General features: G+C 40.7%; 2 protein-coding genes, 1 long non-coding RNA gene and 1 other non-coding gene across 5 annotated transcripts; 3 read left to right on the top strand and 1 right to left on the bottom strand.

Moving 5' to 3' along the window:
- Window positions 1–40550: 40550 nt before the first annotated feature.
- On the top strand, window positions 40551–42385 carry LOC131226207 (uncharacterized). Its single transcript, XR_009161684.1, has 2 exons — window positions 40551–40673; window positions 42057–42385. It is a non-coding gene; the product is annotated as an uncharacterized LOC131226207 (long non-coding RNA).
- Window positions 41176–42385, top strand: LOC131226196 (uncharacterized). Of its 2 annotated transcripts, XM_058221958.1 has the most exons (4): window positions 41182–41295; window positions 41378–41470; window positions 41553–41660; window positions 41748–42385. In XM_058221958.1, exons 1-4 carry the CDS (start codon window positions 41200–41202, stop codon window positions 42012–42014), a joined length of 564 nt encoding a protein of 187 aa, XP_058077941.1. In that variant the 5' UTR covers window positions 41182–41199; the 3' UTR covers window positions 42015–42385. The 2 variants fall into 2 exon arrangements, with proteins under 2 accessions (XP_058077947.1, XP_058077941.1); XM_058221964.1 differs by lacking the exon at window positions 41378–41470 and having other exon boundaries at window positions 41176–41295.
- Window positions 42386–55772: 13387 nt separating this feature from the next.
- Window positions 55773–55879, bottom strand: LOC131238162 (small nucleolar RNA R71). Its single transcript, XR_009167572.1, has one exon. It is a non-coding gene; the product is annotated as a small nucleolar RNA R71 (small nucleolar RNA).
- A 10115-nt stretch (window positions 55880–65994) lies between these two features.
- Window positions 65995–69327, top strand: LOC131234009 (7-deoxyloganetin glucosyltransferase-like). The gene is made up of 2 exons (XM_058230963.1): window positions 65995–66580; window positions 68005–69327. The coding sequence occupies exons 1-2, from the start codon at window positions 66073–66075 to the stop codon at window positions 68937–68939; spliced, it is 1443 nt and encodes a 480-aa protein (XP_058086946.1). The 5' UTR covers window positions 65995–66072; the 3' UTR covers window positions 68940–69327.
- Window positions 69328–72089: the final 2762 nt, after the last annotated feature.

The raw sequence follows: 72089 nt of genomic DNA, 5'->3' as shown, positions 1-72089 counted from the left end.
TGAGAAGACAAGTTGCTATGACATATTGTCTGTGTCTAAGGTCGGACACTTGGATAAGGAGTAGTTCACTGAAAGAGGCTAATTTAGCAGAATCTAGCGATAAGACAAGTGGTTGTGATGTTGTAACGCCACGATTCCTAAAACCCGAGTACGAGACTCGTTTTCAGAAATTCGAGAGTTTATAAATCAGAGATCTAGTGGAATGTAAACTCAGAGGGTGATAGCAAAAAGAAGCATATATAATCATGTGAACTCAAATATTTGACCCTCCCAGTTGGGGGTCTTAGTTATAAAAATTCCCATAAGTTTCTAAAATACTAAACTACTGCAATTAAAGTATCAAACTACTGGTTAACTCCAAAATACGTCGTTGCTTCCTAATGCGGCTCGTCCTCATAGTACTCCTCCCAGGGCTCCACAGTCGCACCATCAAGGCCGGCACCAACATCCTCTACATTTCTCCTCGCATATTCTGTATGGTTGGATAGTTGATAGATGAGTGGCCAACTCAGTGTGAATTCCCTTTAAGATTATACATCGCCGCCTTAGCAAACATAGTTAAAGGAAAAACAAGCAGTAAACCAAAACAGATAATATGCAGTCTTATTAGATGTATGGATGCATGAATGCACATCGACCTGGAAATGCACATCCAGTCGGACTTGGGCTCATCACCCATGCAATCATCGACCTGAGAATGATCATTCAGTCAGAATAGGGGTCGATAGTCGATGGTTTGGGAGCTAGCGAAACGAGACCCCAACAATACTAGGGCACGTGCTACAGCATCCAGAATAGTCATCTGTCATCGCCAATATGCTATGAATACATGATTAGCTAGCTGTTATTAATCCAATTACAATCAGCCAATTTAAGTAACTCAATGGTCACTACTGGGGGCTCGTCACCCAGCGTAGACCGACAGCTCAAGCATAGTGTCCCATTACCACTATCCCCGGCTCATGAGGTCCTCCACCTTGGGATGTTTTAATAGGATACCTTGATCAAAATGCCACCAGTTCAAGGTCCCTATTTCCCACACATTTTGTCTAATTACATCCCAAGTGTGGCTTGCATACAATTATGGAATTCTCCATGTGTAGCATCAAAAGGTTATGTATAGAGGCAAATCATGTTAACATATGACAACATATGACTTCAAATAAGGCATGTAAGGAAGCATCATGAGTTAATAACTATTAAGGATATACTACCAAATCATGTGAATAGTGAGCATTGTTCAAGGATTATCTAGCATGTGAGCCTATCATATAGTGAAAGTAAGTATCACAATAATGGTAATCTAGTGCAAATTAGGTTTAGCCAATTTAGAAATAGAAAGCCCAAGGGGAAAGTCATCACTTGTATGGTAGTGTTCATGAACTCGGTCTGAGTCTCCTTGTGGCCCGGGGTTACTCAAAGAATCTCCTAAAAATTACAATTTACGTTGTTAAGTATTTCCACAGCTTGGATTTACAGGTGTATCGCAGTGAAGTCCCATGGATGGTGTGGGTATGCAACATACCATGAGGTGGGCCCCACCTGTCCAGAGGGCTGGAGGCGTGGATGAAGAACACATGCATCAAAGGTGTGGCCCACCGTGGCATGGTCGGTGTAAACAATTTACCTATATTGGGTTGGGACCCACTGCTCAATTGGTGTGGATACAACCTATACTATGGTGGAATCTACTGCACTGACGGACGGTCTGGATTCTGCACCCGTATCAGGTGGGTCCTGCCATCCATGTGCGGACGGTGGATGGCAGGGATGAATTCATATCTCAGAGGTGGGTCCATACGTGTGGGACCCACCGGTCTCACGCATGTATACAAATGTATATCATACTATAATATCAATTGTTTTATGTACTTTTGAAACTACCAGGGCCAGTCGTCCATTGATGGATGGCCCAGGGGTAACGCCCACAAATGGATGGCCTGATCTCTGTGTGGCCCACCAGGGATATGAGCGTGCATGTCAAATGGGGTCCCTGATCTGGACGGTTGAGAGCAGTACGTATCTCAAGGTGATACTCAGTTTGCTGACGTCAAAGGCAGCTCGAGCTGCAGGGGCCCACCGTCCCCTGGACATTTTTCATAATGGTGGACCCCACAGATTGTATACCGACATACATTTTACAATAAAATATTATTTTATTAGTTATATTCTTCTTTTCTTTTGAAAACACATACAGGGCTGTTGAAGTGGATGGACGGTCTGATTTTGATACATGCATTTGGTGCATATTTAAATACTGTAAATGTATCTGATATATATATATATATATATATATATATCGATGTGGGTTCCACATGGGTGTGGGGCCCACATATAATACTTTATTATATGAAATGGAGGGGACTCCATACAACCCCAGCAGGTGGGGCTGAGAATGGTCGGTTTGGATGAAATTCTCAGTTCAGGCCCATAGAAACCTCTGACGGATGGCCTGGATGTAATCCACATGCATCTCAGTGTATGGAACGCATTTGTCAGAGGTGGGTCCACACGTGTGGGACCCACCGATCATATGCATGCACAGATGCAAAAATACTATAATATTATTTAAATCTCTCATGCATGTATTACATATGCATGCGTGTACAAAGAAAAACGCCCAGGGACTGACGTCCCTTGCTGGGCGGCCTGGCAACCCACGTCATCAAGGTGGGGCCACGTAAACTTCTGTAGGGTGAGGCCCACCTGCTGATGCAGGGTGCGGCCCACCAGCACTTGTGCAGGGGCCAAAATTCATGCATTCAATCGGCTTTGGGTGAGGCCCACCTATATTTGTGCAGGGTTCACCAGCACTACAAGAAAAACAGGTAATGGCTATAGCCAAAAACCGTAGCAAAATCCCTTTTGCTACGGATATGATCCGTAACACGTCCATCGCTATTGGTGGGGTAGCTAAAAGTATAGCTACGGATTATATCCGTAGCAATAGATACCAATAGCTATGGATATAATCCGTAGCAATAAATACCAATAGCTACGGATTATATCCGTAGCAATACCTTTAGCTACCCCACCAATAGCGACGGACATGCTATGGATCATATCCGTAACAAAAGGAATTTTATCCATAGCAATAGATACCAATAGCACCAATAATATCCGTAGCAATAGATACCAATAGCTATAGACAAAAGCCGTAGCTATAGCTACAAATTATATTTGTAACTATTTTTTTAAAATTGTAATAATACGACCTGTTTCCATTATAATAACCTATTGTGATTGATAACTCATCTAAGCTTAATGCTGATAGAAATAATACATAAAATGCAATCAGAAAAAAAAACGTTGCATTTGTTACAAATAACAATCAAATCATACAATGCATCCTACAGTCACATTTCTAAATAAACAATACTTCACTTTGCTCAACCTATCATAAGAATTATAACTAAGGCATGCTCTTATGTGCAAGAAACAAATACACTCCAATACAGTAAACACCTTCCATATGCATTCAATAATGCTCACGTTTTTACAGAATTTTCTTCTTTCAGATGGTCAATTTCAGCAAATGCAGAAGATAAAGCTTCTTCTTTTCTTGAAACTACAGGTGTAACTTCTGTGGACTTTGACACAAGATCACTTTCAAGTTCTGAAACCCTTCCCTTGAGAAAATGAATTTCATCATCCACTGACTTCTTTAACTTGTCAGCCTATATAAAACAGTATTTATAGACACAATCAAACAAGCATGCCTTTGTACACATCTCAAAAGGAAGAAAGACAAAAAAAAAATACTTATATATGAAGAAATCAAAAATGTACTTACAAATATTCTAAACTATGGCAAAATTCAACATGAGTAATGTGTTCAAACGTAAGATGGACTTTTGAACTCAAAACCTAGGTTTTGGTTAAGGTTATAGGTTTAGGTTTAGATTTAGGTTTAGGTTATATGTTTAAGTTAGGTTTAGGTTATAGGTTTAGGTTAGGTTTAAGTTATAGGTTATAGGTTATAGCTTTAGGAAATTGAGAATAGGTTAAGGTTTAGGTTTAGGAAATCGGGTTCGGGTTCGGGATCGGGTTTAGGTTTGAGTTTTCAAGTTTAGGTTTAGGTTTAGGTTAGGGAGTTAAGATTAGGATTAAGTGTAGGTTTAGGTTTAGGGATTTGAGAATACATTTAGATTTTAGGTTTAGGTTTAGGTTTTAGGTTATAGGTTTAGGTTTAGGTTTTAGGTTTAGGTTAAGGTTAGGTTATAGGTTATAAGTTATAGGCTCTAGGTTAAGGTTTAGGTTATAGGTTTTGGTTTAGGTTAAGGTTATAGGTTTAGGTTTAGGTTGTAGGTTATAGGTTATAGGTTAAAGCTTTAGGGAATTGAGAATAGGTTAAGATTTAGGTTTAGGAAATCGGGTTCGGGTTTGAGATTGGGTTTAGTTTGGGTTTTTAAGTTTAGGTTTAGGTTAAAGAGTTGATATTAGGATTAGGTGTAGGTTTAGGTTTAAGGATTTGAGAATACATTTAGGTTTTAGGTTTAGGTTTAGGTTAGGTTTAGGTGTAAGTTATAGGTTATAGCTTTAGGGAATTGAGAATAGGTTTAGGTTTAGGAAATCAAGTTCAGGTTCAGGATCAAGTTTAGGTTTAGGTTTTCAAGTTTAGGTTTAGGTTTAGGTTAAAGAGTTAAGATTAAGATTAGGTGTAGGTTCAAGTTTACGGATTTGAGAATACATTTAGGTTTTAGGTTTAGGTTTAGATTTAGGTTTAGGTTTTAGGTTTAGGTTAAGGTTAGGTTATCGGTTATAAGTTTAGGTTATAGGTTATAGGTTATGGGTTAAGGTTTAGTTTATAGGTTTTGGTTTAGGTTAAGGTTATAGGTTTAGGTTTAGGTTTAGGTTATAGGTTTAGGTTATATGTTATAGGTTATAGGTTATATGTTATAGGTTATAGGTTATAGCTTTAGGGAATCGAGAATAGCTTAAGGTTTAGGTTTAGAAAATCAGGTTCGGGTTCGGGATCAGGTTTAGGTTTGGGTTTTCAAGTTTAGGTTTAGGTTTAGGTTAGGGAGTTGAGATTAAGATTAGGTGTAGGTTTAGGTTTAGGGAATTGAGAATACATTTAGGTTTTAGGTTTAGGTTTGGGTTTTAGTTTATAGGTTTAGGTTATAGGCTAAGGTTAGGTTATAGGTTAAGATTTAGGTTTAGGTTAAGGTTTAGGTTTAGGTTATAGGTTTTGGGATTTGAGAATAGGTTTAGGTTAAGGTTATAAGTTTAGGTTTAGAAAATCGTGTTCAGGTTCGGGATCGGGTTTAGGTTTGGGTTTTCAAGTTTAGGTTTAGGTTTAGGTTAGGGAATTGAGATTAGGATTAGGTGTAGGTTTAAGTTTAGGGATTTAAGAATACATTAAGGTTTAGATATAGGAAATCAGGTTCGGGTTCGAGATCGGGTTTATGTTGGGGTTTTAGGTTTAGGCTAAGGATTTAGGGATTCAGATTCGGGTTCGGGATCGGGTTTAAGTTTAGGTTTAGGTTTTACATTTAGGTTAAGGTTACAGGTTTAGGTTTAGGTTATAAGTGTAAGTTATAGGTTTAGGTTTAGGTTAGGTTATAGGTTACGGTTTAGGGAATTGAGAATAGGTTAAGGTTTAAGTTTAAGAAATCGGGTTCAGATTCGGGTTTAGGTTTGAGTTTTCAAGTTTAGGTTTAGGTTAAGGAGTTGAGATTAGGATTAGGTGTAGATGACTTGTTTGATCAGCTGCAGGGTGCACAGTTCTTTTCAAAGATTGACCTGTGTTTCGGGTATCATTAGATTTGTATCCGAGAGGAGGACATCCCGAAGACGGCTTTCAGGACGCGTTATGGTCATTTTGAGTTTCTAGTCATGTCCTTTGGACTGACCAATGCACCCATGCAACTGATGAACGAGGTCTTCCGTTCATATCTCAATCAGTTTGTTGTGGTTTTCATCGACGACATTTTGATATATTCGAGGACCTGTGAGGACCATATGCAGCATCTGGAGATTGCGTTGCAGACCCTCTGTGCCCACCAGCTGTATGCGAAGCTGGAGAAGTGCGAGTTTTGGCAGGAGGAGGTGAGATTCCTCGGTCACGTGGTGACGAGGGAGGGTGTAGCAGTGGACCCCTCAAAGGTTGAGGCAGTGCGTCAGTGGGACCAGCCCATAACTGCGTCTGAGATCCGCAGTTTTCTTGGTTTAGCGGGATATTATCGGCGTTTCATTGAGGGCTTCTCCCGTATCGCTGCACCGTTGACCAGGTTGACTCGGAAGGGCGTAAAGTTTGTTTAGAGTGACGCTTGTGAGCGAGTATTTATGTAGTTGAAGGACCGCCTCACGTCTGCTCCTGTCCTCACTCTTCCCTCTGGGAGTGATGGATTTGTTGTATTTATCGATGCCTCACGTATTAGTTTAGGTGTTGTCCTGATGCAACACGGCAGGCCTGTAGCCTTCGTGTCTCATCAGCTCAAGGTCTATGAGCTGAACTACCCCACGCACGATTTGGAGCTGGCAGCAATCATCTTCACACTGAAGGTGTAGAGACACTATCTCTATGGGGTCAGGTTCGAGCTCTTCTCTAACCACAAGAGCTTGAAGTATCTATTCTCTCAGTCCGAGCTGAACATGAGACCGAGACACTGGATAGAGCTCCTAAAGGACTATGATTTTGACCTTCAGTACTACCTAGGTAAGGCAAACGTGGTGGCGGATACCCTCAGCCGTCAACCACGAGGCCTGGTGGCACACATGATGATTCAAGAGTGGTGGATGCTCGAGGATATAGTAGAGTATGACTTCAATTTTGGTCCATATTCTTCTATCGTTCAGCTATCGAGCCTGTCGATTCAACCCTCTCTTGTCGCAAGGGTGATCAAGGCTCAGCAGACAAATGAGTCATTACAGGATTACCGAGCAGAGGCAGCATCTGAGAGTCAGACAGATTGACAGATTGGTTCTGATGGTGGACTTCGCTTTAGAGGCTGATTGTGTGTCCCGGATATTCCTGAGTTGCACAGAGATCTTATGATCGAGGCATATCGATCGCAGTTTTCTGTCCACCCTGGCTCGACGAAGATGTACCATGATATGAGGCGATAGTATTTTTGGATAGGGATGAAGCGCCAGATCTCCAGTTTTGTGGCTCAGTGTGACATATGCTAGCGTGTCAAGCCCGATCATTAGAGACCCCCTAGTCTATTGCAGCCGTTGAGCGTCCCGACGTGGAAGTGGGAGCACGTATCTACAGATTTCATTATGGGTTTGCTGAGGACTCAGCGTGGTCATGACGTCATCTGGGTTGTCGTTGATCGTCTGACTAAGTCGGCACATTTTCTTGTGATTCATGCGACTTGGCCTTTGAAACGACTTACGAGGTTATTCATTAAGGAGATTGTGAGACTGCATGGTATTCCAGTCTCGATCGTTTCTGACTGAGACCCGAGGTTCACGTCTTAGTTCTGGAGGAGCTTTTAGAAAGTGATGGGCACTTATTTGCATCTCAGCACCGTGTATCACCTGCAGACCGATGGCCAGACCGAGAGGGTCAATCAAATCCTTGAAGATATGCTTCGGGCCTGTGTGATTGACTTCGGTGGTAGCTAGGATGAGCATTTGCGATTGGCTGAGTTCCCATACAATAATAGCTATCAAGCGACCATTGGCATGGCTCTTTTTGAGGCATTATATGGCAGACCGTGCAAATCTCCGATTTGTTGGACTGAGGTTGGAGAGCGGCATCTCCTAGGTCCCGAGCTTGTGTAGTAGACGTCAGAGGTTATCGATATCATCAGGCAGAGGATGCGCATAGCTCAGAGCCGGCAGAAGAGTTTTGCTGATCACCGGTGTCGTCCCTTGGAGTTTAATGTAGGGGACCATGTGTATCTCAAGATCTCCCTCATGAAGGGCGTAGTTCGATTTGGAGCGAAGGGCAAGCTTGCCCAAAAATTCATAAGACCTTTCGAGATCACTGAGCGCATTGACGCTGTGGCCTATCGGCTTGCCTTACCATCTCAGTTATCTAGCGTCCACAACATTTTTCACGTCTTTTGTTGAGGAAGTGTGGGTCAAACATTGTTCCTGTTATTGATTGGCAGCCGTTGGAGGTTCGTGAGGACGCTTCTTACATTGAGCAGTCAGTACGTATCCTTGATCGGAAGGAGTAAGTCCTCTGAACCAAGGTCATTTCCTTGGTAAAGGTTTAGTGGGGTCACCATTCTGTTGATGAGGCGTCTTGGAGCGCGAGGCCGAGATTCGAAAGCGCTATCCCCATCTCTTTGATGATTGATTGTATGTTGTATCATGTATGTTGTCTCCGATTTTATATGATGATGCCCTGTTTCTTCTTCTATTATGAGTTATGTCTAGTTGCGATGATTGTGCAAGTTTCGAGGATAAAATTTTTATTTGGAGAGGAGAGTTGTAAGACCCATATCCTAGACCGTATCATTCCGTATACTTCCACGGTCCTCTCAGTCGAATTCCGGTAACCCTCGACCCATATCCGATGTTTGCGCGCGACCCTAAGCTGAGTCCTGCATACCAAAGTCCGCTCAACCTGAAACTTGTACCTTAGCGACCGCACTATCACCGTTATTCCAACGCCGTGACTCGCGCATTGATCCGATACCCAGGTCAGAAGATGTGGGCCCACATTCAATTCGAAGAAAACGCCGCGCGTTGCGAATCTCGAGGGAACCTCTATGACATGTCCCATCAATCGATCAATCACTCATATCAAGTACAAGTCAAGTCACTCCATACCCCAAGTACAACAACCCATCCCTTCCCATTCCCAAAGTCAACTCTCTCTCTCTCTCCACCCATCACTTCCTTACAACACCATCACTCCACCCATCACCCATCACACCTCACCCCATCTCTTTTCACCCATCACTTCTCTCTCTCTCATTCACTCTTTTCACTCCCAAGCAACAACATCCCATGTCCAAACTCCCTCTCTCCCAAAGCCAAGTGTAGCCCACCTTCCTACACTCTCATCTCTCATCCCCACCATCAAAACCCCATCAACCTCCATCAAAAGTGAAGATAAGGAGCTAAGGAGGCTAAGGGATCAAGGAGGAGTGTAGGAGGTGGGTGATCAACCATTGAATTCCATTTTTAGGCCCCACTTATTGTGGGACCCACTTGATTTATGCATCATATTTGGGAGGGCCCAATAGTGGTAGGGTCCCTCCCCTTCTCGTGTGTTTCTCTCTCTCTCTCTATTTACATGATGATGATGATGAAGGGGTGTGTGGCCCATCTAATGTGTGTGTCCCACCATGGAGTATATATGTGTGTCTCTCCATTTACCTTCATGTGGGACCCGTCATTTGCATGTGTTAGATCTACACCATCCAGCCTGTAAGCCCTGTATCCTAGACCGTACCGTTCCGTAGGCTTTCGCGATCTTCCTAGTTAAATTTTGGCAACCTTCGACCTTTATCCGACGTTTGCACGTGATCCTAAGCCGGGTCCTGTTAATCTGAGTCGGCTCAACCCGAGACTTGTACCCTAGCGACCGCGCCGTCGCCGCGGTTCTGATGCCGCTCTCGCGCGCCGAGGCGATACCTAGGCCAAGAGATGTAGGCCCGCGTTTAGTTCGAGAAAAACGCCAGGCATTGCAAATCCTGAGAAAAAGTCTCATCAATCACATCAAATGTCACATTAATCTATCAATCAAAGTCAAGTACAAACAACCCATACCTTAGCTTACCTTTCTCTTACACAAGTACCATAAAGTCAACAACTACCTTACCTCTCATGTCACTCCACCATCTCTTTCTCCCATCATTTGTCTCTCTTTCGTTCTCTCTCTCATTTTTTTATCCCAAGCAACTCACGTCCAAGCTCCCCATGAGAGAACTAGTGTGGCCCACCTTCCTACCTCCCATCTCCACCATTCAAAGTCCATCTTAACCGTCGGAATCGTTTCCTTGGGGCTCTAGAGACTATAGGCAGAAGAAGGAAGAGAAGATCAAAGGTGGGTGCTTCTCTCTCTCTCTCTTGTTCATTTGTTTTGTGTATGAAGATGTGATTGTGTGGCCCACTTAATGAGTTGTGAGATGTCCAAACCGTTCATCAAATGGACCTCACTTTGATGTGTGTATTACCCGCATGATCCAACCATTTGGGTGACCCACCTGGACAACATGTCCGTAGGTGGGGCCCACCTTAAATGTATGACTTAGGCACCGTCCAGCGTCCAGGGACGCTGGACGTTGCAACTGTGAAGTATGAGCTGACAGTGGGTGTACCAACGTCCAAAAAAAAGGACCTTTTGGGATGGGCTGCTGATGCAGGCCCCACCTTGATATATGTATAAAATCCACGCCGTCCATTTCACTTCTCAGCCCATTTTAGACGTTGAGCCAAAAGATGAGGCTGATCTGACAATCAAGCGGCCCATACCATAGGAAATAGCGGTATCACCCTTGAAACCCACCTAGATCCTTCTATTCACCAAAAACAAGCCGTATATTAGACTCATCTAGTCGGTCTTGGACCGTGGAATCCAATGGCTGGAGTGGATCTGCCCAATGCTGGCCCCACCTATGAAAACCTGTAGAAAATCAGATTTTTAAAAAAAAAAAAAGAGGAAGAAGCAGCGCTGACGCTGCTGTCAGAACGCCGCAGACAGCGCGCAAGCACTGGCGGACGGGCAGTTTGGGCTGGCCCTGACGGCCCAGTCGTGGGCCCCACCATGATGTATGTCTATGATCTACATCGTCCATTTTGTGGGTCCCTTAAGGCCGAGGGCCATCCTCAAAAATCAACTGTATACGACACTCAGGTGGGCCACACCATTTAAAATCATGTGAAGACATGTCAAAACATATAAAATCACTTGGTGGGCCCTACCTGAAATTTGGATGCTGCTGAAAATTGGTCTGAACCGTCAGTCCAGTGGGACACACATAATGAGTGGACTGGATTTGGGGACCACATTCCAGTGGGCTCCCTGTCCACGTGATTAAAGAAAAATAGTAATAATAATAATAATAAATAAAAATAAAATTATCACCGTGGGCCCCTGTCCGTTTGGATGGCAAACAAATATCACTGTGGGCCCTACCCCCCTGGTCCACGTGACCCGTGAACAGCTTGGATGGTAAACAAACATCACTGTGGGCCCTACCCTCCTCTGGTTGACCTTATGAATAGATTGGATGATAAATAAATATTATAGTGGGCCCTACCCAGGCCCACATGACCTTATAAACAGGTTGTATGGCAAGTAAACATTGCAGTGGGCCCCTGGCCCATGTGACTTTATCAACAGATTGGATACAAGTAAATATTGCAGTGGGTCCCATGATCGTGTGACCCTATCAACAGGTTGGGAGAAAAATAAATATTGTAGTGGGCCCCAGGTCTATATGACCTTAACAACAGGTTGGATGCAAATAAATATTACAGTGGGCCTTAGGCCCATGTGACCCTATGACCAGTTTGGATGGAAAATAAACATCATGTTGGCCCCAGTTTGGATGGACAGTATGTTAGGCCCTAGATTGGGAGGAAAATAAACATTTTGGTGGGTCTTACTTAAGACCCATTTATGTATGGGTTGTGTCCACAATTGTGGACCTCCATAACGGAATATGTGACTTATCTATACCTTCCATCCCTATGGGACCCACCATGATGCATGTGTTTCATCCAACCGTCCAACCATTTTTGGAAAATGATTTTAGGTTTGGGATGAAAATAAGACAGATTTATTTATCAAGTGGACCATAGTGCACGGTGGGGATTGAACGGCTATCTTTGAAATCCTTGAGATCTTATGATTAGATTGGATGGGGAATAAATGTTTTGGCGGGCCTTGAAAATTTTAGTAGTGGAAATCATTATCACCACTTATATTTGAGTGTGGCTCATTTAATATACACGTGGCCATGTGGTGTGGCCCACTTACCATATTTATGGCCCATTGTTAAGGCCCACCTTGTTATATATGAGGTCCCTGTGATGCGGCCCATTAGATGTATTTGGGGCCCATGGGTCGAGGCCCAATATGATGTATATAAGGCCCCTTTCAATGTGTGATTCCGCCATGATAAATGTATTGTATATTCGCACCATTTAGCCGCTGGATGGTGGGACCCCCCCACCTCTCGATGTATGTATTTTATATCCGCACTGTCTACCCGTCTTGATGGCGCAGGGCCCACTTGCTGCATGTGCTGGGCCCGCCTACACTGTACAGGCCCACCATGCTGTGTGTACTTCACCCACACCGTCCACTTGTGCGGCCCGCCTAGATGTACGTATTTTGTATCCACACCGTCCATAATGTTGGGATAGTGCTGGACAATGTTTGGTTGGCGCCGATTTACATGGATATGTTTGTACAAGTGCTGATCATCATACGTGGGCCATGGGTGTAGTGATACACATGTTATACCTACAACTATTGAAATGATTTTTGGTGCGGCCCATATAATGAGGCCCACCTTGATGTATTAGTGCGGCCCATTGTGACGTATGTGGCCCATTATGATGTGTTTGGCCCATGTGTGGGCCATCTGTTTGTTAGGTCCATGAGACGTGGCCCACTGTGATATATCCGAGGCTAATGGGCGAGGCCCATTAGTGCAGCACATATGATGCAACCCACTTGATGTGTATGAGGCCCATAGATGTGGCCCACTTATTGTATTTGAGGCCCACGGGTTGCTACCCATTATAATGTAATGGGGCCCATGGGTCATGGCCCATTGAGATGTATACTCGGCCAATACGTTGTGGCCCATTGAGATGTGTTTCCGACCCATTTAGTAAGGCCATTGTGATATATTCCTGCTCATATGATGAGGACCATTGAGATGTATTTCCGGCCCATGTGAGGCGGCCCATAGCGATGTGCATTAGGCCCATGTGATGTGACCCACTTGATTTATGAGATCATTGTGTGAGGCCATGGGCCCACTATATGTTTGGCCTTATGTGGGTCACTTGTTGGGAGAAATGTTGGTTAGATGTCCACATTGTTGGGCAATGATGGTTAGATGTCCACATTATGACCTTCCCTTAGGCCTTGTTAGGCCCATTCTCTTCGTGGGTTAACCCAAATAAGTGGGGTCCATTCGCCGTAGATGAATGGCTCTGTGTTTCAGATTTGATATAACCACGGTCGAGTACCGATCTTTATACTATGGTTGATCGGCTGATCATTTATAGACCCCACTTTGTTTATCTATTGGTTATCGGTGCCATTGTCATGACCGATTTGCCGATTTCGATTATTGACCGATCCCAATTGTCGTGGTCGATTGCCGAATATCGATCGAGGCTGATTATCGATCGAGGCCGATTACCGATTTTGATTTGTCTTGGCCAATTGTTGATTATCGATCGAGGCTGATTATCAATCGAGGCCAATTACCGATTCTGATTTGTCTTAGCCGATTGCTGAATATCGATCGAGACTGATTATTGATCGAGGCCGATTACCGATTCTGATCTATCTTAGCCGATTGCCGAATATCGATTGAGACTGATTATCGATTCAGGCTGATTACCGATTCTGATATATCTTGGCCGATTGCCGAATATTGATCGAGGCTGATTATCAATCGAGGCCGATTACCGATTCTGATTGTTGAGGCCGATTTTGATTGTCGAGACCTATATGATGTATATGCGATCCATAGTTAAGGCCTATTGTGATGCATTGGAGGGTCAGGCGATGGAGTCCAATGTGATGTATGTTAGGCCCATGTGAAAGGTCCATCGTGGTGTGTATTACACTATTGAGAGGGACCAATGGTGTTGTATGTTTGGCCCTAGTGTGAGGCCATGGGTCCTCCATTCCTTGGGAGACAATGTTGGTTTAATGTCCACATTGTTATGATTGATGGTCGATGCCGGTTATTGATACCGATTATGAGTATGTGATAGCATAACATCATGATACATGCCCATACGCATCATCTGCATGTTAGTTATGAGATGTGATTGATCATTGCATATGTCATTAAGTATGTTGTTATGATACTCCTTGATAGGCGGAGGTTATCTCACTTGAGCATGCGGTATGCGCAGGATTGATGCATAATTGGATTGTTTGACTCATGCATCTCACATTATGATTACTGTACACCCTAGCGACATCAGGGCCATAGCCTCCACAGGTATATCGTGGATGGCCAAATGGGACACCGAAAATGTTTGGTTCTAGCATACGAGCGCCATAGATGTCCCTAGGTGAAAATCTCTAAACCTCCGTGGCCAGGAGACGCCCCAACGTTGAGACCGAGTGGATATATGAGCGCATGAGGGCCGTATACCAGTAGGCCGCGTCTCCCACTATGTCGTGGTCGGTTAAGAAGGGGTGTGACCTTACTCACCTAAGTGAGGGGGCAATATCTAGGTTGAGTTTGACCAGCTTGAGGAATGGTTCCGCTATTGACGAGTCAGGCCCGATATTAGCAGGTGGATAGTGAGGTCTCTTCCACTTACCCAGTTGTGAGCTCGGATAGGGGCGACAAGCTGGCGTAGAGTGTAATAGACCCCAGTGATGATCCCAGAGAGGAACCGTACTGATTTGTGGACTTAGTGAGTAGGAGTTGCATACTCATTCATTCATTCATCATTCACTATCCACTCGGGCTGGTGGTGCGCAACTATTTGTTACGTGTACCTTCACAATGGCCAGGATTTCGGTTGGGACACGCGACTAACCTGAGATTAGGAGTTTACCACATTGGGTCTGACTATCCAAATTAGGTATGAGATTAGTTTGGATAGAAGTCCATTGTGATGGACCCCATAGCCTGTGATACTACGTGTTACCATCTCGACTTTACACTCCAGCATGGTCATTCCATTTGCACTATATATTGCATTACATCCGCGGCATATGATATGATTGACGCTATTTATTTTATTTATCAGGAATGTATATTGCATTGCATCCTCTGCATCTGATATTTGGCTCTCTACGACTCTTCATTTGCATAACTAATTTGTATTGTGTATTTTAATATTGTGTGATTTATGCACTTATCAATATTTCTGCTTACTCTGTTATCGTGTGATTTATGACTTTGTCAGTATTTCTACTTACTCTGTTAATTCCTGATCTTGTTCGTATATCTTTTTATTCTGATATTGTACGATTTATGGATCACCAGTATTTCCGGTATTGTATGATGATGGCATTGTATTGAATACTTAGCACATACCTTATGCACACACCTACACCACCCTCTAAGCTTTCTATAAGCTTATGCACGATAGATGCGTGCAGGTGAGGTTAGATTGCAGCAGTGTTGAGCTTGGAGTGTGCAGCGGTCTTCTGGAGCTTGTTTTTTTGATTTTTTTTGTATTTCCCTTTCAGCATTGTACTCAAATGATTATATTAGTAGATATGTGATGTTGATGTTACTTTTGTGAATTGGGTAATCTTGTAGTTGTGCTTATAACGAGTTAAATATACAAAAAAAATCCTCCTTGTAGGATCCCAGGATCGAAATTTGGTGTATGAACGCTAGAAGCCGAAAATGGGGTACTACGGAGGCTGTCGGCACCGGATTTGGCAATCGGGATTCCTGTGAATCCGATTTCCAAGTTCGAGGCGTGACACAGCCCATTAGTGGGCCCGGACGGGAGGAAAAACACAAGTATCAAGTGATCCAAACAGGTGGGCCACGTACATGTGGGACCCACCATGATGCCGTGTTTATCCATGCCGTCCAGCATCCCTGGACACTGAACGTGAAGGCGGTGGGGGGTTGGCTAACATGGAGTACATGTACTGACATGGGTGTGTACTAACGGCTAACCAAAAAAATATTTAGCTTTTTTTTTAGTGGGCCGCTCCTACAGGCCCCACCTTGATGTATGTAATCCAAGTCGTCCATCCTTCTCCTCAGATCATTTTAGGTGTTGAGCCAAAAAATGAACTCAATCTGAGTTTCTGGTGGGCCATAGCATAGCAAACAAAGTTTTCTACAGTTGAAATACACTTTGATGTTGTTGTACACTAAAACCCTTCGAATATTGGGCTTGATGGGTTGGTATTGAGCCATTGGAGCCGATGGTTGGGTCGGATCTACCTAAAGTGGGCCCCACCTATGAAAAACCGTGAGAAAACGGTTTACCCAAAAAATATATGCATGCAGCAGCGCCTACTGCTGCAGTGTCAGCAGGACGCTGCCGCTCGTGCAGTCGTGGACGTGAAGGGGGCCAGGGAGATAGGTCCCACTTGTAGGCCCCACCATTATGTGTGTGGGACATCCACTCTGTGCATTTGGTAGGTCCCTTTCAAGACAGTGGGCCCCCCCAAAAATCAGCCTCATGAGAAGCTCAGGTGGCCCACATCACAGGAAACAGTGGATTGAACATTTGCCATTGAAACCCTTCTGGGTGTCACAGAAGTTTTGGATTATTATGAAATTTGTTTTCCCACTTCATCTGGGTCCGTGTGACCTCGTCAACGATTTGGATGGCATATAAACATTATGGTGGGCCCCACATCGGACCCATTGATGTATGCATTATACCCCCACACCGTCCCAGGGTGGGATGACTGGTATACTTCACTCCAGCTACTGGAGTAACATCACCAAGTTCTGTGGGTCTCACCAGTGACATCCACGCCATCCATCTATGGGACCCACCATGATGCATGTATTGCATCCAAACCATCCAACCATTTTGAAATAAAATTTTAAGGCTTGAGACAAATATAAGACAAATTTATTTATCAAGTGGACCACACTGTACGATTAGGACTAAACGGCTACCATTGACATCCTTTGGGACCTTATGATCAGATTGGATGGGAAATAAATATTATAGCGGGCCTTGGGAATTTTAATAGTGGAAATCATTATCACCACTTATATTTGAGTGTGGCCTATTTGATATACGTGTGGCCCGTGTGATGTGGCCCACTTACCATATGAGGGTCCATTATGATGTATTCAAGGCCTACTGGTGCGGCCCACTTGACAAATATAAGGCCCATGTGATTAGGCCCATCTTGATGTAGTTGTGGCCTATCCGTTGAGGCCCATCTTGATATATACGAGACCCATGTACATGAGGCCCATTTGATGTATTGGAGGCCCATGGGTCGAGGCCCAACGGGATGTACATGATGCCTATTATAACAAGATTCCACCATGGTTTATGTGTTGACCTTTGTAGCGGGCTATGCCTTAGGAGCAATGATGGTTTGACATCCACATTGTAAGGATAATGTTGGTTAAATGTCCGCATTGTCACTCTCCCTAAGGCCCATTGATAGGCCCATACTTGTAGTGTGTAGGCCATCTAAGCCCATCTTCGTTCTGAACATAGCCCATCACCATATAACATGTTTAGTATAGATCCATGATTCATGATCATATACATCATATGTATGCCTGATATGAGGAGTGACTGATCATAGCATATGCCTATGAACGGATTGTTTATGGGCTCCCTAATAGGCAGGGTTGCCCTACATGAGCGTGCGGTACGCGCATGATTGTTGCATGTTTAGTAGGGTGATTCATGCACTTGCATCTTGTGATTGTGATTATTATATGCCCTAGCGACATCAGGGCCACAACCTCCATAGACACATCGTAGATGGCCGGATTGGATACTGAAAATACTATTTCTAGCATCAAGGCGCCATAGATGTCCCTGGGTGAAAATTCCTAAACCCGATAGTACCAGAGGATGACTCCAACATCGAGACCGAGTGGATACACGAGCACGCAAGGGCCGTATACCAGTAGATCGCATCTCCCACTGTGTTGTGGTCGGTTGGAAAGGAGTGTGACCTTACCCGCCTGAGTGAGGGGGCAATTTCTAGGTTGAGTTTAACCAGCTTGAGGAATGGGTCCGCTATCGACGAGTCAGACTCGATATTGACAGGTGGATAGTGAGGTCTCTTCCACTCTCCCAGTTGTACGTTTGGATAGGGTCGATAAGCTGGCGTAGAGTGTACTAGACCCCGGTGATTATTCAGAATGAAAACTATATTGATATGTGGATTTGGATGAGGATTGACTTGCTTGAGTTGCATCTCGCATCACATGGTCTTGATATGGCCGATAGCATTCATATCTTGCACCGCATAGCCCTGGTACGGCTGATTGCATTCATATACTCATTAACATGATTCCGCATTACTCTGACCTTGCATTCTGAGCACGCTTATACTGCACACACACTTACACCACCCTCTAAGCTTTCTATAAGCTTATGCATAATTGATGCATGCAGGTGACGCCAGGACGCAGCCGTAGCATAGTAGCAGCAAGAGCGTGTAGATGAGCTTTTAGAGATTTCATTATTTACATTATCTTGTATTTCCATTCAGATGCATGGTACTCAAAAGTTTTTATCATAGTGAATTTTGTGATGGTGTTCTTGTGGTTATTGTTAGTGGGTTATGCTTTTGGTTATGCTCATTGCGAATCAAATTGATATTAGAAATCCTCCTTGTAGGATCCCAGGATCGGAACCTGGTGTATGGGTGTCAGGAGCCGAAAATGGGGTACTACGGAGGCTGTCGGCGCCGGATTCGGCAATCGGGAATTTTGTGAGCCCGGTTTCCGAGTTCGGGGCGTGACATCTAATGCAAACATATATAATCAAATTTTGAGAAGATTAGTCGGAGGGTAGGGTTCTTTCACCGAAAGTGAGTTGCATATTGCCTTTCACTAAAAAAGAACTTTAAAAAAAAAAGAACTTTAAAAAAAAATCACAATCACTCACTAGGAGCGACTACAAGAATGAGCGCAGATTTAGATTACAACTAAGAACTATAACTTAGAGTTATAACTAATAGGTTATCACTACTCGCAAGATAACTTAAGATAAAGTAAATTGATAGATTTATTTTGTATTAGAATGGATTGTGTTTGGTTTTCTAATCTCTTTTGCTATGATAGATTTCTCATGCAACTTGTTTCTTTAGACGCTTCTCCTATTAGTTTAGTGGTTATGGTAGTTGAAGAACCTCTCTATATTATTTTTTTAACGTTTCTTGTATTTTACAGTTTCTCTTCTCTCAGCCAAGCTTTATTCTGTTTCTCGGACGCTTATTTAGCTTTTATACACCTCTCGACTGCTTATGTCATTTCTAGATGCCTTTCGACTACTTGTTCCATTTATGAATGCCTCTTGGCAGCTCTTTTCATTTTTGGACACCTCTCAGCTGCTCGGTTTGCTTTTGGACACCTCTTGAACGCCTCTTGGGCACATGGTTTGCTTTTAAATACCTCTCAATTGCTCATTGTCTTATCATCCTGTTAATTGTGATTCCGTAAAAAGCACTCCAGGTCTCTTTTAAGATATTTAGCATGCTATATTTTTCCCTTACTATAACACGTGTCTTTTTCCAATTGGGTTTCCTAAGAATGGTAAAAAAATAGGGTGCAACATTGCCCCTACGTCGATTTGTCTTTAGTAAAATGTGAATGTGATGTGATTCGTTGTTTGGCATAATAAATGTAACTAATCGACCGTGTAAAAATATTAATTTCAGTTATCTTGGTCGAACTCGGCAACCTTGATTGGAAAACGTTGAAGTCAGCCAATTTAGCTTAACTCCACCAACTTGGTCGTAAAATAATAAATTAGTCGTCTTAATTGAACTAGGCCATCTTGGTCGAAAAATAGTAAATTTAGCCATTTTGGTTGATCTCTCCCATCTTAGTAAAAAAAAATGATGAATTCAGCTGTCTTAGGTGAACTCAACCATCTTGATTGAGAAATGGAAAATTCAGTCATTTTAGTTGAAGTCGGCTGTCTTATCGAAAAACATCAAATTTGTCCATCTTGGTTAAACTCAAATCGGCCATCTTGATCGAAAAATAACAAATTCGGTCACAGCAATAGAGACTATTGGTCAATCCATTCTAGATAAGGCTTATGGTAAACTGGAGTAATAGGTCAGCCAAGAATTTGGCTTGCTACTTCCTGAACCAATTAAACAATTTAAATATGATCCTAATAATGTCGTGCAACAAGTGGAGGTAATTTTATATAAACTTAATAGTGTTCTTCGTTATAATGTTAACTTCTATACGAATATTGCCTCCCAAGTATCCCTTGATTCCTGACTTTAGAGATCAGGTTCCTATTCTCATATTTAGGATGCCTGAAATCTACCAGCGGTATGAATTTCGCACATCCTAGACATCCAAAATCTATAAATGGTGGTGAAATTTGCAAATCATGAACTGGACCTGGGATAGGAACATATGTTGTATTTCGTCATAAAGGAAGTATTTATGAGACTAGTTGGATTGGTGGTATAGGTGCTAGATTCCTAATAGAACTAATAACGACTTGTTGCTAAGGTACAACAGGTGCTCTTTCACCAAACAAAGCTACCAAGTGATTCATGCTCTCGGCACGGTTGACCATCCACATATTAAAGGCATCAGTCTGAGCTCATGATTGTTCAACCTAAACTCACAACAATTCCACGATGTATTGAAATCTCATTTGTACATCAACTATCCGTACTGACATAATCTTAAGACATTAAATCTGGGATGTTAATGGTCTATCCGACTTTGATAAAACAGGCACCAAACTAGGTGGTTGATTTACTTGGGCACCTGTTGTACTTGCAATTTTTCCTCCTTAGCAGGAGTCTTATTGGCTAGAACAACATTAGTGGCAGTTGTCAAAGTATTACGGCCACTCATTCAATGCATGATTTTAAGAGATTATTGCACCAATAAGTATACTTCGCGATTGAGTTCCTCTGGGCATGCCAAAAATTATTGACACTCGGTTTGTTTTATGTCCCGTGCGATGTGTGTAGGCATACCAAAATTGATAAAGCAGTTCAATCCAAACCGATCAACTCTCGGTTTGTTTTCTATCACATACGGTGCATGCAGGCATGCCAAAATTGATAAAACAGTTCAATCTAAAACGATCAACTTTCGACACTAAGCACCGAAATAAGAAGATACATTCGATGCAAACATATATGACTGGATTTTGAGAAGATTAGTTTTTTACTCTCAGTCATTGGTAGAATTTTACAATGATCAAGCGATAATCAGATGGTGGGGTTCTTTCACCGAAAGTGGGTAACACATTACCTTTCATAAGAAAAGACTTTTCATAATACCAGTGCAATTAAACAAAAAGAAAAACTCACAATTGGACATTGAGAGCGACTGGAAGAATGTGCCTCTTAAAAGAACTGTGTGATATTAGATAAATGATAAATCCAGTGTATGAGCATAGATTTGTATTAAAACTAAAAATTATAGCTAAGACTTACCGTTAATGGATTATCGTTACTCCCAAGATAACTTAAGATAAAGTAAATTGATAAATTTGTTTAGTATTAGATTATATTATGTTAGGTTTTCTAAATCTCTACTCCTATTTATAGATTTCTCTGCACCTTGTGTCTTCTGAATGCTTCCTCCATTACTCCAGCGGTTATAGTAGTCGAAAGCATTTCTTTAGATTATTATTTTAATTATTACGTTTCTTTTTTATGGTTCCCCTTCTCTCTACCAAGCTTCGTTCTATTTCATGAGCACTTGTTTCGCTTTCGTATTTGTTCTTTTTGTGGACACCTCTCGGTTGCTCTTTTTACTTATGTACGCCTCTCAGCTGCTTTTTCCACTTCTATAAGCCTCTCAACCACTTGTTCTATTTCTAAATGGCTTTCGGCTACTTGATTTGCTTTTGGACACCTCTTAGGCGCTTGGTGTGCTTTTAGACACCTCTCGATTGGCTTCTAGATGCCTCTTAGCTACTTGATTTGTTTTTTAACACCTCTCACCTACTTCTGTCTTATCATCATGCCAGCTATGATTCCGTAAAAAGTAATCCAAGTATCCTTGGAGATCTTTAGTATGTTATATCTTTCCCTTACCATAACACGTGTCCTTTCTAATTGAGTTTCCAAAATACGGTCAAAAATATGATATAACACAGGTGGATGGTGTGGATGTCCAACACACATAATGTTGGGTCCATACTATAGTTCTAAAACCCAGAACTTTAAGTGTTTATTTTTTTCAATTACATAAGTAAATGGGAGTAAATAATTAATAATACTTTCGAGGGTGTGGTTTGAGAGAAAAATAATTAAGTAATTATACCTCAAAAATAGCATTAAATGCATGAAATTAAAGAAGAATTAAGTACCATAAAAATTTATGTGTCTGGTAGTGATGTATATATGTGATCCAAATTGTCCATCCATTTTACCATCTCATTTTAGGGCATGAACCCAAAAATAAAACAATTAGAAGCTTGACCGAGCACAACACAGGAAACAGGGGCTAATGATGTTCACGGTTCAAAATTGAAACTTTTCTAAGGCCAATGGGGATGTTCATCTAATCATCAAAACTCTTTATAAGATCACACTGATATGTATATATAAAGGGCCTATATAAATATCAGCTTGATTTAAAACTTCAATGAACCTTATGAAGTTTTCAACCTTGGGTGTTCAATTCCCACCATTTCCTATTGTGTGGTCCTCTTAAGCTTCAAATCTGCCTCAGTTTTGTGTTGATACTCTAAAATGAGCCAGTAGAATGAATGAATGGCGTGGATAAGATAGATCCATCAGGGTGGCCCTATAACTTTTACATACAAAAATAATAAAAACCTACTAAGTGGAAATCTAGTTCTGGAAAGTTTTTCAAACAAGTTCCCTATCAACGCTAATCTTGGAGCTGTTGCCATAAATATATAAGTAAATATTCTTTACTCATTTATCATTAATTATACTTATAAATAAAAAATCAAACACTTATGATATTGGAAGCGACTTGGCTGGTGTGTGTATGTGTCATATGAAGACAATTGCTGACACTCCTCGAGCTCCGGATCGTACAAAGGGATCAAAGGAAATCAACGTTATATGCCCCCAGACAATAATGTATTTATTATATATATATACCGTTCATCTATTTGGAGAGATCATTTTAAATCATTAGTTCAAAAATAAGTCATATCCCATGCTTAAGTTGACCACACCACAAATAGCCGCGTTAAAACATTTGTAGGGCCACTGTAATGTTGATTTTCCATTCAATTTATTCATAAAGTCATGTAGACTTAAATGAATAGTAAAAGCAAATATCATATTGATCCAAAACTTCTCTAACCCCACAAGATTTTCAATAATAGATGTTCAATCTCCCACTCCTTTTTGCAAGATGGTGCACTTATTCTTTCAATATCTCTTATTGTTCAGCTAAAGTCTTACAACCAGCTCATCAAATGTACGGACGGTTTGGATATAACACATACCTTATGGTGGGAATCACATATTTTGATGACGTCAACACACTAGCAAGGTCGGTGGTGCTTGGTACACCAACCAATCCACTTCCCATGGTATCTCAGTTTATTCTGGAGTTTTTTAATGGGATTTTGACCGTACTGACCTTGAAGTTTGGGCAAATTACCTAACGAGATTCAACCTTTCAAATATCTTAAGAGTGGCCTTCTGACAAGCTTTGGATATTGTTTCAAACGAAAATGCCCCTGTCGTTGGCTCAGAAGTTGTACGGTCCTGGAGAGATGAAATGACTACTCTCCCAAGAAAGTGAAGGATTAGCTACTCCCCCCCTGCTACTAGGCAATGGCTGGTGCTCGGTGTTCTATGGACCTCACCATGATGTATGTGTTTCATCCATGCCGTCCATAATCCATGTCGCCCATAATCCATGCCGCCCATCCTTTTTGCCGTGTCATTTTAGAGGTAAGGCATCCATGCTGTCCATAATCCATGCCTCTCATCCTTTTTATCGTGTCATTTTATTGGTAAGGCTCAAATATCAGCCGACAAGGTGCATAGAAGTAGATACTGCCCAAGTCAGGACTTTTTGAGCCCACGGTGAGCTAGCCGATAAGGTGGATGGATCGGATCACGGCATTGTGGGCCTTAAGTTATGGTACCAATGGTTTGGTAAAAAAGGAAGTGAACACGTTGAAAACCACAATCACGATCCAGGCAACATGACAACCACGACCCATATAACATAACAACTACGACATATGTAAACTACGATCCATATAACATGACAACCACGACCCATATAACATGACAACCATGATCCATGACAACTATAACCCATATAACTTAACAACCACGACCCATATAACATGACAACCACAAGAGTCGTGGTTGTAATGTGGTAAGGGTCGTAGTTATCATGAGGTAAGGTCGTGGTCGTCATGCAATCTGGGAGCAGTAAAAGACAACCACGACCCATATAACATGACAACCATGAGGGTCGTGGTTGTAATGTAGTAAGGGTCGTGGTTGTCATGAGGTAAGGGTCGTGGTCGTCATGCAATCTGGGAGCAGTAAAAGACAACCACGACCCATATAACATGACAACCACGAGGGTTGTGGTTGTAATGTGGTAAGGGTCGTGGTTGTTATGAGGTAAGGGTCGTGGTTGTCATGCAATCTGGGAGTAGAAAATGATAACCACGACCCATATAACATGATAACCATGAGGGTCATGGTTGTAATGTGGCAATGGTTGTGGTTGTCATGAGGTAAGGGTCGTGGTTCTCATGCAATCTGGGAGGACGAAATGACAACCACGACCCATATAACATGACAACCACGATCGTGGTTGTAATGTGGTAAGGGTTATAGTTGTCATAAGGTATGGTTCGTGGTTGTCATGTAATCTAGGAGTAGGAAATGACAACCACGACCCATATAACATGACAACCAAGAGGGTCATGGTTTTGATGTGGTAAGGGTCGTGGTTGTATTGAGGTATGGGTCGTGGTTGTGATGCAATCTGAGAGCAGGAAATGAGAACCACGACCTATATAACATGACAACCATAACCCATATAACATGATAACTACGACCCATATGCCAACTATATCCCATATGGCTACATACGCATGAGGATGGCATGACTTGCACATAAGATCCTTACCGTCCATCAAAGTTAGTACATGACATACGTAGATATCGAATATCTCATGTACTCACCAAGTTGGAGCAAGTCACGCCATAATCATGCAAACAATATCTGTATCATAGCATAGGTCGCATCGGGTGGTTGTAATGCAGTGAGAGTCGTGGTTGTCATGAGGTATGGATCGTTGTTGTCATGTTATATGGGTTATAGTTATCATGGGTCATAGTTATCATGTTATATGAGTCGTGGTTGTCCTGTTATATGGGTTGTAGTTGTCATGGATTGTGGTTGTCATGTTATAAGGGTCGTGGTTGTCATGTTATATACGTCATGGTTTGAATGCATCATATTTGCCATGTTATATGGGTCGTGGTTGTCATGTTGCCTAGATCGTGGTTGTCATGTTATATGGGTTGTAGTTGTCATGGATCGTAGTTATTATGTTATATGAGTCGTGATTGTCATATTATGTGGGTTGCGGTTGTTGCATGTTCATTTCATTTACTACCAAACGAAAGGATAGCCAGTGGTACAATAGCCTAAGGCCCACAATGAGGTGATCCGTTCCTTCCACCTTGTCTGCTAGCTCGCCATGGGCCTAAAAAGGATGGGCGGCATGGATTATACACATACATCAATGTGGCCCCACCATTATTTTCTATTTTCTGGACCACGTGAGCGCTGGATCAAGCTGATAGGCCCACAATCACTACAAGAAATATGGTTTTTACTGACGAAACTTTTGCCGACGAAAATAATTTTCGTAGGTAAAGATGACTTTTACCAACGAAATTTACTTTCGTCGGCAAAAGTCATCTTTACCTACGAAAATATTCATAGCTAAAGGGTGTTCTAAATTTAAAAAAATCGAAAAGTTTACTTTTACTTGTGAAAGAAGATTTCGTAGGTAAAACCCCTCTTTACCTATGAAAATATTCGTAGGTAAAGGGTCTTTAGAAATTTTCACCATTCAAAAAATTGAAAACCTTACTTTTACCTACGAAACATAAGTTCATAGGTAAAAGCCATCTTTACCTATGAAAATGTTTATAACTAAAGGGTGTTCTGAATTTTTGAAATAAATTGAAAAGTCTACTTTACCCAAAAAGCCATCTTTACCTATGAAAGCTTTGGTAGGTAAATGGTGTTTTGCAATTTTTAAAATATAAAAAATCTAAAACCTTTTACCTACGAAATTTAGGTTTGTAGGTAAAAGCCCTATTAACCTACAAAAATTGTTGTAGCTAAAGGGTGTTATGAATTTTTTTTAAAATCGAATAGTCTACTTTTACCTACCAAATTAGATTTCGTAGGTAAAAGCCATATTTACCTACGAAAACATTCGTAGCTAAAGGGTGTTCTGAATTTAAAATCCATCTTTACCTACGAATATTTTCGTAGGTAAAGGGTCGCCATAGGGTGTTTTGAAATTTTCAAAATACAAAAATTGAAAACCTTACTTTTACCTACAAAATCTAAGGTTGTAGGTAAGTAGCCCTCTTTACCTACGAAACTTGTCGTAGCTAAAGGGTGGTCTGAATTTTTATTTACCTACGAAAATATTCGTAGCTAAAGGGTGATCTGAATCTACTTTTACCTGCGACACTATATTTCCTAGTCAAAACCTATCTTTACCTACGAAAATATTCGTAGGTAAAGGGTGTTTTGAAATTTTACAAAAGTCATCTTTAGCTACGAAAATTATGAAAATATTCGTAAGTAAAGAGTATTTTGAAATTTTACAAAATTCATCTAGGAGAAGGGTGTTTTGAAATTTTACAAAAGTCATCTTTACCTACGAAAAGTTTCGTAGCTAAAGGGTGGTCTACACATAACTCATCTTTACCTACGAAGAGTTTCATAGGTAAAGGGTGTTTTGAATTTTTAAAAGTTTTACCTAGCCATCTTTACCTACGAAAATTTTCGTAGGTACAGTGTGTTTTGAATTTTTCAAAATTCAAAAAATCATCAATAAAAGTGTTTTTCCTAATGTATATATGTTTGTAATAATGTAAAAATGTTTTAATTTTAAGAAATTTTTGTCAGTAAAAATGTGTGTGTGTGTGTGTGTGTGTGTGTGTGTGTGTGTGTATATGTTTAGTTTTTATATCATATGAATGGAAATTTTTTTATATATATAATTAAAAGATAATATTTAGATGATTTGTAATATCTCATAAAAAAGAATATTGAAAAGCTTAGAAATTTTAACTGTGTTTAAGAAAAATTTTGAGAACAAAATAATGCTTTTGAAGGAAAAAATCGGTATTTTGAAATTTTTGAGAAAAAAATTAAAATATGAGAAAATATTTGAGATTTTGAAAATAAAAATTTAAATTTTGTATTTTAAATATTTTTGAAATATTTTATAATAAAAATGATATTTGGTTAAAAGAGTAAAAAAAAATATACATTTTGGAAAAAAAATGTTATTTTTAAAAGGAAATTGAAATTTATTTGTGAAAAATAAAATTACTAAATTATTAGGCACATCCACTAATTTAAGCTTTAATTATTTTTGGACAATCTAATCAGTTCAAATTAAAGAATAAATAACTTCAGATGTTTAAATGAAATCTCACTGAAATTGTTGATCAATCTTGTATGCCCAATATCTTTCTCATATGTAGCCTGATTGAGGTTTCAAAATTATTCATATTATAATTTCAATCGGATGGTGAGAAGCTTCTAAAATTATTCATTTGACTTTGGTATGATTTGCATCTTCTGAAATTCTATATTGACAGTAGAAAATGATAGCAAATCATAGAGCTTTGCTAAGCGCACACGCGTGTGCAATTAAACTCGTGTACATGCCACACATATGCCAGCATGACACATACATGCTAGATCTCATCCATCCATCAGGTTGGTTCTACTCTATATATGTTTTTTTCTTCAAAATAAAATCTGGTCCAATGAGTATGTGGGCCTCAATTTGGAAACAGTGAATGGGTTAGAAAACTTCAACCAGGTTTTTCAGAGCCATACTTTTTTTTACAAATTGTGGGCCACATAACACGTGGACCAAACAGATTCTTGAATTAAGTTATTATTATTGTGTTTCTGTTCTGATGGATGGACTGGATCTCAGATCTATTGTGCCATGCTGGCAAATATATGGCATGTACTCGAGCTGTATTGCACATGCGTGTGGACTCAGCAAAGCTCAGAATACAATATTGATATTTCAACATTTTAAAAAGAGAACTGATCACCTATATGCAATGGTACTATGGCTCGCGTTACCGTGTCATTTATGGAGGACATCAGTACCATGAAAAAGGTAGGCCCCTCAATGAAGATTGTCCTTCTCGAAAAACAAGCTGATCGTCCATTCATTCTCCTTACGCGTGACAGTGATGTATGACTATCCAGACCATCCAAATTGTGAGATTAAGCAAATCTCTAGAACCACAAGATCAAGTAATCTTGACCATCCAATTAATGGCCATCAAATAGATTATTAAAAGAAAGCAGCGAGTGGTCCAAATTCAAAGTAAAAAATCAAGCACATGGTTAATAATCTTCTCTTTGTCATTTTTCAATTATACTCCATCCACACTTGGTTTAGCGATTTGGACGGTTGTGATTACTGTAAAACCATGCCACCTGTACAGTTAAAGAATTACCTCCAATTTTAAAACGTTGCCCACTCTAGAGTCACTATGGTTGTACATCGAGCCAAGCAAATGGATCATATGGATATATAATATATAAATCAAAGTGGGCCCACAACTACCCCATCAGTCAAATGCACCATTCCGTGGTGGGCCTAGGGCTTAAAAATCAAGTGAATCCGTGATTTTTTTGGGCCACACCACATACAAAAGTTGAGAGGGATTACCCTCCATTAAAATATTCATAATCATTTGTTAGGCCCACCGAGATGTGGTTCACAAATCTAGCTCATCTATTATGTGTGTCCTACTCGGATGAGGAGTTAGACCAAGTTTCATATGCATGAAAATTTCAAGTGGGCCCAACCAAGTGTTTTTATATGTTTTAGGCATTTATTCACATGAATTTAGAAGGTATGGCCCACCTAAGATCTGTATATGGCTTATTTTTGGTATATCCCATAATTTAAAGGGGGCCCATCAAATGCATGGTGTTGATGTTTGACACATGTCATGGTGGAGCCCACACAACTTGACCTTTGTGTTTAATCCATGCCGTCCCCATGAGGTCAAGCTGTATGGGCCCCACCATGACATGTGTCAAACATCAACACCATGCATTTGATGGGTCCCCTTTAAATTATGGGATATGCTAAAAATCAGCCGTATACGGAACTCCGTTGGGCCATACCATCTAAAATCATGTGAAGACATGTCTAAAACATATAAAAGCACTTGGTGGGCCCCACCTGAAATTTGGATGCGTCTGAAACTTGGTATGACCCCTCATCCAAGAGGCGCACACATAATGGATGGGCTGGATTTGTGGGCCACATCTCGGTGGGCCCAAAAAATATTTATGAATGTTTTAATGGAGGGAACCCCTCTCAACTTTTGTATGTGGTGTGGCTCACAAAAGTAATAGATTGATTTTATTTTTAATCCCTGGCCCACCATGGGATGGTGCATCTGACTGATGGGATAGATGTTTGACACGCATCATGGTGGGGCACACAGAGCCATATCAGACCAAGGACTAAATTTGGGCGCGCGCTTAAAAACAGAGCCGCGCCCAAAAAAAAAACCCCAGATCCCAAATCTCTCTCTCTCTCTCTCCCCGTTCCCTAGCCTAGATCTGGTCTGTCTTCTCCTCTTAGCAGCAAAGTTGATTTCCACAAAATCCTAGCCGAACCCGTCTCCGCCCTCTCCAGCCCAAGCTCCTTCCCCATCCATCGTTGCCCCGGCCAACATCGACGCCACCATAGCTGAAAAACCCTATCCAACGCTGCTGCGCCACAGCGTAGCCAGGAAAGTCATGGGAAACTGAAAAACTCGCTGGATTTGGTGGCTATTAAAGGAAACCGGCTAGGATCGGCTCGTCTTCCTTGATTTCTGATGCATAGAGGGGGGTTTTTCTCTTGAGATGATCAAGGAGAAACAACATACTAGGAAAGTCGATGTGGATAGTTTTGGCATTGTGTTGTGGGAGCTCTTAACCCCATTGAAGCCGTTCCATGACATGACTCCAGAGCAGCTTGCCTTTACCGTCTCCCAGAAGGTATGATCACATTGCCATCTCTGTTGTGGTATGAGTTCTTTTGATCTGAAATTGATTGTCCCTAGTGGGGCTCACATTAGGTGATCGAACTGTTGGCTTGATGGACCCTGCTGTGGAGTGATCCATTTCACTAGTGGGGCTTCCTACATGTCACTCGCGCCAGTTCCCTTGACATTTCACTAGCTTGCCAAGACCACACGAGTGTGAAACCCTGCACATTCACATGCATGCACACGTGTGCAAGATCCAACATTTTCATCAGGTGGGCCGTGGTACTCAGATCTCCTTGCCTAAAAATCAGACCGTTTCTCCTCATTTGGGTCACAGTATACCTTGCTTGGTTTCCAAATTGGATAGCACACGTGTCAGAGATCTGGACCATTCACCAGGTAGGTTGTGATGATCTCTGAGACCTCTGCCATCCAGGTGAAACAGGTCCCGAAGGGATCTGGCACGCAAGACAAAAAAAGGGAAAACACAAAGCAACTACCGAAATAATTAATTCTACCGACCCTCTGCTTTTTTATCAGATTCAATGGATATGAGGGACCACCTGATGTGGCGTGATTTTAATGAACTAGAAATTCTAAGTACTTGAAACTAAACAACTTCCAAACATACTTACTCAATGCCATGAGAGCAGCATGGCCCAGCTTTGGTGGATCCATGGATAGGATCCTCACCGTGCGGCTCAATATTAGCTCATGGCTGGATTTGCACCTGCTTTTGCCTGGTTTGGCCCACTCCCTTTAAGGTTAAAGCATTACCATAGGTCACACTTTTTTTCCCCTGGAAAAATATCAACTTGTTCTGTAAAATCCAAGAGAAAGAGACACAGCACAGCTTTTTTTTTTTCTCCCCCTAAATGGATTTAGAAGGCTAAAATTCTATGGTTGGTGGCTGCTCTAGTACTGGATTAAATTAGGTAGTTGTATGCATCGATTGGCTATTTGTACTTTAAAATCCAAAAATTCATTTAAATGTGAAGCTTATGAGTATGAGGGTGGTGTGTCTTTCATGTGTCTTATGTTTTTGGATGACAAAATGTTGGAAAATAGTTTGTGTTTAGGTTGTGCTAGTTGGCTTAGATGAGAAACTCAAAGAAAGTGTGCCATGATCAAACATGGTGTATTTGGCTACCCCCTTGAAAGTTAAGGAGTTTTTTGTAGACAACCTGAAAAGACAGGCATGGGTATTCCAAACTAATGTCTGATGTGCTGTAAGGAAGAAGAGAGTAAACTGTTGTCTCCTGTCCAACTGTACTATGCCCAAAAATATTTGAAGATTCATTTTCTATTTGTATATCACTTATTCCTATTGTTAATGCTCTTATCTTCTACATGTGTCCTGTTTGTATCAAAGCTGAATGGAACTTTGGGTATCCATTATTTTCCTTCTAATCATATGATTGTTTTCACTTCAAATTAGTTGTCTTATTTTCCATCCAAGGTGGTTTTCTTCCTCATGATTCTTATTTTCCATTATTGATATGAAATGACGGAGCAGCTGCAACGACGGAGACTGTTAATGCACTAAGAACCGGAGCAGCTGCAACGAAAGCTATGCAGAAAGCGACGTGAGTAGCTTCATTCTTTCTTTATCTTCAATGATTAATAAATATGCATTTGGAGATTCTTAGTTTTCCCAGATTCAGATTTACAAGGAATCTCTAATTCCGCTTAAGGTGAAGCGTGTTGCCTGCAGACCCTTTTTAAAGTGGCCCACTATTTACAGGAATCGCAAACTACCCACTATTTTCAGTCGCAGACTTGCAGTGGCCCACCTATTGAGCGTACTAGCCTGATTTTTACATACGGCCATCTTCATGATGGGGCACACCTTATGCACCTGCGAGTATGCAAAAGCATGGTTAAGGGGGTGCTTGGCATAGGGTATTAAATGAGACTAGGTGGGATAGAATTGCATTTGTTCTCATGCAAATTCCATTAAGCATTTGGTGAGGATGGGAATTCGAAAGTTTAGGATTAGGTGGGATGAAATTGCATTTGGTCCCATGCGGGATTTTCATGAATTTTGAAATCCACTACATATGTGGGCCCCACATTGATGCATGTGTTTATGACGCAGGACAGCCTTAATCATGATGCATGCTCATGGACACAATTAAACAGCGGAAATAAAAGGAATAAATGATTTAAAATTCTAACAGTAATCATCATAACTGAGAAAATCATAAAGGAAACATGCAATGGAGCGGGCCATCACTACAACCATGGGTTATGGAATTCAATTACTACTTGGGTTGGATCCGGCGAGGGATGAGACCTCCTGATCTTGCATGGTCACACCCAATCGATCAATGAAGATTACTAGTCCGAAGAACCAAGAAGTTTATCGGATTAGGGATTTGAGAATTTGGGGATTTAGGGTTTAGATCGGTTTTCAAGATTTTGATCGAAGAAGGATTAGCCAAAACTGGAAAATAGAAGGAAGAAAATTATTACCTTAAAGAAGTTGGAGGGGCACAAGAAGAAATTAGAAGAAGAAGATCAAGGGGAGAGAAGAAGCACCATGAGAGAGAAGAGAGGAAAGAGGCAACCAAAGGGTTTGCTTTTCATTAATCAATAGTTGAAATTCGTGTTTAGGGCTTTACCCCACTTAAATAAGCAAATAAAGACATAAAATTACTAAAATACCCCTAGGATAAGCAAATAAAGATATAAAATTACTAAAAAACCCCTAACTAAGTCAAAAACGCGCAAACAACATAAGTATGGGAAAGTTTGGGCGCTCGGTCTTCTTTCTCCAATCTTCCTTCACATGTGTCTTCCCTAAGTGGGGTCTTCTATATGTCCAATCACATGTGAAAGGTCTTTAGCTCCTCAATAGTCGCCTATCCACAAGGACGGCACTTGTGGTTGGCGCTTTCTTCGTTGGTACACCTTGAATGCACTTGTGTCCACATCAGTTTATCTATTTTAGAAGTTCAGCTTCTATTCTCCACAATGCAGTAGCTGGTTCCCTTCTCTTTTTTTCTTTTTTTTTTTTGGCAGTTTTGACAGCTATCCCTGCAGATACAGGAACTGTATGATAATTCTGGTAGAAACATACAGTTTCTGGTCCTATTTATGGAATAGGCAGCTTTAAACTGGGTTTGTTTAAACAATAACCACAATCTACAATGTTACAGCTTGTCAGGAAAGAAGCCTTGCAGTTTTCGTAGTATAAAATTCTAGATATTCTCGTTTCCTTTTATAGAGGAGCTATTGAGAAATTTGATAGTACCAACTTAGAAATAGATGGCAGAGACACGTTATCTCTAGAAACTTCTGTTCGAATGCAACCTACAAAAAGATGGCGAACACATACAAAGCAATGGGTTTTATTTTTTTAGTTTTATATTTTATTTTTTTAAGAATTATAGCAATGGGTTTATTTATGAGAAAAAAGAAAATTTGTCCCTGCAGTTGCTGATCTTACTCTTACGCATGCGTTGCATGATTTATGCATCACTAGATCTTCTGTTAGCATGTGCTGCTAGACTGTTTGGTTCATACCAACAGTCCACTACTTTGATTTTTTTTCCAACCCGTATGGTCTGTGGTGGAACTATTTGGTTTCTAAGTGGTCCATAAAATTCCAGACTTTGTTTGTGTTGATCCTGCTACCTCATAAAGTATTCAACATGATTAGACCTATGAGCATTAACCGATCTTTACTGTAACTGTACCCAGAGAATTTGGATTTCAAGGTTCCACCAAACCCAATACTTGCAATACTTGATACCTGAACCTACTTTGAGTAACACAGGCTATTCTAGAAACTATTTACATCCACCATTTAGGTGAGGCTACAACACCAGGAGTATAACTATCACATACAGGGATAGACTGAATGGAATTCTGATTCTTGATTTTCCAATGAATAGAAAAGATCAAATCATCTTCACTCGGAACTTTATCTGGTTCATCTTGTCCTTGGCAGCTGACACCCAAAACTTAGCAAAGATCAAGTGGCAAGTCAAAGTTGGGTTCAGGATCTTAGGAAAAGTGGAGTTGATATACCCAAGCTTTGATGCTTAGGGGTTGATTTATCAACAAGAAAAATAAAATAAACTAAAATATTTATGTTGCTGCTCTTCTCAAGGCATTGTCTAAACTCACATCCATTGGACAAGAATGCTAAGATGACCACCGCATGCCCTACTTTTACATGAGCCCGAGTATTTGTCGATCCATGTGCAGATGTTGCTTCATATCTCTTGTTAATTGCCGTCGCGGTGCATGCATCGATTTGTTTTGTATGTTGGCTCTTATTGCACACAAATCAAATTCTAGGTGACTATGGTGGGAAGAAAATTGCCTCACACCTTGTGTCAGCTCGATGACTCAAATTGGCAAAATGATTCAGCTTAGCTCGATTGAAGCCAGCTTCTTCAACAAGCTTTGTCACCCTTTTGGCTAGCATGAAGGGCAATATTTCTTCTTCAAGAAGCTTCCTTAAAGCACAACTTATAGAATGGAAAATCTAACAGAGAATTGCTTTTCTTCCATCAACAAAAGTTTTTCACAAACCCTTCATTGCATTTTTTACTTGCCGGTAGAGCTAATAGGTAACAGCAACAGTGGGCAACCTGTTACCAGAGTGGACAAGCAACGGGGACAATGATTGAAATTTTGAAAGGTCATATTTTCTAGGGTGACTGTGGCAGCACCAATGAAAAAGAAAAAATAGGTTTCTTCACCATTCTTGATCAGTGACAAAGAACTGATAAGAATGCTGAGAAACTATAGCAAGGATGAACAAAATGAGTGTCACTGTCAACGAGCACTCACGGTGAACAGTGGTGATGGATGCATCTTCTTTGAGCAATGAAAGATATGATGAGATAAACAGGGAACGATGGCAGGTCGGAGCTAGATTGAGTTTCTCAACTAGTGCTTTGCATAGCTTAACACCAGTGTTTTAAGTATCAATGATATCGGCTGATATATCCCACAATAAATCTTGTATCCCACCTGTGCGATACAAAACACAAGAGTATTGGGATATATCCCACATGTTCAATCTGGTGAGCATTTTCTATTTTCGAATTTTTTTTTTTTCTATAAATCATGTTAAATCAGTATCAAATTGTTACAAATCTATGATTTTTCTAATATTGACTTGTGACGTAGTTCGAAATTGATTGTTTAATTTGACTAATATGGATTTGCTTTGCATCTAAATTTGAATTTACATTATTTTTCATTAGGCTATTGTTGATATGAAGAATGTATTTCTTATAGTAGTATACTTTTAGGATAAATTATTTATATATCATTTTCTTATCATAAATTATTCATATTACAGTTTATAGTTATGACTTGTAATTTATAGATTTGTAAGTTAGATAATTAGTTATTCATTTGAGGATTTCTATGTGGCCATACATAGATATGGTGTGTTTCTGGTGGCATAGAAATCGCTTAAATTGTCCCATTTTGGACAGTTCAAGGTTAGATGGATAATATGCTTTCATATAATCTATTTAAATGTTTATGCCTGATCCGCGGTCCATCTCCTCGTTTCTTTCTAGATATGTTTCTTCCGTTCTGTATCCAATGCTTAATATCTTTACATTGTTTTAGATATTTGGCATCGGAATGTAACGTAAGATCAACTTATCTGGAGAGGCATGGGGAGATGCTGTCGGATTTTCGGCGTGGACGTTTAAATGGGAATATGAAAGTATTACAATCTATCCAACCTTGGATGGGTAACTAATTTAAGATTTAATTGTATTAGCTTAGAATTAATGGAACAGACTCGGATGTGCGTCGGAACTATCTGGATAAGCGGGGGTCCCTGAAAGGTGGGAACCGCTGTTATGACCATGATGAAGCTGTCCATTTCCTATGGATAGCATTGAAGGGCCTGACCATTTGGACAGGCCGTGTGTATGTATTTGCTCGAAATAAATGGAGCAGACCTGTGTTCCGTAAACTGACTTTAGTATTTTCATTGTAGACATGGATAAGAGTTGAATGCGAGCTAAGAACAAGTTTGGCCCAGAGTATAAACAAGGGGTTCAAGAGTTCATGAAATTTGTGCGAAATCGGGCAGATTTAAGGAATAAGATTAGGTGTCCATGTCGAAAATGCAAGAACATGATATATAAGACTTTAGACAAAGTAGATGACGATTTGTTCATAGTTGGGATTGATCAGGGTTATAGTTGGTGGATCTATCATGGTGAAGACATGACCCATAGAGTTGAGCCCACAGAAGTCCTGGCTGACCCAATTGTGCCAGATGACGAGGATGAAGAAATTGACGAAATGCAACATATCATAGGGAATGTGTTCAGGGGAACAACTGCGGATACTGATTTTGCAGCGATAAGCAGTAGCCAAGATATTCCTCTAATGGGTGATGTCGAATCAGAAAATTTTAGTAGGTTATTGAGGGATGCGCAACGTCCACTTTATCCGGGGTGTGAAAACTGCTCCAAGTTGAATTTTCTTACAAAGTTACTTCATTTGAAGACAATAAATTGTTGGAGTAACAAATCGTTTGACATGTTGCTTGAGTTGTTGAAAGAAGCATTATCGGACGGTGAGATATTGCCTAAGTCTCATTACGAGATAAAATCCTTGATGCGAGACTTAGGCCTTGGTTATGAAATCATACATACATGTATAAATAATTGTTTATTATATCGGAAAAAGTATGATAAGGCTGAAGAGTATCATTTATGTGGAGAGTCTAGGTGGAAGCATGACAAAGCTAGGGGTAAGAAAATCCCACAAAAGGTGTTAAGGTACTTTCCATTGAAACCCAGATTGCAAAGATTGTTTATGTCTCGTAAGACAGCTGAAGATATGAGGTGACATAAGGAGAAACGCGTTCATGATGATAGTACACTGAGGCACCCTGCGGACTCTGAAGCCTGGCAAAATTTTGACAAGCAACATAACTGGTTTGTAGAGAATTCTCGCAATGTTCGACTGGGTCTTGCAAGTGATGGTTTTAATCCATTTGGTAATATGAGTAGCTTGTACAGTATGTGGCCAATGGTTCTTATACCCTATAATTTACCTACTTGGTTGTGTATGAAGGAGTCATTTTTCATGATGTCATTGCTTATTCCTGGACCTAGGTCACCTGGGAATGACATTGATGTGTATTTGCGACCGTTAGTAGATGAGTTAAATGAGTTGTGGAGTCAAGGTGTACAAACGTATGACACATTTGCAGGACAGACATTTCGATTGCATGCAGCGGTCTTGTGGACAATAAATAACTTTTTTTCGTATGGAAATTTGTCTGGGTGGAGCACGAAGGGCAAGTTGGCTTATCTTACATGTGGTATTGAGACTTGTTCATTGTCATTGAAGCATGGTAGAAAAATATGTTATATGGGTTATCGTCGCTTCCTTTCCGAGCGATCATAGTTGGCGCAGGAAGACGATGATCTTTGATGGCAAACAAGATCATAAGCCACCCCTGAAAGAGCTATCTAGAGAAGATGTGATGCAACAACTAAATAAAGTTGGAGAAGTTAGATTTGGTATGGCATCGTACTTAAAGAAGAGGAAACGTACAGTATTGGACTATAACTAGAAGAAGACGAGCATCTTTTTTGAGTTACCATATTGGAGTGATCTGAAATTGCGACACAACTTGGATGTCATGCATATTGAGAAAAATATATGTGACAATGTCTTTGGAACATTGATGAACATGGAGAAGAAAACAAAAGACAATTTCAAGGCTCGATTGGATCTATAAGAAATGGGTTTAAGGAAAGAGTTGCACTTGCAACCACATGAAAATTCGTATACTATACCAGCAGCCTGCTACATGTTGACAAAACTAGAGAGAAAGCATTTATGCGAATGGTTGAGATCGGTGAAGTTTCCTAATGGGTATGCGTCAAACATATCTCGGCGCGTAAACGTTATGAACTGTAATGTAACGGGAAGGAGAAGTCATGATTGTCACGTCCTTCTACAACGCCTACTGCCGGTTGCGATTCGTGGATTCCTAAGCAAAGATATCAGTACGACGCTGATTGAGTTAGAGATATTCTTTAAGAATTTGTGTTCGAAATCGTTGAATGTAGATGTTATTAAACGACTGGAGAGGGACATTGCCATAATCCTTTGCAAACTTGAAACAATATTTCCACCTGCATTTTTAGATGTCATGGTACACCTAGCGATTCACTTATCGCACGAGGAAAAGCTTGAAGGCCCAGTACAATATCGTTGGATGTATCCGATCGAAAGGTGGTAGAACCTATTAAAATTTTTATTCATTACATAAATTACATATATTCATATTTTCATACGTATAGCAGTGGTTTTGTGTACAAATACCTTCACACACTCAAAAGATTTGTGAGGAATAAGGCACGACCGGAGGGGTCGATAGCTGAAGCGTACATTGATAATGAGTGCCTTACATTTTGCTCAACATATTTTTGTGGCGTAGAGACTAGATTCAACTGAGAAGATCAAAATGTTGATGAAGGGCAGGAACATAAACAAGGACTCGTATCTGTATTTGCACATAACATTCGTCTTCTAGGATCTCCGACGTTTTAGGATATGGGCCATATTGATCTAGCAAAGGCACAGTGGTATGTGTTGCATAATTGTGAAGAAATAGAGTCGGATTTGGAGTAAGTCTTCCCTCGATTATTGTTTTCTCTACATACGATAATCTTAATGTTTCTTGCTGACGACGTGCCATTTATGTGTATAGCGAACACATAGACGAGATGAAGTCCAAATTCTCCAAAAATTATGATCAAATGCATTAAGATCAGTTTGCAGAATGGTTCGCCGAACGTGTAAGATTTCACATTGTATCTCACCACACTTAGCATTTTAGTTGTATTGCACATTATTTCAACCTATGAAAATCTCTAAACAATTATATTTTGTACATGATAATAGATGAAGACATTGCGTACGAGCAACTCTGCGGATGCGTCTGAAGCATTATACTCACTGGCATGTGGCCCTGACAGGCGTGTATCTAGATATACAGGTTGTATTGTAAATGAGATTCGGTTCCACACCGAAGAATGTGAGAAGTACAAGACCACGTAAAATAGTGGAGTGGTTGTGAAGGGAACAGATGAGGAGGATAAAATTGACTTTTATGGCATTTTGACAGATATTATTGAGCTGAGTTATTGTATGAGAAAGCGGGTGTACTTATTTAGATGTGAATGGTGGGACATTGGAAATAAAAAGTTGGGAATACAGACTGACAACTACTTTACGAGTGTAAATTTATCTCGGAAGTGGTTTAAGGACGACCCATTTGTTTTAGTCAGCCAAGCCGAACAAGTATTTTACCTCGCTGACACCAAGTTAGGCGGCTCTTGGCATGTGGTGCAGAAAATAAAGCCCAGGAACGTATTTAACATTCTCGTACCAGAAGTTGAAGATAACGAGGATGGGGGAAATGATACGTCTAGAGTTGAACGAGCATATCAAGAAGACATGCCATCTAGGGATATAGAGACTGATTAAAGTGTTGATATTGATGTGGTGCAATTAGACAGAGATGATGTGCCACCTGATCATGTTGATGCCTCAATCATACGTGATATTGTTAGAGATGATAGCGGTTTCATTGATGACGACGTTGCGGACAATGAGGAGGAAATACTGATCAGTGATAGTGATGGTGAAGAAGAAATAACCCTAAGCGATAGTGATACAGACGACGATTATTAAATGTACATATGATTTACATGTCATTTTTCAATTCGAATAATTTATGTATTCTATGTATACGTGAAAATTATAAGTCATGATTAATTCTTTTTATTGACTTGTTTATAATCCATATTTGTAGTTGAGTCAATTTCTGATTATGTCCTTCTTAAACCGGAGTGTAGCAGAAGCACGCAACATACTTTATCAGCTATTGCAGATGGACGTTTCGGTCCTATCTTCTTCTGGTAGGGCCAGTCGATGAGTGTATAGTGGAATATATCGACGACGACTCAGAGGAAAGATTATGCCATCTCAAAGAAATTCCGGGGTTGATGGAGATTTATAACTGCGGGAAACGAGATATGGAAGATGTGACTTTGTCACTTACACATCTAAATGGAGTCCCGAGAGATCAGATTTCTTCTATTATGACTGGCATGTTGGCTGTAAATATGTCGAGTGCTTCACACGAAATGACATATGCTTTTGAAGCATATAATAGCTTATGTAGGGAGTACTTCGGATAGTTTACCTTAAAATTGTTTCGTATTATAATGAAATATGTGTATTTAATATAGAATGACAATGTGTAATGGAATTTTCAGTGGTTATAGATTAAAGTTTATAGTTTTATTATATTCTTCTTGCATTATAATGTAATGGTCTAATCATATTTTAATTATCTCTCTAAGCATAAGCACAAATGTATTGTACCGTCAACACTACTTATATAATGTTTTAGTATATTCCACTTGTATTGATATTGTTTAAATTTATAAGTTCGTAGCTCGCACATATTCAGTGATGACACGACGTGGGAGAGTACATTGTTCGCGTACTGGATCTACCTATTCTACCCATGATGCGACTGAGCCAGCATCGCCGTCACATGTTGTATCGCAGGTGTCTGATCCCTCAGTCGCACATACACCGGGCACTGCATGTAAGTTTAGACATATATTTATTTTAATGATTTCTGTTTATGTTTGGACTTACATATTTCTTTTGTAACAGCGTTGTCGATTAGCCGACGAGGACGTGGACCCACGTGTGGGTTGCTTTTAGAGCGACTTACGCGCGAGGGTAGGGTGACGATAGAGTTCCCACAGGACTGCATTAGACCTGTTGGGAACAATGCCAGACTGTTTACGTCGTAGGTCGGTGTCTTATGCTGATCTCTGATCCCCCCACCATCCCCCGCTTGGGAGACGTGACAGATGATGTGCAGCAGCTCATCCGTCAGTGCCTTCAGGTAAATTTTAGTTTTTTAAAATTTATTTTATAAAAGTTCATTTTACAGTTAAGTTATTTTCTTAATAAGTTTATTACCTTAATTATTATTTACGAAACTGTAGAATAAATTTGACTTGAATTTGAGTGTTCTGCATATTTCCTATGCCGTCAACGACATGATCAAGAAGCGGTTTAAGGAGTACCATTCTGTTTTACACAAGCGGTATAAGCGGTGCATGAGCCACGAGGAGGCCGCACTGTCCGCACCGCCGCACGTGACCGATGATGACTGGCGGATACTCTGCGATAGATTTTCGTCTGATTCTTTTCAAGTAATATTTACATATTTACGATATCCTAAAGTAACAATTAAATTCACAATTAATAACAATGTATTATGAATAATGTGTTCAGAAGAGGAGCAAAATAAATTTCGACAACAAAGGAAAGTTAGAAGTGAATCACGTAGCTAGTTCAAAGTCATTTGTAGAAATTCGTCACAACATGGTAAGAAATTACATGTAATTATTAAGTTGATATATTCTTTCCATGCATTTATATTAACTCTATTGTCCTTTCGATTGCGCAGCGAGATTCCGTCACTGGCCAGGAGTCCGGACCAGTAGACCTCTACAAAGGGACTCACTGTCGACAGGCGACGGGATCTTGGGTACATCCTAGAGCCGGCGAGATTTGGGTAAAAATCCTTACATTGTAAAATTTAATTGCATTAAATTATAATAATGTCATTTTTTTAGAGAAAATTCATATGTTTTCATTACAGGCGGCGATGGACACCTTACGCAATCAGTCCACTCCCGATGGTACTCAGCGGAGTGAGCCAGAGATCCTGAGTGAGGTGCTTGGTACCCGTTCTGGATATGTGTGTGGGCTTGGCCATGGTGCCAAGCTCATGGCACCCGCTAGAGCTGCCTCCACCCGATCCATTGTCGTTGGCGAGAGCGCCACCCGCCGAGTTGATATCGCAGAGAAAGAGGTTCAGCAGCTACGGGTTGTCGTCCATGACATCAGAGAGCAGCTGGAGAGGTAGATGGAGGAGCAGTAGAGGAGGATGGAGGATCTGACGAGGCAGAGGGAGGAGCAGGAGAGGAGGATGGAGGATCTGACGAGGCAGAGGGAAGAACAGGAGAGGAGGAGGATGGAGGAGCAGGCGAGGGGGAGAGAGGAGTAGGAGAGGAGGATGGAGGAGATGTGGGTAGAGCATGAGTGATGGATGACGGAGATGTTTCAGGCTCTCGTTGCACGCTTACCCACTGATGCTTCACCACTACCGCCTTCATCTTTGTGATTTTTTGTATTTTATTTATGATGTTAAACTTATATATATTTATGTGTGAATGAATGTCATGTTGATGGATGTAGTTTATATTTAGATGGATTTATGTACTTTGGGTTTAAATGAATGTGAATGTGAATATGATGAAATATTTATATAACAGGTGTATATCAGGAATATTGTAACAGTTGTATATCAAGAATATTGTAACAGGTGTATATCAAGAATTTTTTCTGGAATATTGAAAAAAAAAGACACTTTTACATATGAAATTTTCATAAGTAAAAGTATCATCTAGGTTTATTAGTGTGATCCATAGTTTTACCTACGAAAATTTTCGTAGGGAAAAGTTCAATTATTCGTAGGTAAAAGTTTTTTAATATAGATTATATTCCTAAGCAAAAGTTTTGTAAATATATTTAGCTACGAAAGTATTCGTAGGTAAAACTTTTGTAACAATTGTTACCTACGAAGGAATTTGTAGGTAAAAGTTTTGTAAAAAGTTTTGCTACCAAAAGTGTTCATCGGTAATTTTTAGCTACGAAATTATTTGTTGGAAAAAGTTTTGTTGTTATTTTTACCTACGAAAAAAGTCGTCGGTAAAAGTTCTATAAATCTTTTTACCTATGGATATAATTGTAGGTAAAAGTTTTGAAAATCTTTTTAGCTACGAAAATTGCTGTAGGCAAAAAGATTTGTCAATTTTTTTCCCTGCAAAAAAACGTTGGTAAAATCTTTATCCTACTAAAGAAAATCGTCAGCAAAAGTTTTATCTTTGCCAACGAAAAATCTTTTTCGTGGGTAAAAGTTCTCTCTCAGTCTTTTAGCAACGAAATTGCCGACGAAAATTTTTCGTCGACAAAAGGTTTTGCCTACGAAACTAAGGCTTTTACCTACGAAAATTTTCATAAGTAAAAGTGTCTTTTCTTGTAGTGAATGTGGTAATCCGTTCCGCCCACCTTGTCGGCCTGCTCGCCCTGGGCCCAGAAAGTCTTAACTTGGGCAGTGTCTACTTCTAACAAGCATTACAGTGAGCCTGAAAAGTTTCAATAGTGGATTCCATTGTCACTATTATTTTTTATTATGTGGCCCACATGAGCTTTGGGTAAGGCTGATATTTGGGCCCTAGTGTTGAGGGTCAAATATTGCATATCAGACCCAATTATTGCCTGAATTTACAAGCATGATACCGTTCAATGGCCCGATTTAATCGTGTTTGTGATGCAGAGTGTATTTACGAGCATGGACTAAAAAAGGGTGCTTAAATCATGGATTTAATGCTCTGATGACACCAAAGGCAAGGGACGGACTCCAGGGGAGCAAGTTCGATGAAATTACACGCCAGAGATCCAAGAAAATCGAAAAACCGAAGCTCAAGTGGCTCGAAAATCATTCAGAATGCAAGATCATGGGGTTTCCACCATCCATTCGGTTCGAAACTTTATACATGGCTTGAGGACCATAAATTAACCATACATGTAAAATTTCAACCATTGGATCATTGTGGAAGTGGCCTAATGAACGGATCAGCCCATAAAATCTCGTTTTGGGGCCCACCTGATATCTGGAACTGCCTCAACTTTGGATTCAACGCCTTAAATGGGGTAACAAAATGAATGGATGGATTGGATTTCTGAGAAACATCACAGGGGGCCCTGTATGTGCACGTGTGCGTACACAATACACACTTATTTGCTGTGCACCGGATTGACTGACTTGGTTAAAGTTGGTGTTGACCGACTCTTCATGCGAAAATAGAAATTTCCATTTTTTTTTTGTAAAACAGCATCTGAGAAATGGACGCTCGGTTGCTGTTGTGGGGCCCATACATTGTCCCAATGGACAATCCAAACCGTCCATTAGATTTTCAAGGCCTCTGTTACCAAGGCTTAGGTGACAATATTTGATGAAACAAAGAGGATGAGATTATAACCATTCAAACACAAAACGGACGGTGGCTTTAAAGATTACGTGGGCCGCATCAAAGTATAGCCAAAAATACTCTTTCCTGACTGGTTTTTCAAGGGGAGTTCAATGAGTGGCTTGGATTTGTCAAAATAACACTAAAATGGGCTCCACCAACGTCACAGCGGAAGCTTCCGCGTCCCTATTTCACATCCGGCGAGAGTCCATTTTGTGGAAGTTTGTGGGTCCCACCCATGGCCTGTTCGACCAATCTGATCCGTTCATCATGTAGACAGCCTTGAATACTAAAAAACCTTGCTGAAATTTTACACCCATGCGTGCACATGTGCGCGATATAGAGGCCACAAACAGGCGGTCTTGCGACGTTCAAAACGATTTTTGGCATGATTTCTTCTCTGGGCCGCGTCAATGGACGTTCAAAACCATCATTTCTTGACTGAAATTTCGTCCTGAATCTAATGGACGGGGTGGATTTTTCTGAAAATACCTCTGTGGGGCCCACGGATCACGACAACGAAGAGGTGCGAAAGCTTTCGCACATACACAAAAATCCAAATTTTCAGGCGGTTGTGGCCCACCATCTTTCATCATATGGTAGATCTGAGCCGTCCATCATGTAGAGCACTCAAAAATGTCCTAAGGGACGATGTTTCTTTGAAAATTGAGCGAGAAAAGTGGTGAGTTTTGAGACACTGAAACTTGGCTGCGAAAAGTTGCACTCCGTTTCCTGCTGTGACTCTGCCACCGACTCCAGCCTTCCAGCAGCTATAAAAGGAGGTTGTAAACATGAGAGAGGGGGAGGAGATGATCTAGGCCAGCCATGGAGGGACCTTGCGAGCTTGGACGTGGGAAGAAAGAGAGAGAGAGAGAGGGTGGACGACCATCAGCGTGGAGTTTCTCTTTTCCTTTTCCTCTTTAATTTCTTTCCTTCCTTTGATGTTTTAAGAGACTTTAGTTGATCATGTCTATGGTTGGCTGAACCTCTTAGCTAGGGCTAAGAGGTGAAGCTTGTAGCGTGATTAGGATGGTTGTTTTGCTTTAATTCATGTTTTATGGATTCTCTTGGATTTTAGTTTGATTATGAAGGTATACTTTTAGTTTTTAATGATTTGTTGTGACTTAAATTACATTGGATCTGCGATAGCTTTAAGTATGTTTTCCAATATTAAGATTGTGAAATTAGCAAGACCCGTTGTTCACCATCGTCCCATGGGCATGGTAGGGTGACGGAACCCTTCCTAACTTTTACAATTCTCTTATGATTGGCCGTGAGATTGGTAAATCGCTGTTGTTTGCCATCGTCTCCTAGGCATGGTTAAGTGATGGGATCACTTCCAAATCTTCACCAATTTTATCTGTTGATGATTAGATCCATAAGAAGTTCAGAGATCTGACAAATCTCTTCTTACCAGCTGGATAAGTTAGGACTCTGATTCCAGCTGTGTCCTTGAATTATGCAAGGTAGCTTCCCAATTGCTACAAGTGGATCCTTGGCATCCTAACTCTCACCTTTATTTTTATTAGTTTTTAATTAATTTATTTCATAATTATTCATCAAATTACACTCGATTTAGATTTCATCTCATTCTAGTTATAGCTCTAGTTAGTTTCAAATTACGTACAGGTATCAGTCCCTTGGGATTCGACCTCGGTCTCACCGAGTTTATTACTACATCACAACCCTGCACTTGGGGAGTGAATAAGTTTTTGACGCCGTTGCCGGGGACTGACGGTTAAATTTTCTGGAATTAATTAGTTTTAAAATTAGGTTAAGATTAGGATTTTACTAACTTTAGGTTAAAGTTTATTTTATTTTATTTTTAGAAACTAACATGTTTTCCTGTCTTGTAGGATCCTGACATAAACTTCTAATTTGGTAATCCCTTTCTAAATTCTCTACTTTTTCTATTTTTAGAAATAGGGTTTTATTTTTTAGAAATTTTCTATTTTCTAATTTTAGATTTAGATTCTTCCTTTAAGTAACTTTCTATTTTCTAGTTTTAGAAATTTTTTTTCCCTTTTTAGAAACTAACTTAGCTTTTTATTTCTAGGATTAGAAACTTTTATTTTTTTGTTATAGAAACTAACTTTCTATTTTTATTTTTAGAAACTTTCTAATTCTAGGATTTTTTCTGTTTTTAGAAACTAATTTCTTTTATTTCCTTTTGCAGAATTTTAACATAGGAACTCCAATCTGGTAACTTCTTTCTAACTTCTCCTCTACTTACTTTCTATATTACTGTAGGATTTTTCCTTTAAGATTAGATTCAGAGTTAGGGTTCTACCATGGAAGCGTGGGTACGTGCATACGCTGAGATAGATAGGAGATATTGGGGAATGCCTGAGAGTGGTGGAATTCAACGTATACCTCAAGATTTCTCTCCATCGAGAATTGATATTGAGAACCGACTAGAACGTTATGTTCCATCGGTTAATGGGGCCGTATACGATCGTAATTATGGGAATGAGAATTATTATCAACCATCATATTCTCCCATGTATGATCAGTATAACTATAACCAGTGGAAACATCAAAATTGGGAAAATGAACCAACAACATGTTATAATGAGTATTCTCTTGGATACCCTACCTTTGAGACCCAACCAGAAACAATCCAAGAGGATTCATTTCAGCGTAATATGACCTGTCTTGCGGAAATTAGAAAATCATTAAAAACGCTTAATTCGCACCTTAATAAGGCAGAGGAGGCTCATTCATTCCAGCCACAATTCATTCCAAAAATACAATGCGAGGAAAGTGATCCTAACTCGCTTTTGAAGAACTCTGGAATTATAAATGAGTTGGAGTCCATTAATGAACATATGGTTCAATTTTTCGATGAGTCGATTTCGATGACGGTTCAAAGGAATGGTCAAGAGATGTGGATATCTTTCAAATACAATGATGATGACACATCTTCCTTACATGACACACAGGATTTCAGTGATGAGGTAGAGGTTAGTTTATTCGAACCTCAACCGAATTTAGGAATATAATGTGAGGAAAGCGATCCCATCCCAAGTGTGCACTGCACGAAATTAGATGATGATATGTATTGTGATGATGATCATGAATGTTCAGCCCAAATTCCCCGGGAATCAATCTCAAGTATGGTCCAGATCAGTGATCAAGAAGTACACTAAGTGATCAGTCAGAAGAACCTACTCCACTCATCCGACATGCCTGATTTAAATATGGAGGATGAACTCCTTACAACTGACCCTTCTATCTCTTGTGAGATATGTTTAGACTACTCCCCTGAATTGAATGATGATATGATTCGGGAGATGGACGAGCTACTCAATATGACTCTAAAATTTGAAACCACCTAGTTGAGGCCACCATCTGAACTAATGAATGTTGACGATTCAATGCCTCCTCTGAGTAGTATCAATGACCAGAGCCCGCACATCAATGCTTCGTATACTGACCCTCAATCTGTCTGTGTAGGGTTGGAGCAAGAGAGCACACCTCCGTTTACCTTTAAAGACGAAGGATTCCTTGGGCAGATCATTACGAGCTCTAATGTGGAACATAAGTCATGCTCAACTGAATTTCTCAACTCTTTGGATGATTGCTTGGTACACTTTGCAGATTTAAATGATCTCATGATAAGAGACATAGTGAATGCTTTGCAAGACAACATCTCGGTAGTCATCACTGACCGAGAGAACCCTTACTCTGAAGCCCATTCTTCCACAGATCCTGAATGTTTACCATTAGGGGAGGAGGAGCTGAAAATTGAACCGAAGTCTACTACTTCGGAATGTGTTGAGACTACACCACTTCCTGAAAATTTTTCTCAATTTGATCTACCTGTAGTCTCTGATTCACCATGGGATACTAACTTTGTAACTTTTTCTGACACAGGTGAATCATATATATTTTGGATACCTCAAGCGAATCAACAGTAAAATTTTAATGAGGTACATAAGTTTCTCTGGAAAGTCAAGCTCCACGGCATCCAAGCCTATTGCAAAAAGGGCTTTTGGATGATCCTGTTGAGAAACTTACTAAGAAACTTATCACGATACTGGCCGAAAGAGGAACCTTGCGACATAATCGAGTAGTTTTTCCCTGTTTTCATAAGACTAGGGTAGTTTGCTTTATGCTGTTCTAGGATAGACGGATTTATGCTGTTAGGTTAGTTTGCTTGATACGTTGTTTTAGGATAGTTTGCTTTTATTGGTTTCTCTTGTGCTAACATGCTCTGATATCTTTGGGAAGCCTCTCGATTCGTTATCCAGGTACTATCTTCCCATCACTTCTCATTTACTTTCGTTGTCTTATGTGCATTGCATGCTCATATCGTTTACATTGAGGACAATGTAGATTTTAGGTTGGGGGTGGGAGATTAGGTTACGTAATCAGTATTTTCTTAGTTTTGAGCAAAAATTGTGAAAATTTTTAATTTTTTTGGGATTTCTTATGAATTCGAGGTGATTTTGACGGGCATCTTTGACTTAGAATCTCAAGCTATGTGATGTTGGTCATTTATGACTCTTGGATTCAATTATCTAGTAAATTTCACATTTAAGTCTGAATTGTTAATTCATGATTAGAAGTTTTAAACATTGATTGAGTCACGATTTTACATGTTATATCTCGCTTACACAGTAAGGTTTCAGTTCAATATCGAAGGATTGACTAGGATTGACTTGGTAATCATTAAACATGAAAGGAACCAGCCTGGAAAATTTGTCTATCATGATCAATTGAAGAAAAAAATATACCTAGCGGAAAAAAAAGAAGAAAAAATAGATGCCTTTGGAAAGGGTTGGGCAAATAATTTTCACCATAGGTTTGCTCCCCATAGGTGTAGATTTAATTCCCCATGGACATATGTGAAAAGGGTTGGGTGTACAGTCTTCACCATAGGTTTTCTCCCTATAGGTAAGTACTTGATTCCACTCCTTGGTGCTCCTTTTAATAGAAAAATCAAAGGCTAAAAGAAAGAAAAAGAATGATCTATGAGGCACGTTTTAGTTTAGGTTTTGGGTGTCCTGAATGCTCTTGTGGTTACCAATGATATCATGAAATAATGAATTGAATCTTAATGTTGATAAGTCGAGACTAGATTATATACTCATGGATCTTAATGTTTAGAATTTTTTCTAATTGATGGATTACTACTTTAAGTTGACTGTGAAATTACTCTGGGCTTGAGTTCAGGAGAAAATAATGCCCAACATTCATGAATCTTAGATTTCTTGTATCTGAATCGCTTTTCAAAATATCACTCGAGTACATAGAAATTATCATGTATTTTTTAACTTATTTTTTGCATACTTTGCTCGGGACTAGCAAAATGCTGGTTGGGGGTTGTGTTGAGGGTTAGATATTGCATATCAGACCCAATTATTGCCTGGATTTACAAGCATGATACCGTTCAATGGCCCGATTTAATCGTGTTTGTGATGCAGAGTGTATTTACGAGCATGGACTGAAAAAGGGTGCTTAAACCATAGATTTAATGCTCTAATGACACCAAAGGCAAGGGACGGACTCCAGGGGACCAAGATCGATGGAATTACATGCCAGAGATCCGAGAAAATCGGGAAACTGAAGCTCAAGTGGCCCGAAAATCATTCAAAATGTAAGATCATAGGGTTCCCACCATCCATTCGGCTCGAAACTTTATACATGGCCAGAGGACCATAAATTAACCGTACATGTAAAATTTCAACCATTGGATCATTGTGGAAGTGGCCCAATGGACAGATCAGCCCATAAAATCTCGTTTTGGAGCCCACCTGATATCTGGAACTGCCTCAACTTTGGATTCAACGCCTTAAATGGGGTAACAAATTGAATGGATGGATTGAATTTCTGAGAAACATCACAGGGGGCCCTGTATGTGCACGTGTGCGAACACAGTGCACACTTATTTGCTGTGCACCGGACCAACTAACTTGGTTAAAGTCGGTGTTGACTGACTCTTCACGCGAAAATAGAAATTTTCATTTTTTTTGTAAAACAGCGTCCGAGAAACGGACCGTCGGTTGCTGTTGTGGGGCCCATACATTGTCCTAATGGACAATCCAAACCGTCCATTAGATTTCCAAGGCCTATGTTACCAAGGCCTAGGTGACAATATTTGATGAAACAAAGAGGATGGGATTATAACCATTCAAACACAAAACGGACAGTGGCTTTAAAGATTACGTGGGCCGCATCAAAGTATAGCCAAAAATATTCTTTCCTGACTGGTTTTTCGAGGGGAGTTCAATGAGCGGCTTGGATTTGTCAAAATAACACTAAAGTGGGCCCCACCAACGTCACAGCGGAAGCTTCCGCGTCCCTATTTCGCATTCGGCGAGAGTCCATTTTGCGGAAGTTTGTGGGTCCCACCCATGGCCTGTCCGACCAATCTGATCCGTTCATCGTGTAGACGGCCTCGAATACTACAAAACGTTGCTGAAATTTTACACCCATGTGTGCACATGTGCGCGATACAGAGGCCACAAACTAGCAGTCCTGCGACGTTTAAAATAATTTTTGGCGTGATTTCTTCTCTGGACCACGTCAATGGACGTTCAAAACCATCCATTCTTAACTGAAATTTCGTCCTGAATCTAATGGACGGGATGGATTTTTCTGAAAATACCTCTGTGGGGCCCACCGATCACGACAGCGAAGAGGTGCGAAAGCTTTCGAACATCCGCAAAAATCTGAATTTCCAGGCAGTTGTGGCCCACCATCTTTCATCATATGGTAGATCTGAACCGTCCATCATGTAGAGCACTCAAAAACGTCATAAGCGACGGTGTTTCTTTGAAAATTGAGCAAGAAAAGTGATGAGTTTTGAGGCACTGAAACTTGGCTGTGAAAAGTTACACTTCGTTTCCTGCTGCGACTCTGCCACCGACTCCAGCCTTCCAGCAGCTATAAAAGGAGGTTGTAAACATGAGAGAGGGGAAGGAGATGATCTAGGCCAGCCGTGGAGGCACCTTGCGAGCTTGGACGTGGGAAGAAAGAGAGAGAGAGGGTGGACGGCCATCAGCGTGGAGTTTCCCTTTTCCTTTTCCTCCTTAATTTCTTTCCTTCCTTTGATGTTTTAAGAGACTTTAGTTGATCATGTCTATGGTTGTTTGAACCTCTTAGTTAGGGGTAAGAGGTGAAGCTTGTAGTGTGATTGGGATGGTTGTTTTGCTTTAATTTATCTTTTATGGATTCTCTTGGATTTTAGTTTGATTATGAAGGTATACTTTTAGTTTTTAATGGTTTGTTGTGACTTAAATTACAATGGATCTGCGATAGCTTTAAGTATATTTTCCAATATTGAGATTGTGAAATTAGCAAGATCCGTTGTTCACCATCGTCCCATGGGCATAGTAGGGTGACGGAACCCTTCCTAACTTTCACAATTCTCTTATGATTGGCCGTGAGATTGGTAAATCGCTGTTGTTTGCCATCGTCTCCTAGGTATGGTTAGGTGACGGGATCACTTCCAAATCTTCACCAATTTTATCTGTTGATGATTAGATCCATAAGAAGTACAGAAATCTGACAAATCTCTTCTTACCAGCTGGATAAGATAGGACTCTGATTCCAGCTGTGTCCTTGAATTATGCAAGGTAGCTTCCCAATTGCTACAAGTGGATCCTTGGTACCCTAGCTCTCACCTTTATTTTTATTAGTTTTTAATTAATTTATTTCACAATTATTCATCAAATTACACTCGATTTAGATTTCATCTCATTCTAGTTCTAGCTCTAGTTAGTTTTAAATTACGTACAGGTATCAGTCCCTTGGGATTCGACCTCGGTCTCACCGAGTTTATTACTACGTCACAATCCTGCACTTGGGGAGTGAACATCTAGTCCTAAAATGACACAACAAAAAGGATGAGCGGCATGGATATTATACACAAACATCCATGTGGGCCCCACTAGGTTAGTCCTTGTCCATGTTGAGGGTCAAATATTGCATATCAGACCCAGTTGTTGCATAGATTTACAAGCATGATACCGCTTAATAGCCCGATTTAATCGTATTTGTGATGCAGAGTATATTTACGAGCACGGACTGGAAAGGATGCTAAAAGCATGGATTTAAAGCTCAGGCGTCATCAAAGCATTGGACGGGGCCCCATGGGACCACGATCGAGGAGTACACGTCAGAGATCAGAGAAATTCCAGCCGCTCATTTTAAACAGACCTAAAAGACGTCCAAAATGCAAGATCATAGGGTTCCCACCATCTGATGAGTTCGAAACTTCATACGTGGCCTGAGGACCATAAAGTAACCGTACACATCTAATTTCATCCATTTGATCCCTGTGGAAGTGGCCTAACGGACATATCAGCCCATAAAACCATTGATTTTGGGCCCGCCTGCTATCTAGATGTGCTTGAAAATTGTTCTCAATGCGTTAAATATGATGAGGAGGGGAATAGACGAAACGGATTCCACATATACATCATAGTGGACCCTGCACGTACAGCGCGTGTACATAGGGTACACGCGCGCGCGCCGCACCAGACAGCGGACGGACGCTGGCTAGCTGTTTTTGGCTAGTGGGCCCCACCCATCATCCCTATGGAAGATCTGAACCGTCCAATGCATTCGGAATGGGGGTTTAACCCACGCCTAGGTCTCCTTTTGGGCATCATGAAAATTTCCTCACTTTCCTAGTTGTTAAACACAGGATGGACGGCGGAGCAGAAAGATCGGTGGGCCACACCCAATCCAAGCCAAACAAACCCTTTCCAATTGATTTTTCTAAGACATTTCAATGGACGGAATGGATTTACTCTCTTGTATCGATCATGACCCCAACAACCACAACGAAAGGTCATTGCGCAGGCTCTGTTCCGCGATCCGGCTTGTGAACGAAACCTTGTGGGCCTCTGTCTTGACCCATAGGCTTGATCCGGACCGTCCAGAAGGTTCTAACAGTCTGGCTGAGGGTTATGTAGATGAAAATCCTGCAAAGAAGGGCCAAGAATTGTTTCTACATGCTTCTTTTTTCTCGAGCATAAGATAAATGGTAACAGTGAAGATCCTGCGGGCCATCACAGGGACGATCCATACCACACTTTCTAGGCTCAGGATTTTAAGAGGTATTTAATGAATGGAATGGATCATGCTGCCGGATCTTTGTGGTGCTAAAATCTAATCCAACGCAAGAAGATTATGCGTTTCCGCTGGGGTGGTGTGAAACTTCCCACCGACTTCTCTCCGGCTGATCACTTCATGCCAGCGAGCAACCATCTGACCGAGGGGACTGCCTTTATAAAAGAAAGAGGTGGAACGTGAGGGAGGGGGGGAGCTGAGGGAGGAGTTTTGGGGCTGGAACGTGAGAGGAAAACGTGGGGCTTTTAGCAGGACGTCAGGGAGAGAGAAAGAGAACAGAGGCAGAGAGACTTGGCTGGAACAGGGGGCTTCTTGCTGGACGTCAGGGAAGATCCAAAGGGCTCGGTTTTGAGATGAGAAAGGATTGAGAAGGAAGACGGACGCGGAGCAAGGCTTGGGCTGGACCTGGATCTGTTTTTTTTCCTATTTCCTTTCTCCTTCTTCTGTTGTTTTTAGCCCATTCATGTGTGGCTAAAACTCTTAGCTAGGGCTAAGAGGTGAAGCCTGTAGTGAGATGGGAGATTCTATTTTGTGCCTTTAAGTTAAAATTCATAAACTGAATTTGATTTAGTTGATTTTTAAAGGAATATTTTTCTTAGTCTTTAACGGTCTGTTGTGACTGAAATTACAATGGGTTTGCAATGGCTTTGAGTATTCCTTTCCCCTTTTTATGTTTATGAAGTCAGGAAGCCCTGTTGTTCATCATTGTTCCATGGGCATGGTAGGATGACAATACCCTTCCTGATCTTCATACATTATTGGTTGGTTGGTAATTAGCTTAATTCTGTTGTTTACCTTGTCTCCTGGGCATGGTTTGGTGATGGAATCCATTCTAATTCATATACCTTTTATCTTGTAAAGACTAGATCAAGCAGGTTCAGTTTGATTTCCGTGATTCTTGATGTAGGCAAAAGATCTCTCTGATCCCTACAAGTGGATCCTCTGAATCCCCAGTTTCCTTCCTCTAAATTCCTTAAGTTTTACATTCATCTCTCACCATTATTCATCAATTTATATTTGATTTAGATTGCATCTTAGGCTAGTTCTATTTCTATCTAGTTTCAGGAAACGTACAAGTTTCAGTCCCTGTGGATTCGACCTCGGTCTTACCGAGTTTATTACTACATCACAACCCTATACTTGGGGAGTGAACAAGTTTTTGGCGCCGTTGCCGGGGACTGACGGCTACATTTTTCTGAAATTAATTAGTTTTAGAATTAGGTTAGGATTAAGATTTTACTTACTTTAGGATAAAAGTTTTTATTTTATTCTATTGTTTTTAGAACTTAACCTGTTTTCCTGTTTTGTAGGATCCTGACATAAGTTCTTAAATTGGTAATTCCTTCTTAATTTCTCTACTTTTTCTGTTTTTAGAATTAAGGTTTAAATCTTAGAAATTTTCTAACTCTAGTATTTCTCTATTTGTAGGAAATAGTTTATTTTTAGAAACTTTTCTCTTTTGTTTTTAAAAAACTAGGTTAGTTATTTCCCTTTTTAGAGATTAACCTTCTATTCTTGTTCTCTAGTAACTTTCTAATTCTAACTCTCTTAAAATCTAATTTGTTTCCTAATTTATTTTTAGAATTTTTGTTTAGAAACTAACCTTCCTATTTTGTAGGCCTTTAAAATAGAAATTTCAAATTTGGTAAGCTCCTTCTCTACTTCCTATTTTTCAGTTCTCTTTTAGTATTCTACTTTCTAGTTTAGGTCTTTCCTAATTTATTTTAGAAGTTTCCACTTTCTTTTAGAAATCAGTTTACTGCTATCTTTCTTTTAAAGGATTGTTCCTCTCCTTTTTAGAATCTAACTTATTTTGTTTTATTTTGCAGGTCTTTAACTTAGGGGCTTCAATTTGGTAATTTCCTTCCAACTCTCCCTCTTTCTTTTTAGATTTTCTTTTCCTTTCTTAGGATTAGGCTTTGAATTTGATTGAGGGCTGCGAGTGTTTCATGCCTAAGTGGGCCCGTGACGACACTCGACGTCTCTTGACTGAAGGAGGATTGGTTGAAGGGTTGACTATCCATCGCAGGACTAGACACCGCTCAAAATCCCTTGAGTTAATTGAAGTTATGGCTGAAGACCAACCTCCTCTACTTCCACCCAGGGTGGAGGATACCCAAGATGAGAATGAGGTGCAACAGGCACCCCCGCCTCGTACTTTACGAGATTATCTACAACCGGCGGGAGTGAGTATGCCCTCATGCATGATTTTTTCTAAAAACACAGAACAAATGGACATCAAGCCAGGAGTTATCCAACTCCTTCCCAAATTTCATGGACTTGAATCAGAGAGTCCATATTTACATTTGAAAGAGTTCGATGAGATTATAGCTACATTATGTTTTCCTAATGTATCTGAGGATACAATTAGGCTGAAACTCTTTCCTTTTTTCTTAAAAGAGAAAGCTAAGACGTGGTTACATTCACTGCGTCCTAGATCCATTGGCACATGGAACGACATGCAGAGGGAATTCATAAAAAAATTCTTCCCACATCATAAAACGATTACCCTCAGAAAAGCAATCATGAACTTTGCCCAAAAGGAAGAGGAAACATTCTTCCAATGTTGGGAAAGGTTCAAAGATTTGGTCAGTTCATGCCCACAACACGGATTTGAAACGTGGCGCATTACAAATTTTTTCTATGATGGACTGACATCTTCCATGCGCCAAATGGTCGAGACAATGTGTAATGGAGAGTTCATTAATAAAGATGTCGACGATGTATGGGACTACCTCGACAGTCTGGCTGAAAAAACACAATCTTGGGACTATTACCCAAAGTCGAACACCACGTCTAGGCCGACTCAATTAAAGGAGAAATGTGCATTATATCTCTTGAAAGAGAGGATGATCTCAAGTGTAAAGTGACTACGCTCATAAGGAAAGTTGAGGCCATGGAAGGAAAGAAGGATAAGGTCAATGAAATTGTTTGCGGCATCTGTGATTGCAACATTCACACAACTGAAAACTGTCCTACAATACCCGCCTTTCGAGGAGTGTTGAATGAACAAGCCAATGCCGTAAACAACTATCAAAGACCTTTTTCTGGACCTAACTCCAATACGTACAATCCTGGCTGGAAAAATCATCCAAACTTTAGTTGGAGGAATGGACAAATGGCGACCCCTCCAGGTTTCTTCAATCAAAATCCAAATCAAGTGAAACCTCAAGAGGAACCGGTTCAAAATCCCATACAAGAGATGGCTTAGGCAATGCGGGAAATTACAGATTTTATGCAAAAGATAGATTCTCGTATGACGGTTATAGAAAAGGGGATGCTTCCTGCACAATCTTTCCCCAATCCTAAACCGCAGTACGAGATTAATGATCCCAGCTCTTCAAATTAGATGGGACATGCTAAATCCATCACCACTCTTAGGAGTGGGAAGATCATTAATAAAACTCTTCCGGTTGGACCTGAAAAACCTCAAGAACCAGAAGAGGACAATAATGATGGAGCTAGTGATGCCCCACAAAAACTAGAACCGGAACTTCTAGAGAAGCCAGTTGCTCCGTTCCCCCAACGGTTGGTTTCACCAAAACCTCTCTCTAACTCTCAGGATATCCTAGAGGTGTTGAAACAAGTGAAAGTCAACATTCCTCTACTTGATGTCGTGAAACAGATACCTTCATATGCCAAATTCCTGAAAGACTTATGCACGACCAAAAGACGGAAAATTATTCAAAAGAAAATCTTCTTGACTGAGAAAGTGAGTGCCATCCTAAAGCAAGACGTGCCACAGAAATTCAAGGATCTCGGTAGCCCAACCATATCATGTGTAATCGGGAACCATCGAATTGATCACGCACTTCTTGACTTAGGAGCGAGCGTCAATCTGATTCCCTACTCGGTATACAAACAGTTAGGTTTGGGTGAATTAAAACCCACCCTAACCACATTACAACTTGTTGATCGCTCTGTTCGTGTACCAAGAGGGATAATCGAGGATGTGTTGGTCCAAGTTGATAGATTTTACTACCCTGTAGATTTTATCATCCTGGACATCGAACCCACCAATAACATGAGCACTCAGATTCCTGTCATTTTTGGTCGCCCATTCCTTGCCACGTCAAATGCAATTATCAATTGCAGGAATGGTGTCATGACTATGTCTTTTGGAAATTTGACATTGGAGTCAAATATTTTTTTCAATAACGACAGCAACGCAGAGGATGATGACAATTTCCACGACATTAACATGATTGACTCTTTCGTGAAAGATACGACACCTCTAACCTTATCCTCCGACCATCTAGAGACATGCCTGGCCTACTCCCATGATTTTGATGATGACATGATTAGGGAGACGTGCGCCTTGCTTGATACTGCATCGGTACTTGAAGTTAACCGGTGGAGGCCACAATTTGAAGAATTGCCACAAACCAATGTAGTGCCTCTACTGTCTAACCTCAAGCCGCCGAAGCTTGACGTAAAACCTTTGCCCTCTGATTTGAAATATGCCTATTTAGGTCAAGATGAGACATACCCGGTGGTGATCTTTGCCCACCTGGAGAAAGAACAAGAGAGTATGCTCATTTCTACTCTCATTGAGCATAAAGGAGCCCTGGGATGGACGATAGCAGACCTCAAGGGAATCGATCCCTCGATTTGTACTCACCGCATATATCTTGAGGATAATGCAAAAACCGCTCGGCAACCACAACGTAGATTAAATCCAAACATGAAAGAAGTGGTTAAGGCCGATGTTCTTAAACTATTGGACGTGGGTATCATATATCCTATATCTGATAGTCAATGGGTGAGTCCAACTCAAGTGGTCCCTAAGAAGTCCGGAATCACCATCGTAGCCAATGCCAATAATGAACTCGTGCCAACTAGAGTCACTATTGGTTGGAGAATGTGCATTGACTACAGGAAGTTGAATACCGTCACGAGAAAAGACCACTTTCCCTTACCGTTCATTGATCAAATCCTGGAAAGGTTAGTTGGTCATTCCTATTACAGTTTCCTTGACGGGTATTCAGGCTACAACCAGATAAAGATAGCCCCTGAAGACTAGGAAAAGACCACATTTACATGTCCCTACGACACCTTTGCCTATCGAAGGATGCCATTCGGACTATGTAATGCCCCTGCCACCTTTCAGCGATGTATGCTTAGTATCTTTTCTGATATGGTGGGGTAATATCTAGAGGTCTTTATGGACGATTTCTCTGTTTACGGTCCATCTTTCAGCAAGTGCTTGGAAAGTCTTAAATGTGTGCTGAAAAGATGTGAAGAAAAGAACTTCGTACTTAATTGGGAAAAGTGTCATTTCATGGTTCAGAAGGGAATTGTCCTTGGGCATATCATCTCGTTCAAGGGAATTAAGGTAGATAAGGCAAAAATCGATCTTATCTCTAACCTACCTCCACCCAAGAACATCAGAGACGTGCGATCCTTCTTAGGACACGCAGGATTTTACAGGCGATTCATAAAGGACTTTAGTCTCCTCTCTCGTCCTTTATGTACTCTTCTTCAAAAGGATACTCCGTACGAGTGGACTGAGCAATGCCAGGAAGCTTTCACCAAGCTTAAGGGCACGTTAACCACTGCACCTATCATGCAGCCACCCGACTGGAGCCTTCCTTTTGAGCTTATGTGCGACGCTTCTGATTATGCTCTTGGGGCGGTCCTAGGCCAGAGAAAAGATAAGAGGCCCTACGTCATTCATTACGCGAGTAGAACTTTAAATTCTGCCCAGGTGAACTACTCGACTACGGAAAAGGAACTCTTAGCTGTAGTGTTCGCCTTGGACAAATTTAGGTCCTGCTTGATCGGATCCAAGATCATTATCTACACAGATCATGCGGCACTTAAGTATCTTCTTTCTAAGAATGATTCTAAGCCCCGCTTGATACGATGGATTCTACTACTCCAAGAATTTGATTTGAAAATTAAAGATAAAAAGGGAGTAGAAAACGTTATGGCCGATCACCTTTCTCGCCTTAATACCTCTGATCCCCTTGAGACGACCCATATCAACGACATGTTCCCTGATGAACAACTGTTCCGAGTCTCCCATTCACCTTGGTTCGCTGATATTGCTAATTATCTTGCTACAGGTGTCATACCGACACAGTAGACTGCACAAGATAAGAAGAAATTCTTCACCGAGGTGCACAACTTTTTCTGGGATGATCCTTACTTATTTAAATATTGCCCAGACCAAAGCCTAAGGAGATGTGTACCAGACGATGAGCATCAGAGCGTCATCTCCTTCTGTTACTCACAGGCCTGTGGTGGTCACTTTTCTGCTAAAAAGACCACGGCCAAGATTCTGCAGTGTGGCTTTTACTGGCCCACTATGTTTAGGGACACTCATGAGTTTTGCAAAGCTTGTGAGCGTTATCAGAAATTGAGAGCATTGTCCCGTCGATATATGATGCCTTTGAATCCCATTCTTATCATTGAAGCATTTGATTGCTGGGGCATCGATTTCATGGGACCATTCCCCCAATCGTTTGGAAATCTGTATATTTTGCTCGCCGTGGATTATGTCACTAAATGGGTCGAAGCGATTCCGTGTCGAACTAATGACCACCGCACGGTCATTAAATTCCTAAAAGAAAACATCATTTCTCGATTCGGAACGCCTCGAGCCATCAGTAGTGATGGGGGCTTACACTTTTGTAATAGACCATTCGAGAGCTTAATGAAGAAATACGGTATCTCTCATAGGGTGAGCACCCCATATCACCCACAGACAAGTGGGCAAGCTGAGATTTCTAATAGGAAAATTAAACACATTTTGGAGAAAACGGTTAACCCTGATCGTAAGGATTGGTCAATCCGATTGACCGATGCCTTATGGGCATACCGTACTGCCTTTAAAACCCCTATTGGAATGTCTCCCTTTAGACTTGTCTATGGAAAAGCTTGTCACTTGCCTGTGGAGCTGGAACATAAAGCGTACTGGGTGATCAAAAATCTTAATTTCAATCTGGACAACGCTAGCTCGTTATGCAAACTTCAATTAAATGAACTGGAGGAAATCCGGAATGATGCTTACGACAATTCGAGAATTTACAAGGACAAGATGAAAGCATTTCATGACCAACACATTTTGCGAAAATCATTCACGCCTGGTCAGAAGGTCCTTTTGTACAATTCTCGATTACATCTCTTTCCGGGTAAGCTTCGATCCCGTTGGACTGGCCCTTACATTGTTGTTACTGTTTTTCCTCATAGGGCCGTTGAAATTAGAAATCCCGCCAATGGCAAGGAGTTTAAAGTCAATGGACATCGATTGAAACTATTTGTCGAGAAATTTGATTCAGAGGACATGTCCATAACCTTGATTGCTCCTGTTTACCAGGATTGATCTCCTAGTCTAATGGAGGTATAGGTAGGTTTATCGCTTTCATAGGACTAGGGTAGTTGCCTTATTTGTTTGGCTGAAGACGGTAAACTTAGCGCTCCTGGGAGGCTACCCAGCTCTTCATTTCGTTTCGTTTTTATCATTAGTTAGTTCAATGTTTGTGGGTAACATTGCTGCAAACCCTCACGAGACTACAACTCGTCCACTAGGGGCAACCTAGGGGTTTAAAGGCTTGTTGCATACGCTAAATGCAATCGAGAGCACCTACGAAAGTGGTATAGGTAGGATTTTATTTTTTATTATTTTTTATTTTACTTCTGATTGGTTTCTCTCTTGTGCTGACCCGCTCTTATGTAAATATCTTTGGAAAGCCTCTTGATTCTTTCATCCAGGTACTATTTTTCCATCACTCTTCTTATATTTTCGTTGTCCCATGTGCATTGCATGCCTATTTCTTTTACATTGAGGACAATGTAGATCTTAGGTTGGGGGTGGGAGATTAGGTTTCCTAATCAGTGTTTTCTTAGTCCTGAGTGAAAATTGTGAAAATTTTAAAATTTTTTAGGATTTCTTATGAATTCGAGGTGATTTTGACGGGCATCTTTGACTTAAAATCTCAAGCTACATGATGTTGGTCATTTATGACTCTTGGATTCAATTATCTAGTAGATTTCACATTTAAGTCTGAATTGTTAATTCATGATTAGAAGTTTTAAACATTGATTGAGTCACGATTTCACATGTCACATCTCGCTTACACAGTAAGGTTTCAGTTCAATATCGAAGGATTGACTTGGTACTCCCTAAGCATGAAGGAACCAGCTTGGAAAATTTGTCTGTCATGATCAGTTGAAGAAAAAGAAAATACCTTAAAAAAAAAAAACCAGATGCCTTTGGAAAGGGTTGGGCAAATAATCTTCACTATAGGTTTGCTCCCTATAGGTGTAGATTTAATTCCCCATGGACATATGTGAAAAGGGTTGGGTGTATAGTCTTCACCATAGGTTTACTCCCTATAGGTAAGTACTTGATTCCCCTCCTTAGTGCTCCTTTTAATAGAAAAATCAAAGGCTAAAAGAATGATCTATGAGGTACGTTTTAGTTTAAGTTTTGGGTGTCCTAAATGCTCTTGTGGTTACCTATATACTCAGGGATCCTAATGTTTAGAATTTTTTCTAATTGATGGATTACTACTTTAAGTTGACTGTGAAATTACAGTGGGCTTGAGTTCAGGAGAAAATAATGCCCAACATTCATGAATCTTAGATTTCTTGTATCTAAATCGCTTTTCAAAATATCACTCGAGTATATAGAAATTATCCTGTATTTGTTAACTTATCTTTCGCATACTTTGCTCGGGACTAGCAAAATGCTGGTTGGGAGTTGTGTTGAGGGTCAAATATTGCATATCAGACCCAGTTGTTGCATAGATTTACAAGCATGATACCGCTTAATGGCCCGATTTAATCGTATTTGTGATGCAGAGTATATTTACGAGCACGGACTGGAAAGGATGCTAAAAGCATGGATTTAAAGCTCAGGCATCATCAAGGCATTGGACGGGGCCCCATGGGACCACGATCGAGGAGTACACGTCAGAGATCAGAGAAATTCCAGCCGCTCATTTTAAACAGACCTAAAAGACGTCCAAAATGCAAGATCATAGGGTTCCCACCATCTGATGAGTTCGAAACTTCATACGTGGCCTGAGGACCATAAAGTAACCGTACACATCGAATTTCATCCATTTGATCCCTGTGGAAGTGGCCTAACGGACATATCAGCCCATAAAACCATTGATTTTGGGCCCGCCTGCTATCTAGATGTGCTTGAAAATTGTTCTCAATGCGTTAAATATGATGAGGAGGGGAATAGACGAAACGGATTCCACATATACATCATAGTGGACCCTGCACGTACAGCGCGTGTACTCAGCGCACGCTGACCGACTTCTTCAATTCTCAAAAACGCAACAGCGCCTTACACATGTTGGCCGCTTTTGGCTAGTGGGCCCCACCCATCATCCGTTCGAATGATCTGAACCGTCCAATGCATTCGGAATGGGGGTTTAACCCACGCCTAGGTCTCCTTTTGGGCATCATGAAAATTTCCTCACTTTCCTAGTTGTTAAACATAGGATGGATGATGAAGCAGAAAGATCGGTGGGCCACACCCAATCCAAGCCAAACAAACCCTTTCCAATTGATTTTTCTAAGACATTTCAATGGACGGAATGGATTTACTCTCTTGTATCGATCATGACCCCAACAACCACAGCGAAAGGTCATTGCGCAGGCTCTGTTCCGCGATCCGGCTTGTGAACGAAACCTTGTGGGCCTCTGTCTTGACCCATAGGCTTGATCCGGACCGTCCAGAAGGTTCTAACGGTCTGGCTGAGGGTTATGTAGATGAAAATCCTGCAAAGAAGGGCCAAGAATTGTTTCTACATGCTTCTTTTTTCTCGAGCATAAGATAAATGGTAACAGTGAAGATCCTGCGGGCCATCACAGGGACGATCCATACCACACTTTCTAGGCTCAGGATTTTAAGAGGTATTTAATGAATGGAATGGATCATGCTGCCGGATCTTTGTGGTGCTAAAATCTAATCCAACGCAAGAAGATTATGCGTTTCCGCTGGGGTGGTGTGAAACTTCCCACCGACTTCTCTCCGGCTGATCACTTCATGCCAGCGAGCAACCATCTGACCGAGGGGACTGCCTTTATAAAAGAAAGAGGTGGAACGTGAGGGAGGGGGGGAGCCGATGGAGGAGTTTTGGGGCTGGAACGTGAGAGGAAAACGTGGGGCTTTTAGCAGGACGTCAGGGAGAGAGAAAGAGAACAGAGGCAGAGAGACTTGGCTGGAACAGGGGGCTTCTTACTAGACGTCAGGGAAGATCCAAAGGGCTCGGTTTTGAGATGAGAAAGGATTGAGAAGGAAGACGGACGCGGAGCAAGGCTTGGGCTGGACCTGGATCTGTTTTTTTTCCTATTTCTTTTCTCCTTCTTCTGTTGTTTTTAGCCCATTCATGTGTGGCTAAAACTCTTAGTTAGGGCTAAGAGGTGAAGCCTGTAGTGAGATGGGAGATTCTATTTTGTGCCTTTAAGTTAAAATTCATAAACTGAATTTGATTTAGTTGATTTTTAAAGGAATATTTTTCTTAGTCTTTAACGGTCTGTTGTGACTGAAATTACAATGGGTTTGCAATGGCTTTGAGTATTCCTTTCTCCTTTTTATGTTTATGAAGTCAGGAAGCCCTGTTGTTCATCATTGTTCCATGGGCATGGTAGGATGACAATACCCTTCCTGATCTTCATACATTGTTGGTTGGTTGGTAATTAGCTTAATTCTGTTGTTTACCTTGTCTCTTGGGCATGGTTTGGTGATGGAATCCATTCTAATTCATATACCTTTCATCTTGTAAAGACTAGATCAAGCAGGTTCAGTTTAATTTCCGTGATTCTTGATGCAGGCAAAAGATCTCCCTGATCCCTACAAGTGGACCCTTTGAATCCCTAGTTTCCTTCCTCTAAATTCCTTAAGTTTTACATTCATCTCTCACCATTATTCATCAATTTATATTTGATTTAGATTGCATCTTAGGCTAGTTCTATTTCTATCTAGTTTCAGGAAATGTACAAGTTTCAATCCCTGTGGATTCGACCTCGGTCTTATCGAGTTTATTACTACATCACAACCCTATACTTGGGGAGTGAACAGTCCACGTGCAAAAAAAGGTTCCGTATACATCACTTTCTTAGCATTAAATACAATGTAACTTCTTATTCCCTAAAAAACTATATAACTATTGAAACAAGGACAATGGCATTTTGGTTCAAGTAATTTTGAAAGCTTGGCCGAGGGCCACTTTTAGAATATTTGAAAGGTTGAATCTTGGGTAATCTGCCCAAACTTCGAGGTCAGTATGGTAAAACTCCCTTTTCTAATCTCTCTCGTTTCTTTTTCCAATTGTTGAATGCTTTTTCTTTTATCGGGCCCACCATTTCATAATGATTGTACTGTCTTCTGTCACGAAATCTATCTTGTGACGCCCTGTCTGTCTGGTTGCTAAGATATTTTGCTAAATCAAAAGAGTCGTCGTGGAATAACGAGGCTGATAGATTGAAGCAGACAAAGTTACGCATGATAAGAATAAAATAAAATAAAATAAAATACCTTGAAACCTAGTTGAATCAACTCGACTGGACAAGATTTTGAGGCAAGACACCATGAAACTCAGTCCAAAGCTTTTTGATGACTGAAACTAAGGCTTCACTCAGCCTCTACTAGAGAGGTCAACTCGGCTGAACAAAGACTATGGAACGAGTCACCTACTCCGGAAGTGATTTTTTATAAAAGTGGTTTCAAACGCTATACCCCTAACAAAGTAAACCACATCTATATATTTTTATCAATATCAATGTTTAAAACATTTACAAAATTATTAATTTAATTAATTATTTTTTTTCTAGAGGAACTTTTTAAAATCTTTATTAATAATTAAAATATTAATTTAATTATTAAATATGAAGTCCAGTCAACTAAATCTTATCCAAGTCTTCCAATCATACGGATCTGGCCAAGCATTGAAATGAGTTTTGCAGCGTGGAGCAGGTCACTCCTGTGCGAGTGATTTTTTTTTTATTATTATATATTTTTTCTTTCCAAGCACGTGGTTTCCAGCTTAGGCGGCTTGGATGTGGGTGGAATCCTGCAGTGGTGCTCACTGTTATGTACGTGTCTAATACGCATGCCATTCATCCGTTTCGTCAGGCCATTTTAGGGAATGATCCTAAAAACGAAGCGGATCTAAATCCTAGGTGGACCATCCCACAAGAAAAGTGATGATTAAAGCTCCACTGTTAAAAACTTCCTGAGAGCCACATAAGTTTTGGATCAGGCTGATATCTGTGTGTTCCCTTCATTCGGGTTTATGTGACCTAATTAACAGGTTGGATGGAAAATAAACATTACCATAACCCCAAGAATTTTTTAATGATAGGGATTCAATCACCACTGTTTCCTGTAGTGTGGTCCACCTGAGATTTGAATCTGCTTCAATTTTAGGCTCATTCTCTAAAATGAGCTGGAAAAACATACGGTTGCCGTGTATGTAAGACACATACTTCACGGTGGGCCCCACAGTCAGGCACCCATGTCCACTGAAGCGGGTCCGTTTACAGCTTTTATATATTCTATCAATATCACTATTTAAAATTTTATAAAATTAAATATCACTATACCCTTATAGTTTGGTTGCACCACAGCGGATCCACCCACCTTGGTGGGCCCACTTGAATGTATGTACATCCCATGTCGATATCATCAAAATTACGCGTGGGCGTGCTCCTACTTTTCTGTTCTGGTAAAAAAATAATAATAATAATAATTTATTTTTTTTTAAAAAAAGTCTATTTAAGACAAAGACTTTGAATCTGCTGGACCTGGGTAAGCACCGAATCGAGTATTGGAGAGAGAGAGAGATGGGGTCAATGAGAGTGGAGAAGCCTCATGCCGTTTGCATACCATATCCGGCACAGGGCCATGTTAACCCCTTGCTACAACTAGCCAAGGTCCTTCATTCTAGAGGCTTCTACATCACCTTTGTCAACACCGAGTTCAATCACAACCGTCTGTTGAGGTCTAGAGGCCCCAACTCTCTAGACGGATTGGACGACTTCCGGTTCGAGACCATACCGGATGGTCTTCCACCGTCTGATTGCAATGCTACCCAAGACGTCCCAGCTCTCAGTGATTCCACGAGCAAGACCTGCTTGGTCCCACTCTGGCATCTTGTAACAAAGCTCAACGAAGCCGCTCATTTGCCCAAAGTCAGTTGCATAGTCTTTGATGGTATCATGAGCTTCGCTCTAGCACTGGGTGAAGAGCTTGCTATTCCTCGGATTGATTTCTGGACGCCAAGCGCTTGCGGTTTCATGGGCTACCTCCATTACCGGAAGCTCATCGAAAGAGGTCTCGTACCGCTCAAAGGTAATATTTTAGTATGCTGAAATCTTCAATTGGTGTGCTCCTACCTTTCTGGAAAAAAAAAATAAAATCTTCAACAAACTGACCTTCAGTTTTCTCGTAGACATGACTCGGGACGCGGATTTCCTGAGAAAGCCTTTATCAGGAAGTTTCCAGCATAGGATGCTGGTTGGGGCCCACTGAGATGTTTATGAGAAATCCACCCCGTCCATCCTTTTTGCGATATCATTTTAGTACTTTAGACCCAGACTGAGGTGTATCCAACACTCAAGTCGGCCACACAAGAGGAAAGAGTGGGAATTCAGTGAGCACTGTTGAAGAATTCTTATGGCCATAAAAGTTTTGTGTCATGCTATCCTTTTTGTTTTTTCACTTCATCCCATTAGGAATAACTTTATAAACATTTTGGATAGCATATAATCATACAAGGTGGAGCCAAGGAAGGTTTCAAGGGTAGAAATTTCTTTCCCCAATTTTCTCTCTCATGTGACCCACTTAAATTTTTTATCCTCCTCATTTTTGGGCCTAGTCCTAAGATGATCTCACAAAACGGATGGACGGAATGGATTTCTCACATCCATTGCAGTGGCCCCACCCAACATCCTTGCACAGGAACTACCTGGGAAAGGGGTAGGAGCCGGCCAAATATCTTTGATGTTTTACAAGCTGTGTAAAACAGGTGTGGTAGTGTATGCTGGTCTACCCCGATCTCATGAACATGCCTAATGGGCTTAACTGATTCACTAGGCACAAAGAAGAATACTTAGGTCTGGCTCCACGAAATAGACCTGTTTCAACACTGAAGGGATGGGATCGTGTAACATATGGTGTGGGTGGGTGTTAAAAAGAATAAAAAGAGAAGTCCGTTGGAAGTATTTCCAAATACATTAACAGATCATGCAGCTAGTACGGTTTTGATGAATTCCATCCTCTGCATATAGCTACAACAGGGAAACTCTCCCCACCGTGGGATGGCACATGTATGATTAATTTGGGCCATTAATTAAATAGTGGACACTGAACATTCCATGTACCAAAAGTCAGGGTAGTAAACACATAAAGCGAGACACGTACGTCAAATACGAACCACTATTGCTATTTTTCTAACCCCTGATCAAACCCGATGAATATTATTACTCGAAACAGTGCATGCTAGTCGGGTGGTTTCTCTGGTTAGTCGTTCTGTGAAGAATTTCTATATAAATAACAAAGTCATAGATGGTATGCTTCCACCTTTATGAGAAAAAGGAAAAAAGAAACGGAGAATTCTAAGTGTGCACTCCCTGATGAATGGCTCAGATCTGGATCCATACCTCGCATGGTAGCTGTCATGCAGGCGCTGGATTGTATCAAGACTCGTAGCGAGTATGAATACCATTAACATGTTATAATTTCTTATTTGCTTTGTTTTTGTGTATGTTGTATAGATGAGAGTTACTTAACGAATGGATATCTGGATACACCGATCGATTGGGTACCAGGGATGAAGGGAATTCGTCTGAGGGATTTTCCGAGCTTCATTCGAACAACAGATCCCAACGACATCATGCTCAACTTTATGATGCGCAATGCAGAGAGAGCTCCAAAAGCATCGACAGTCATTCTCAACACATTCGATGACATGGAACGCGATGTCCTTGATGCAATCAAAGCCATGATTCCTAATACATACACGATCGGTCCCCTATCAATTCTATGTAACCAGTTACCGGATTGTCCGTTGAAGTCGATAGGATCGAATCTGTGGAAAGAAGACAAGGGTTGTCTAGATTGGCTGGACACGAAAGAGGCAAGATCGGTCGTTTTTGTGAACTTCGGGAGCATAACAGTCATGACTGATCACCAGTTGAAAGAGTTCGCGTGGGGGCTAGCGAATAGCAACCATCAGTTTTTATGGATAATCCGCCCCGATCTTGTGAAGGGTGAATCTGCAATTCTGCCACAAGAATTCCTGGATGCGACTAAGGAAAGGGGCCTACTTGCAAATTGGTGCCCGCAAGAGCAAGTGCTGGCACACCCTTCGATGGGAGGGTTCTTGACGCACTGCGGATGGAATTCAACGTTGGAGAGTGTATCCAACGGAGTGCCGGTGACCTGTTGGCCCTTCTTCGCGGAGCAACAGACTAATTGCCGGTACGCATGCACTCATTGGGGTATTGGAATGGAGATCGACAACGACGTTAAAAGAGAGGAAGTAGAGGGACTAGTGAGAGAAATGATGGAAGGAGAGAAGGGAAAAGAGATGAAGAAGAATGCCATGAAACTAAAAGAATGTGCTGAAAATGCTGTAAAACAAGGTGGATCTTCATACACTAACATGGAGAAACTAGTCAATAAAGTGCTTTGCCCTAAGGTGAACTAATCTGGGGGGATCAGATTCACTTATCAGGTGAGGCCACTATTAATTATAATATGCCCCAACCAGAAAATAAATAGGAAGCTTAATTCAATAAATGGGCCACACTTGTATGTCAAATACAAATTATGAGGCCATCTTGTTATTTCTATTCTTCTGGTACATGAGACAGGCAGACGCACCGGCCTGGTCTTTGGGGCATGTTCATGGCCAGCCCCATATTGTAAATTGACCAGGTCTTGCACGTGCGTGCCTTGCTAATGAAGAGGTTGGATCCAATACAAAGCCATTTATTGTACTCGTCTTGATGCTTACATGTAATCCAATCCGTCCATTATGTTTGTATCCTGAGGTTCTCGTCAATGAATAAAAATCTCTCCAGTTCAAATATCAAGTGGGCTATGCCACAGGGAAAAACACCACCACCATTCGTTATTTATGAAAAAGGTATTTTTGTCATTTTAAAAAAGAGACCTAGTTTCAAAGCTTTGGTCTGGGCAAACGTGACTGGCATTTATTGTCGTCTACCGTGCTAGGAAGTATGTCGAGGCAAAAACCGAGTGGTGCGTTTACGTTACCAAGTTATGTGGGGTCCACCGTGATGTATATGGTATATAGAAACCGTCAGTCCATATCATGAGATGGTTTTAAGGCTTGAGGCCAAAAATGAGATAAATAAAAATCTTAAGTGGACCACACTGCAGATTGCAGTGGGGATTGAACGTCCACCATTAAAACCTTCTCGGAGGTCACACAAGTTTTGGATCAATCTTATATTTGTTTTTTCTTTTTATCCATGTGTTTGTGACCTTATTAACAAATTAGGATGGAAAGTAAACATTATGGTGGGCCTCAGGAATGTTTTAATGCTATAAATCATTTTCTACCGTGTTTTTTATGGTGTGGTCCACGTAAGCTTTTTATATGACTTATTTTTGAGGTCATCCTCTAAAATGATCTCAGTAAATGGATGTACGGTGCAGATATAACAATACATCATAGGTGGGTACACAGAACTTAGTGACGTCCACACACCACCTCGTTGGTGGTCTTGGATGGATCAGATTACGTGATGCCGTTCTTCAGATCATTTTCAGTACATTATCAGATCCAATTATCAGGGGTACCATGCTCTAGGAAACAGCGGTGGTTGAACACCCTATCACTAAAAACGGACGCGGACTAGATAACGAGAGGTTGAGCAGCAAGACTCGCTACTGAAGTGACGTCACCAAGTTCGACGGAACCACAATGATGTTTGTGTTGTATCCGCACCATCCATCCATTTGGAGATATCATTTTAGGGCACGATACAAAGATTGACTCAGATCTAAAGCTTGAATGGAAGCACCGTAGAAAAGAGTGACGCCCACCCTTGAAACCTTCCTAAGGTCCACTATGATGTTTATCTATGATCCAACATGTTCATTAGTTAAAATAGACATGAAAGAAGAGAAAACACAAATTTCAACTTGATCGAACACTTTTGTGGACTTATAATTTTTTAATGGTGGCTGTCACTCTCTCCACTGTTTTCTTCGGTGAGGTCCACTTGAGCTTTGGATCTGACTCATTCTTTGGCTCATACCCTAATTTGATATCTACGAATGGATGAACGGTGTGGATACAACACATACATCATGGTGGGTCCCACAGAACTTGGTGATGTCATTTCAATAGGGAGTCCCGCTACTCAACCAATCAGTAGCTAATCCGCGTCCATTAAAAGCATCTTTGGACCCACCTTAATGTTTCTGTAGTGTTATTTTTCATCCAATCTGTTGAGAAGATCCATAAGCCGGGATGAAGGGTAAAATCAAATATTATCCATCCATTAATGGTCAATCACCACGGTTTTCTCTTGTAACTGGATCCGCTTCATCTTTTGGATAATTTCCTAAAAATAATTTGGAAAAATGGATGGATACAGAATAGACACATCATGGTGGGCCCCACGATTAGGGCACATCGTCTAGGGTGAGGTCGGAGTCACATGGGTTCCAGTCCGTGCCCGAGTGTTAGGCTCTGAGGAGTTTCAACACGAGATCCAAGGATCCCACAAAGGTGTGCGGCGGGTCCGCGTGTTTGAAAAGAGAGAGAGAGAGAGAGAGAGAGAGAGAGGTCGGGGTCTCACCTACTTCGTCTCGGTGAGGGAGGTCGCCTAGATTGTTCTACGTGGCCCACCCCACAATGATATATGTTTTAACGCAAGCTGTTCATCCATTTTCAACCATTATTTTAGAACATGAGCTTAAAATCGAGGCAGATTTAGATCTCAGGTGGACCACACCATAAGAAACAGTGATGATTGAAAGCTCACCATTAAAATTTTCTGTGGGCTAACTGTAAGCCAATCCATTAAATTTATTTGCCATCCAACCCATTGATATAGTCAACCAGAACTGGATAAAGGGAAAATATGAAGATTAGCTTGATCCAAAAATTTTGTGGCCTACTGGAAGCTTTTAACAGTAGTCACCACCTTTTTTAGTAGTGTGGTCACATCTGGATCTGATTAAGTTTTGGATAACGTCCTTAAATGAACTGAAAACAATGGATGGATGACCTGAATATGAAACACATTCATCAAGGTGGGCACTACAGTGTCCTTAAGTGAGCTGAAAAAACGGATGGACTGTTGTGTGGCTATAAGCAGTGATGTAGCTACCAGTGGACCCCACCATTATGTACATGCTTTGTCCACGTTGCCCATCTAATCCCAAACAATTTATGGCATAATGCCAAAAATGAGGCAAATACATATCTCAAGTGGATCACACCACAAAAAATGGTGATTGGACGTCCACCATTAGTAATTTTACCAGCCCGGTGTTAGCCGATCCGAAATATTTAGTTGTCATCGAACCAATTTATAAGGTCAATTAAACTTGGATGAATTAAAAATAGGAAGATCAAAAATTTTTAGAACCTTGGTTTCTTTTAAAAGGTTCTTTCTAACTATTCACCGGTTTTTCCTAAGGTGTGATCCACGGGATATTTCAATCTGCTTATGTGTTGATGTAACACATTCAAATGGCCTAATGAAATAAATGGGCAACACGAATATACAACATGTTCATCAAGGTGTGCCCCATCATACGCATGTCGATCTAGCATGCACTGCAGTATATTCTAATGCACACTGAACTCTTTTAC

Source organism: Magnolia sinica, chromosome 2, assembly GCF_029962835.1.
Source record: "Magnolia sinica isolate HGM2019 chromosome 2, MsV1, whole genome shotgun sequence".
In the NCBI taxonomy this organism is placed as follows: domain Eukaryota; kingdom Viridiplantae; phylum Streptophyta; class Magnoliopsida; order Magnoliales; family Magnoliaceae; genus Magnolia; species Magnolia sinica.
The sequence above is the reverse complement of the archived record's forward strand: the minus strand, read 5'-3'. Positions and strand labels throughout refer to the sequence as shown.

Coding starts and splice junctions, on each gene's coding strand:
- LOC131226196 (XM_058221958.1), top strand. CDS start 41,200: ATGAGCCACGAGGAGGCCGCACTGTCCGCACCGCCGCACGTGACCGAT. Junction 41,296..41,377: donor TTTCGTCTGATTCTTTTCAA/GTAATATTTACA, acceptor TAATGTGTTCAG/AAGAGGAGCAAAATAAATTT. Junction 41,661..41,747: donor CTAGAGCCGGCGAGATTTGG/GTAAAAATCCTT, acceptor TTTTCATTACAG/GCGGCGATGGACACCTTACG.
- LOC131234009 (XM_058230963.1), top strand. CDS start 66,073: ATGGGGTCAATGAGAGTGGAGAAGCCTCATGCCGTTTGCATACCATAT. Junction 66,581..68,004: donor AGGTCTCGTACCGCTCAAAG/GTAATATTTTAG, acceptor TATGTTGTATAG/ATGAGAGTTACTTAACGAAT.